This window comes from Euprymna scolopes, chromosome 46, assembly GCF_053919585.1.
Source record: "Euprymna scolopes isolate OS-2025 chromosome 46, ASM5391958v1, whole genome shotgun sequence".
NCBI lineage: Eukaryota > Metazoa > Mollusca > Cephalopoda > Sepiida > Sepiolidae > Euprymna > Euprymna scolopes.
In genome coordinates, this window is record NC_136527.1 from 7,509,837 (window position 1) to 7,581,925 (window position 72,089).

Below are 72,089 nucleotides of genomic sequence, written 5' to 3' on the forward strand. Positions count from 1 at the left end.
ATTTCTAAGTCCAAACAAGAGGGGATGTAGGTATAGGTTGATGACAATCCTATAGACCAAGGCATATAAGATTGTATTCAATTGAAAATTTCTAAGTCCAAACAAGAGGGGATGTAGGTATAGGTTGATGACAATCCTATAGACCGAGGCATCTAAGATTGTATTCAATTGAAAATTTCTAAGTCCAAACAAGAGGGGATGTAGGTATAGGTAGATTAGAATCCTATAGACCAAGGCAAGTCAACGTGTATTCAATTGAAAATTTCTAAGTCCAAACAAGAGGGGATGTAGGTATAGGTAGATTAGAATCCTATAGACAAAGGCAAGTAAACGTGTATTCAATTGAAAATTTCTAAGTCCAAACAAGAGGGGATGTAGGTAAAAGTTTGATGACAATCCTATAGACCAAGGCAAGTCAACGTGTATTCAATTGAAAATTTCTAAGTCCAAACAAGAGGGGATGTAGGTATAGGTAGATTAGAATCCTATAGACCAAGGCATCTCAGATAGACTAACACATGTCAGCTTGTATTCAAATGAAAATTTATAAGTTTAAAACAGTGTAAGTAAGTGTCTGGAAGTGCCCGATCGACGCCTACTGCCATGTTGGGTGCATGTAGGCGTAGCAAAATGCCTTCTAATCTGCTAGGCACATCGGGACTTAGTTTTTTTTCTGTTCTTTCTCTGCACCGTGTAGGTTTGCGTCTGGAAGTGCCTCGTTGAGGGCTACTGTTACCTTGACATATCAACGTGTATTCAAGTTAAAACTTTTAACTTTAAAACGGGAGTTAGGTACCGGTAAATGAGAAGCTTATTAAGCTAGACATGTTGAAATTTATAAGTTCGGACATAGGGGATGGCAAGACGGGGAATAGGGATAAAGAATAAGAAAAGAGAGATAGACAGATCTAGATAAATACAGAGGTATAAAGAGAGACGGGCAAGGGAGATAAATTTCATGATTCAACTTATATGCTAATAAGAAATAGTTGGTGTATCAGAAACACAAGCATTGTTTTTACTGGTTAATTTTACATCAGAATACACTTTTAGATTTTATGTAGATTTTTTTCTATAGGAAACATGCAAATAGCACACATAACATCTAGACATATAAATATATACATAAAACAATTATAGTTATGAGATATATCTGAACTAATACAAAAAGACAATAATGATGAATATCATCACTTACCTTGGAAAATTATCCAGGCTGTATGCCTACTCACATTCCATCAAACACCAGAAAATCATGATCCATTGCTTGGTTGATTTTTTTTAATTTTTTTAATTTTTTATTTTTTCATACACATTTGTAATTGTGTCTTGCTTTATCAAGTATTTTTGTAATTAATCTGTGGTGTTGGGAGAATCAATTTTGCTTAACATTTTTTTATATATATTTTTTCAGTTTACAGAGTCATTGCAGTACAAAGTCTGACACTGTAATTGCTTGAAAAGTATTGCATTGGGAAGGATTCTTTTTCTTTTTTTGAGGTGTGTGGGAATTTCAGTAGGAGAAGTTTCTACTGATTTCAGATTCCAAGTTGTATTTTATTGTTTGTGCATTCTTTTATAAAGTTCTTACAGATGTTTTTGTGTTATGAAAGTGAAAATGAATGACTTGCAAAGACATTTACATTTTTGCATTCTTTTTTAATTCTTCACCTTTTTTGTTTTAATGTCCCAAGAGTGAACCAAGACAGATGAGTCTTATTCAGCATAGTGGAAAAAAACAGGTTAACTTTGGTTGTCCTCAATGGATTTGTCCAGAGTATAATATGTCCAAGTTATTGCCCGAATAAAGTGAGAACCATACCCCAAAACTAATGCAGAACTCTTATGTTATTGCACAGCTAAAAGAGTTAACTTGTCTAGGATAAGTGCCATATAAATGTGCAGAAGTCACTATATAGCTCTATTTATTAACTGATATGAACTTAAATTGCTGAACATGACTCAAAAATTTTCTACAGAGCTCTACTTAGAGACGAGCACTCTCAAAGAAAATTTGTCTAACATAATTTTGAAATATATTCTTTAAAGTTACCATAGAGCTCTCAAATATATTAGGTACTCAAATAGGAAACTTGTTTCAAATACTTGTGTTATATATATATACTTAGAGACATAGAGCACTAAAGACATTTATTAAGATTTTTACTTAATAATTAGACTTTAAATAGTGCTCAAGACAGAGCTGATATTATAAAACGTTTATTTTATTACAGGCTAAATAAACATTAAGATTTAACCAAAGTTATATAAGAGTGCTCAATAAGACACAGAGCAATAAAGACATTTTATTTAGATTTTTACTTAATAATTACACTTTAAATAAGTGCTCAACACTAGACAGAGCTGATATTATAAAACGTTTATTTTATTACAGGCTGAATAAGCATTAAGATTTAACTGGAGTTATATAAGAGTGCTCAATGAGACACAGAGCAATAAAGACATTTTATTTAGATTTTTACTTAATAATTACACTTTAAATAAGTGCTCAACACTAGACAGAGCTGATATTATAAAACGTTTATTTTATTACAGGCTAAATAAACATTAAGATTTAACCAAAGTTATATAAGAGTGCTCAATAAGACACTGAGCAATAAAGACATTTTATTTAGATTTTTACTTAATAATTACACTTAAATAAGTGCTCAACACTAGACAGAGCTGATATTATAAAACGTTTATTTTATCACAGGCTGAATAAGCATTAAGATTTAACTGGAGTTATATAAGAGTGCTCAATGAGACACAGAGCAATAAAGACATTTTATTTTGATTTTTACTTAATAATTACACTTTAAATAAGTGCTCAACACTAGACAGAGCTGATATTATAAAACGTTTATTTTATTACAGGCTAAATAAACATTTAGATTTAACCAAAGTTATATAAGAGTGCTCAATAAGACACAGAGCAATAAAGACATTTTATTTAGATTTTTACTTAATAATTACACTTAAATAAGTGCTCAACACTAGACAGAGCTGATATTATAAAACGTTTATTTTATCAAAGGCTGAATAAGCATTAAGATTTAACTGGAGTTATATAAGAGTGCTCAATGAGACACAGAGCAATAAAGACATTTTATTTTGATTTTTACTTAATAATTACACTTTAAATAAGTGCTCAACACTAGACAGAGCTGATATTATAAAACGTTTATTTTATTACAGGCTAAATAAACATTTAGATTTAACCAAAGTTATATAAGAGTGCTCAATAAGACACAGAGCAATAAAGACATTTTATTTAGATTTTTACTTAATAATTACACTTTAAATAAGTGCTCAACACTAGACAGAGCTGATATTATAAAACGTTTATTTTATTACAGGCTAAATAAACATTAGGATTTAACCAAAGTTATATAAGAGTGCTCAATAAGACACAGAGCAATAAAGACATTTTATTTAGATTTTTACTTAATAATTACACTTAAATAAGTGCTCAACACTAGACAGAGCTGATATTATAAAACGTTTATTTTATTACAGGCTGAATAAACATTAAGATTTAACTAGAGTTATATAAGAGTGCTCAATGAGACACAGAGCAATAAAGACATTTTATTTAGATTTTTACTTAATAATTACACTTTAAATAAGTGCTCAACACTAGACAGAGCTGATATTATAAAACGTTTATTTTATTACAGGCTAAATAAACATTTAGATTTAACCAAAGTTATATAAGAGTGCTCAATAAGACACAGAGCAATAAAGACATTTTATTTAGATTTTTACTTAATAATTACACTTAAATAAGTGCTCAACACTAGACAGAGCTGATATTATAAAACGTTTATTTTATCAAAGGCTGAATAAGCATTAAGATTTAACTGGAGTTATATAAGAGTGCTCAATGAGACACAGAGCAATAAAGACATTTTATTTTGATTTTTACTTAATAATTACACTTTAAATAAGTGCTCAACACTAGACAGAGCTGATATTATAAAACGTTTATTTTATTACAGGCTAAATAAACATTTAGATTTAACCAAAGTTATATAAGAGTGCTCAATAAGACACAGAGCAATAAAGACATTTTATTTAGATTTTTACTTAATAATTACACTTTAAATAAGTGCTCAACACTAGACAGAGCTGATATTATAAAACGTTTATTTTATTACAGGCTAAATAAACATTAGGATTTAACCAAAGTTATATAAGAGTGCTCAATAAGATACAGAGCAATAAAGACATTTTATTTAGATTTTTACTTAATAATTACACTTTAAATAAGTGCTCAACACTAGACAGAGCTGATATTATAAAACGTTTATTTTATTACAGGCTAAATAAACATTAGGATTTAACCAAAGTTATATAAGAGTGCTCAATAAGACACAGAGCAATAAAGACATTTTATTTAGATTTTTACTTAATAATTACACTTTAAATAAGTGCTCAACACATGACAGAGCTGATATTATAAAACGTTTATTTTATTACAGGCTAAATAAACATTGATTTAACCAAAGTTATATAAGAGTGCTCAATAAGACACAGAGCAATAAAGACATTTTATTTAGATTTTTCACTTAATAATTACACTTTAAATAAGTGCTCAACACATGACAGAGCTGATATTATAAAACGTTTATTTTATTACAGGCTGAATAAACATTAAGATTTAACTAGAGTTATATAAGAGTGCTCAATGAGACACAGAGCAATAAAGACATTTTATTTAGATTTTTACTTAATAATTACACTTTAAATAAGTGCTCAACACATGACAGAGCTGATATTATAAAACGTTTATTTTATTAAAGGCTAAATAAACATTAAGATTTAACCAAAGTTATATAAGAGTGCTCAATGAGACACAGAGCAATAAAGACATTTTATTTAGATTTTTACTTAATAATTACACTTTAAATAAGTGCTCAACACTAGACAGAGCTGATATTATAAAACGTTTATTTTATTACAGGCTAAATAAACATTAAGATTTAACCAAAGTTATATAAGAGTGCTCAATAAGACACAGAGCAATAAAGACATTTTATTTAGATTTTTACTTAATAATTACACTTTAAATAAGTGCTCAACACTAGACAGAGCTGATATTATAAAACGTTTATTTTATTACCGGCTGATTAAGCATTAAGATTTAACTGGAGTTATATAAGAGTGCTCAATGAGACACAGAGCAATAAAGACATTTTATTTTGATTTTTACTTAATAATTACACTTTAAATAAGTGCTCAACACTAGACAGAGCTGATATTATAAAACGTTTATTTTATTACAGGCTAAATAAACATTTAGATTTAACCAAAGTTATATAAGAGTGCTCAATAAGACACAGAGCAATAAAGACATTTTATTTAGATTTTTACTTAATAATTACACTTTAAATAAGTGCTCAACACTAGACAGAGCTGATATTATAAAACGTTTATTTTATCACAGGCTGAATAAGCATTAAGATTTAACTGGAGTTATATAAGAGTGCTCAATGAGACACAGAGAAATAAAGACATTTTATTTAGATTTTTACTTAATAATTACACTTTAAAAAAGTGCTCAACACTAGACAGAGCTGATATTATAAAACGTTTATTTTATTACAGGCTGAATAAACATTAAGATTTAACTAGAGTTATAGAAGGGTGCTCAATGAGACACAGAGCAATAAAGACATTTTATTTAGATTTTTACTTAATAATTACACTTTAAATAAGTGCTCAACACTAGACAGAGCTGATATTATAAAACGTTTATTTTTTTACAGGCTAAATAAACATTTAGATTTAACCAAAGTTATATAAGAGTGCTCAATAAGACACAGAGCAATAAAGACATTTTATTTAGATTTTTACTTAATAATTACACTTTAAATAAGTGCTCAACACATGACAGAGCTGATATTATAAAACGTTTATTTTATTAAAGGCTAAATAAACATTAAGATTTAACCAAAGTTATATAAGAGTGCTCAATAAGACACAGAGCAATAAAGACATTTTATTTAGATTTTTACTTAATAATTACACTTTAAATAAGTGCTCAACACTAGACAGAGCTGATATTATAAAACGTTTATTTTATTACAGGCTGAATAAACATTAAGATTTAACTAGAGTTATATAAGAGTGCTCAATGAGACACAGAGCAATAAAAACATTTTATTTAGATTTTTACTTAATAATTACACTTTAAATAAGTGCTCAACACTAGACAGAGCTGATATTATAAAACGTTTATTTTATTACAGGCTAAATAAACATTAAGATTTAACCAAAGTTATATAAGAGTGCTCAATGAGACACAGAGCAATAAAGACATTTTATTTAGATTTTTACTTAATAATTACACTTTAAATAAGTGCTCAACACTAGACAGAGCTGATATTATAAAACGTTTGTTTTATTACAGGCTAAACAAACATTTAGATTTAACCAAAGTTATATAAGAGTGCTCAATAAGACACAGAGCAATAAAGACATTTTATTTAGATTTTTACTTAATAATTACACTTTAAATAAGTGCTCAACACTAGACAGAGCTGATATTATAAAACGTTTATTTTATTACAGGCTGAATAAACATTAAGATTTAACTAGAGTTATATAAGAGTGCTCAATGAGACACAGAGCAATAAAGACATTTTATTTAGATTTTTACTTAATAATTACACTTTAAATAAGTGCTCAACACTAGACAGAGCTGATATTATAAAACGTTTATTTTATTACCGGCTGATTAAGCATTAAGATTAAACTGGAGTTATATAAGAGTGCTCAATGAGACACAGAGCAATAAAGACATTTTATTTAGATTTTTACTTAATAATTACACTTTAAATAAGTGCTCAACACTAGACAGAGCTGATATTATAAAACGTTTATTTTAGTACTGGCTAAATAAACATTTAGATTTAACCAAAGTTATATAAGAGTGCTCAATAAGACACAGAGCAATAAAGACATTTTATTTAGATTTTTACTTAATAATTACACTTTAAATAAGTGCTCAACACTAGACAGAGCTGATATTATAAAACGTTTATTTTATCACAGGCTGAATAAGCATTAAGATTTAACTGGAGTTATATAAGAGTGCTCAATGAGACACAGAGAAATAAAGACATTTTATTTAGATTTTTACTTAATAATTACACTTTAAAAAAGTGCTCAACACTAGACAGAGCTGATATTATAAAACGTTTATTTTATTACAGGCTGAATAAACATTAAGATTTAACTAGAGTTATAGAAGGGTGCTCAATGAGACACAGAGCAATAAAGACATTTTATTTAGATTTTTACTTAATAATTACACTTTAAATAAGTGCTCAACACTAGACAGAGCTGATATTATAAAACGTTTATTTTTTTACAGGCTAAATAAACATTTAGATTTAACCAAAGTTATATAAGAGTGCTCAATAAGACACAGAGCAATAAAGACATTTTATTTAGATTTTTACTTAATAATTACACTTTAAATAAGTGCTCAACACATGACAGAGCTGATATTATAAAACGTTTATTTTATTAAAGGCTAAATAAACATTAAGATTTAACCAAAGTTATATAAGAGTGCTCAATAAGACACAGAGCAATAAAGACATTTTATTGAGATTTTTACTTAATAATTACACTTTAAATAAGTGCTCAACACTAGACAGAGCTGATATTATAAAACGTTTATTTTATTACAGGCTGAATAAACATTAAGATTTAACTAGAGTTATATAAGAGTGCTCAATGAGACACAGAGCAATAAAGACATTTTATTTAGATTTTTACTTAATAATTACACTTTAAATAAGTGCTCAACACTAGACAGAGCTGATATTATAAAACGTTTATTTTATTACAGGCTAAATAAACATTAAGATTTAACCAAAGTTATATAAGAGTGCTCAATGAGACACAGAGCAATAAAGACATTTTATTTAGATTTTTACTTAATAATTACACTTTAAATAAGTGCTCAACACTAGACAGAGCTGATATTATAAAACGTTTATTTTATTACAGGCTAAATAAACATTAAGATTTAACCAAAGTTATATAAGAGTGCTCAATAAGACACAGAGCAATAAAGACATTTTATTTAGATTTTTACTTAATAATTACACTTTAAATAAGTGCTCAACACATGACAGAGCTGATATTATAAAACGTTTATTTTATTACAGGCTAAATAAACATTAAGATTTAACCAAAGTTATATAAGAGTGCTCAATACGACACAGAGCAATAAAGACATTTTATTTAGATTTTTACTTAATAATTACACTTTAAATAAGTGCTCAACACTAGACAGAGCTGATATTATAAAACGTTTATTTTATTACAGGCTAAATAAACATTAAGATTTAACCAAAGTTATATAAGAGTGCTCAATAAGACACAGAGCAATAAAGACATTTTATTTAGATTTTTCACTTAATAATTACACTTTAAATAAGTGCTCAACACATGACAGAGCTGATATTATAAAACGTTTATTTTATTACAGGCTAAATAAACATTAAGATGTAACCAAAGTTATATAAGAGTGCTCAATAAGACACAGAGCAATAAAGACATTTTATTTAAATTTTTACTTAATAATTACACTTTAAATAAGTGCTCAACACTAGACAGAGCTGATATTATAAAACGTTTATTTTATTACAGGCTAAATAAACATTAAGATTTAACCAAAGTTATATAAGAGTGCTCAATGAGACACAGAGAAATAAAGACATTTTATTTAGATTTTTACTTAATAATTACACTTTAAAAAAGTGCTCAACACTAGACAGAGCTGATATTATAAAACGTTTATTTTATTACAGGCTGAATAAACATTAAGATTTAACTAGAGTTATAGAAGGGTGCTCAATGAGACACAGAGCAATAAAGACATTTTATTTAGATTTTTACTTAATAATTACACTTTAAATAAGTGCTCAACACTAGACAGAGCTGATATTATAAAACGTTTATTTTATTACAGGCTAAATAAACATTAAGATTTAACCAAAGTTATATAAGAGTGCTCAATGAGACACAGAGCAATAAAGACATTTTATTTAGATTTTTACTTAATAATTACACTTTAAATAAGTGCTCAACACTAGACAGAGCTGATATTATTAAACGTTTATTTTATTACAGGCTGAATAAACATTAAGATTTAACTAGAGTTATATAAGAGTGCTCAATGAGACACAGAGCAATAAAGACATTTTATTTTGATTTTTACTTAATAATTACACTTTAAATAAGTTCTCAACACTAGACAGAGCTGATATTATAAAACGTTTATTTTATTACAGGCTAACTAAACATTAGGATTTAACCAAAGTTATATAAGAGTGCTCAATAAGATACAGAGCAATAAAGACATTTTATTTAGATTTTTACTTAATAATTACACTTTAAATAAGTGCTCAACACTAGACAGAGGTGATATTATAAAACGTTTATTTTATTACAGGCTAAATAAACATTAGGATTTAACCAAAGTTATATAAGAGTGCTCAATGAGACACAGAGCAATAAAGACATTTTATTTAGATTTTTACTTAATAATTACACTTTAAATAAGTGCTCAACACTAGACAGAGCTGATATTATAAAACGTTTATGTTATTACAGGCTAAATAAACATTTAGATTAAACCATAGTTATATAAGAGTGCTCAATAAGACACAGAGCAATAAAGACATTTTATTTAAATTTTTACTTAATAATTACACTTTAAATAAGTGCTCAACACTAGACAGAGCTGATATTATAAAACGTTTATTTTATTACAGGCTGAATAAACATTAAGATTTAACTAGAGTTATATAAGAGTGCTCAATGAGACACAGAGCAATAAAGACATTTTATTTAGATTTTTACTTAATAATTACACTTTAAATAAGTGCTCAACACTAGACAGAGCTGATATTATAAAACGTTTATGTTATTACAGGCTAAATAAACATTTAGATTAAACCATAGTTATATAAGAGTGCTCAATAAGACATAGAGCAATAAAGACATTTTATTTAGATTTTTACTTAATAATTACACTTTAAATAAGTGCTCAACACTAGACAGAGCTGATATTATAAAACGTTTATTTTATTACAGGCTAAATAAACATTAAGATTTAACCAAAGTTATATAAGAGTGCTCAATAAGACACAGAGCAATAAAGACATTTTATTTAGATTTTTACTTAATAATTACACTTTAAATAAGTGCTCAACACTAGACAGAGCTGATATTATAAAACGTTTATTTTATTACAGGCTGAATAAACATTAAGATTTAACTAGAGTTATATAAGAGTGCTCAATGAGACACAGAGCAATAAAGACATTTTATTTAGATTTTTACTTAATAATTACACTTTAAATAAGTGCTCAACACTAGACAGAGCTGATATTATAAAACATTTATTTTATTACAGGCTAAATAAACATTAAGATTTAACTAGAGTTATATAAGAGTGCTCAATGAGACACAGAGCAATAAAGACATTTTATTTAGATTTTTACTTAATAATTACACTTTAAATAAGTGCTCAACACTAGACAGAGCTGATATTATAAAACGTTTATTTTATTACAGGCTAAATAAACATTAAGATTTAACCAAAGTTATATAAGAGTGCTCAATGAGACACAGAGCAATAAAGACATTTTATTTAGATTTTTACTTAATAATTACACTTTAAATAAGTGCTCAACACTAGACAGAGCTGATATTATAAAACATTTATTTTATTACAGGCTAAATAAACATTAAGATTTAACCAAAGTTATATAAGAGTGCTCAATAAGACACAGAGCAATAAAGACATTTTATTTAGATTTTTCACTTAATAATTACACTTTAAATAAGTTCTCAACACATGACAGAGCTGATATTATAAAACGTTTATTTTATTAAAGGCTAAATAAACATTTAGATTAAACCAAAGTTATATAAGAGTGCTCAATAAGACACAGAGCAATAAATACATTTTATTTAGATTTTTACTTAATAATTACACTTTAAATAAGTTCTCAACACATGACAGAGCTGATATTATAAAACGTTTATTTTATTACAGGCTAAATAAACATTTAGATTTAACCAAAGTTATATAAGAGTGCTCAATAAGACACAGAGCAATAAAGACATTTTATTTAGATTTTTACTTAATAATTACACTTTAAATAAGTGCTCAACACTAGACAGAGCTGATATTATAAAACGTTTATTTTATTACAGGCTGAATAAACATTAAGATTTAACTAGAGTTATATAAGAGTGCTCAATGAGACACAGAGCAATAAAGACATTTTATTTAGATATTTACTTAATAATTACACTTTAAATAAGTGCTCAACACTAGACAGAGCTGATATTATAAAACGTTTATTTTATTACAGGCTAAATAAACATTAAGATTTAACCAAAGTTATATAAGAGTGCTCAATGAGACACAGAGCAATAAAGACATTTTATTTAGATTTTTACTTAATAATTACACTTTAAATAAGTGCTCAACACTAGACAGAGCTGATATTATAAAACGTTTATTTTATTACAGGCTAAATAAACATTTAGATTTAACCAAAGTAATATAAGAGTGCTCAATAAGACACAGAGCAATAAAGACATTTTATTTAGATTTTTACTTAATAATTACACTTTAAATAAGTGCTCAACACTAGACAGAGCTGATATTATAAAACGTTTATTTTATTACAGGCTAAATAAACATTTAGATTTAACCAAAGTTATATAAGAGTGCTCAATGAGACACAGAGCAATAAAGACATTTTATTTAGATTTTTACTTAATAATTACACTTTAAATAAGTGCTCAACACTAGACAGAGCTGATATTATAAAACGTTTATGTTAATACAGGCTAAATAAACATTCAGATTAAACAATAGTTATATAAGAGTGCTCAATAAGACACAAAGCAATAAAGACATTTTATTTAGATTTTTACTTAATAATTACACTTTAAATAAGTGCTCAACACATGACAGAGCTGATATTATAAAACGTTTATTTTATTACAGGCTAAACAAACATTTAGATTAAACCATAGTTATATAAGAGTGCTCAATAAGACACAGAGCAATAAAGACATTTTATTTAGATTTTTACTTAATAATTACACTTTAAATAAGTTCTCAACACATGACAGAGCTGATATTATAAAACGTTTATTTTATTACAGGCTAAATAAACATTTAGATTTAACCAAAGTTATATAAGAGTGCTCAATAAGACACAGAGCAATAAAGACATTTTATTTAGATTTTTACTTAATAATTACACTTTAAATAAGTTCTCAACACATGACAGAGCTGATATTATAAAACGTTTATTTTATTAAAGGCTAAATAAACATTTAGATTAAACCAAAGTTATATAAGAGTGCTCAATAAGACACAGAGCAATAAATACATTTTATTTAGATTTTTACTTAATAATTACACTTTAAATAAGTTCTCAACACATGACAGAGCTGATATTATAAAACGTTTATTTTATTACAGGCTAAATAAACATTTAGATTTAACCAAAGTTATATAAGAGTGCTCAATAAGACACAGAGCAATAAATACATTTTATTTAGATTTTTACTTAATAATTACACTTTAAATAAGTGCTCAACACTAGACAGAGCTGATATTATAAAACGTTTATTTTATTACAGGCTGAATAAACATTAAGATTTAACTAGAGTTATATAAGAGTGCTCAATGAGACACAGAGCAATAAAGACATTTTATTTAGATATTTACTTAATAATTACACTTTAAATAAGTGCTCAACACTAGACAGAGCTGATATTATAAAACGTTTATTTTATTACAGGCTAAATAAACATTAAGATTTAACCAAAGTTATATAAGAGTGCTCAATGAGACACAGAGAAATAAAGACATTTTATTTAGATTTTTACTTAATAATTACACTTTAAAAAAGTGCTCAACACTAGACAGAGCTGATATTATAAAACGTTTATTTGATTACAGGCTGAATAAGCATTAAGATTTTACTAGAGTAATAGAAGAGTGCTCAATGAGACACAGAGAAATAAAGACATTTTATTTAGATTTTTACTTAATAATTACACTTTAAATAAGTGCTCAACACTAGACAGAGCTGATATTATAAAACGTTTATTTTATTAAAGGCTAAATAAACATTAAGATTTAACCAAAGTTATATAAGAGTGCTCAATGAGACACAGAGCAATAAAGACATTTTATTTAGATTTTTACTTAATAATTACACTTTAAATAAGTGCTCAACACTAGACAGAGCTGATTGATATTATAAAACGTTTATTTTATTACAGGCTAAATAAACATTAAGATTTAACTAGAGTTATATAAGAGTGCTCAATGAGACACAGAGCAATAAAGACATTTTATTTAGATTTTTACTTAATAATTACACTTTAAATAAGTGCTCAACACTAGACAGAGCTGATATTATAAAACGTTTATTTTATTACAGGCTGAATAAGCATTAAGATTTAACTAGAGTTATATAAGAGTGCTCAATGAGACACAGAGCAATAAAGACATTTTATTTAGATTTTTACTTAATAATTACACTTTAAATAAGTGCTCAACACTAGACAGAGCTGATTGATATTATAAAACGTTTATTTTATTACAGGCTAAATAAACATTAAGATTTAACCAAAGTTATATAAGAGTGCTCAATGAGACACAGAGCAATAAAGACATTTTATTTAGATTTTTACTTAATAATTACACTTTAAATAAGTGCTCAACACTAGACAGAGCTGATTGATATTATAAAACGTTTATTTTATTAAAGGCTAAATAAACATTAAGATTTAACCAAAGTTATATAAGAGTGCTCAATGAGACACAGCAATAAAGACATTTTATTTAGATTTTTACTTAATAATTACACTTTAAATAAGTGCTCAACACTAGACAGAGCTGATTGATATTATAAAACGTTTATTTTATTACAGGCTAAATAAACATTAAGATTTAACCAAAGTTATATACGAGTGCTCAATGAGACACAGAGCAATAAAGACATTTTATTTAGATTTTTACTTAATAATTACACTTTAAATAAGTGCTCAACACTAGACAGAGCTGATTGATATTATAAAACGTTTATTTTATTACAGGCTAAATAAACATTAAGATTTAACCAAAGTTATATAAGAGTGCTCAATGAGACACAGAGCAATAAAGACATTTTATTTAGATTTTTACTTAATAATTACACTTTAAATAAGTGCTCAACACTAGACAGAGCTGATTGATATTATAAAACGTTTATTTTATTAAAGGCTAAATAAACATTAAGATTTAACCAAAGTTATATAAGAGTGCTCAATGAGACACAGAGCAATAAAGACATTTTATTTAGATTTTTACTTAATAATTACACTTTAAATAAGTGCTCAACACTAGACAGAGCTGATTGATATTATAAAACGTTTATTTTATTACAGGCTAAATAAACATTAAGATTTAACCAAAGTTATATAAGAGTGCTCAATGAGACACAGAGCAATAAAGACATTTTATTTAGATTTTTACTTAATAATTACACTTTAAATAAGTGCTCAACACTAGACAGAGCTGATATTATAAAACGTTTATTTTATTACAGGCTGAATAAGCATTAAGATTTAACTAGAGTTATATAAGAGTGCTCAATGAGACACAGAGCAATAAAGACATTTTATTTAGATTTTTACTTAATAATTACACTTTGTATAAGTGCTCAACACTAGACAGAGCTGATATTATAAAACGTTTATTTTATTACAGGCTAAATAAACATTAAGATTTAACTAGAGTTATATAAGAGTGCTCAATGAGACACAGAGCAATAAAGACATTTTATTTAGATTTTTACTTAATAATTACACTTTAAATAAGTGCTCAACACTAGACAGAGCTGATATTATAAAACGTTTATTTGATTACAGGCTGAATAAACATTAAGATTTAACTAGAGTTATAGAAGAGTGCTCAATGAGACACAGAGAAATAAAGACATTTTATTTAGATTTTTACTTAATAATTACACTTTAAATAAGTGCTCAACACTAGACAGAGCTGATATTATAAAACGTTTATTTTATTACAGGCTAAATAAACATTTAGATTTAACCAAAGTTATATAAGAGTGCTCAATAAGACACAGAGCAATAAAGACATTTTATTTAGATTTTTACTTAATAATTACACTTTAAATAAGTGCTCAACACTAGACAGAGCTGATATTATAAAACGTTTATTTTATTAAAGGCTAAATAAACATTTAGATTTAACCAAAGTTATATAAGAGTGCTCAATAAGACACAGAGCAATAAAGACATTTTATTTAGATTTTTACTTAATAATTACACTTTAAATAAGTGCTCAACACTAGACAGAGCTGATATTATAAAACGTTTATGTTATTACAGGCTAAATAAACATTTAGATTAAACCATAGTTATATAAGAGTGCTCAATAAGACACAGAGCAATAAAGACATTTTATTTAGATTTTTACTTAATAATTACACTTTAAAAAAGTGCTCAACACTAGACAGAGCTGATATTATAAAACGTTTATTTGATTACAGGCTGAATAAACATTAAGATTTAACTAGAGTTATAGAAGAGTGCTCAATAAGACACAGAGCAATAAAGACATTTTATTTAGATTTTTACTTAATAATTACACTTTAAATAAGTTCTCAACACATGACAGAGCTGATATTATAAAACGTTTATTTTATTAAAGTCTAAATAAACATTAAGATTTAACCAAATTTATATAAGAGTGCTCAATGAGACACAGAGCAATAAAGACATTTTATTTAGATTTTTACTTAATAATTACACTTTAAATAAGTGCTCAACACATGACAGAGCTGATATTATAAAACGTTTATTTTATTACCGGCTAAATAAACATTGATTTAACCAAAGTTATATAAGAGTGCTCAATGAGACACAGAGCAATAAAGACATATGTTTATATATATATTCAAGGGAGACAATTTGTATATAGATCACATAATTATTAGAAGTTATTGTTTTTAATATATATATATATATTCAAGGGAGACAATTTGTATATAGATCACATAATTATTAGATTTATTTTTTTAAATGAAACATATATATATATATATATATATATATATATATTTATTTCAATTAAAAAAAATAGCTTCTACTAATTATGTGATCTCTTCTAATAATGATGTGATCTATATACAAATTTTCTTCCTTGAATATATATATATATATATATATATATATATATATATATATATATATTCAAGGGACAGAATTGGTATATAGATCACATAATTATTAGGAGTTATTTTTTTAATATACATATATATTCAAGGGAGACAATTTGTATAAAAATCACATAATTATTAGAAGTTATGTTTTTAATGCTTAATTGAACTTTAATGCTTAGTTTTTCCATCAATTGTTTGACTTGGGTTATTTTTTTTAATTGATACATGAAAAAAATCTATTTGCTATTCGAGACAAGAAATAAAAGAAATACAGAAAATTCTTACCTGTTACTTTCCAGGTGTTATCTCCACATTTTCTCTTTTCTGCTTCTTGCTGAAACTAATGGCAATTTTATGTTTGTTTGTGTTCTTTGTTACATATATATAATTTTTACTGTGATGATTTTTTTTCTTTTAATTATTTAAAAACTTTTTTTTTGATTTATATAATAAAGAAAGACAACATAACTAATGGATTTTTTTTTAATGATATAGTTAACTTTCTGGCTATGATCAAACACCCATGTACTACTTTTTTATTTTTTTTGTAGTTGCATAAGTTTGCTGATGAGAAGAAATACAAGCAGAACTGAATTCATTTAAATAAAGCTAATAGTTTAGAATTTGATTTTACCCAGATGTGCATGTACACAAAGAAATAAACACTTACTTGAGGACTTCTGTAACTACAGGAAACATGTGGCAGCTAGGATAGGTGATGATGCTGGATTCAGTTGTTTTTTCCAATCCACATAATTCTCACAATAGCTGATAGTAGAATTCCATCATGATCAAGAGGAGTACCTGAAATTACAAAAATATACACACAGAAGGAAAGAAAAAGAATACTTACTCTATTTCTATGACAATGATTGCTGCCAACACTTTGAGATGCTAATGTTGGAAGAAACAGATAGACATACACAGTTTGATTGTACCCAGATGTGCTTGAACGCAAAGAAAGAAATACTTGATTCAAAGTGCACAAGACATGTTGCAGACAGGAACGGTGATGCTGCTAGGTTTCGCTGCTTCTTCCAATCTATAAAAAAGAGATGATATTTATAGTGTTGATAATCTACTGCTGTGTGAAAGCTGGAACAATGGAAACAGTTAAATTAAATTATCAAATCACAAAGACTGAAATCGAAATAGAAAGAATAAAGGGTGATACTATACTCATCTTCCTGTCGGTGCAGACCACTTGCTGGTGACTGTTTGTTCGCCATTAAACTGGAAAGTAAAACAAAAAATAAAGAAAAAAAACAGGTTCCGCCGGGGAAAGCTCTTGTCTGGGCAGCGAGGTGATGAACTCCCGAAAGGAGGGGCACTATATAAAAACAAGCTTTGCTGCGAACATCTCCTAAAAAGCGGTTTCTACTCAGAATAACAGGCGGAGCAGAAAACAGAGGTGTTCTCTCTACCCAACAGGATTCGTAAAGATACCACTAGTTTGTGTTCATAAGACGGCGATGATCGCTCACAAAACTGGCATTCCTACTATCATATCGGAGGACCGTCATATATAATTGCACTACCATTTCGTATCGGAGGACGGTCATATATAATTGCACTACCATACCGTTTCGGAGTTCGTAGACAGTAGAAATAATAAAAGCGGCCTTAAAGCAGCTTGTGAGCACACAATCTAGTCGAACTCTAGTCGTCCTTAGTCGAGTCGAGGCAAGCATGCATTACATAGTAACACGAGCACGTGTCGCCTGCTTAGAGGGTAGCCCCCTTCGGGAGATTCGAAAGCGCACCTCACAGCGGAAGAGCTTCGGAACCAATCGGACCGTACCCAGACTTGCAGCTATTTGTTAACTTGGAAGTGGAGTCAACACCCCGACACTGAGAAAAGAGCTTTCCAAAAGCTCAAAACCAGTTGCATGCAAAATCGGGGAAACTGGGAGCAGGCTGGGGAGAACACAGGGCCTTGCAGGGAGGCCCATTTTTCTCTTTCGTTCGGTTTACATCTTTCGGGTATTGTTCTCCTTTCAGCCTGCCCCCTTCACGCCTTTTTGCTCGCCACATGCAAGCGTATAAAAAGACGACCAGATGACGGACGCAACAAACTAATGCCGACATTTTCTGGATTTTATTTTTTTTTGCCAGAGCCCATTTAGCCGTGTAGCTGTTAAACTACAACGTTACACCCCCCTACCACGGTGAGGATAGGGTTGGACTTTAGGGGGGAAAATACACATCAAGAATTTTATCCAAGAACACCAGGGTTTATAAACTGCACAATTGTCACGCTAATTCTACAGTTTATTGACCGCCGTTAAATAATATTATATGCTTGCTTTCATCTAACAAATTAAATTAAAAGACGTTAATTTAGATTTAAATTAAAAATATTTTATCCAACAACAGCACGGTTTATAAACTGCACAATTGTCACGTGAAATTCTACAGTTTATCGACCGCCCTTAAATAATATTATATATATACTTTCATCTAACAAATTAAATTAAAAGACGTTAATTTAGATTTAAATTAAAAATATTTTATCCAACAACAGCACGGTTTATAAACTGCACAATTGTCACGTGAAATTCTACAGTTTATCGACCGCCCTTAAATAATATTATATATATACTTTCACCTAACAAATTTAATTAAAAGACGTTAATTTAGATTTAAATTTAAAATATTTTATCCAACAACAGCACGGTTTATAAACTGCACAATTGTCACGTGAAATTCTACAGTTTATCGACCGCCCTTAAATAATATTATATATATACTTTCACCTAACAAATTAAATTAAAAGACGTTAATTTAGATTTAAATTAAAAATATTTTATCCAACAACAGCACGGTTTATAAACTGCACAATTGTCACGTGAAATTCTACAGTTTATCGACCGCCCTTAAATAATATTATATATATACTTTCACCTAACAAATTTAATTAAAAGACGTTAATTTAGATTTAAATTAAAAATATTTTATCCAACAACAGCACGGTTTATAAACTGCACAATTGTCACGTGAAATTCTACAGTTTATCGACCGCCCTTAAATAATATTATATATATACTTTCACCTAACAAATTTAATTAAAAGACGTTAATTTAGATTTAAATTAAAAATATTTTATCCAACAACAGCACGGTTTATAAACTGCACAATTGTCACGTGAAATTCTACAGTTTATCGACCGCCCTTAAATAATATTATATGTATACTTTCATCTAACAAATTAAATTAAAAGACGTTAATTTAGATTTAAATTAAAAATATTTTATCCAACAACAGCACGGTTTATAAACTGCACAATTGTCACGTGAAATTCTACAGTTTATCGACCGCCCTTAAATAATATTATATATATACTTTCACCTAACAAATTTAATTAAAAGACGTTAATTTAGATTTAAATTAAAAATATTTTATCCAACAACAGCACGGTTTATAAACTGCACAATTGTCACGTGAAATTCTACAGTTTATCGACCGCCCTTAAATAATATTATATATATACTTTCATCTAACAAATTAAATAAAAAAAACGTTAATTTAGATTTAAATTAAAAATATTTTATCCAACAACAGCACGGTTTATAAACTGCACAATTGTCACGGTAATATCGCTTGCTAGGTTTCTAACAGTATTTAGTATAATAAAATATAAATACCTTTAAATTTGTTTGGCATCAGAGAAATAGGCAGAAATAAAAGCAGCGGCAGGGCGGCGGCTTAGCTGGGTCGTCGGGCTGGTCATCTATTCTTCTGGAACATCTCTCGCTGCCACGGTCAAACTGAATTTGCAGCCCGTTTTCGGGCTCTTTTATATTTCACCATCGGCGTGAAAACCGTTAACTTTTTCCGGGAAAAATCAGACATTTTCCAGTCGACGTTACAAACTTTTTACCTTTTATGGAGTTTGTGTTACGTGGCTGTTTTTCATTGGTTGATTTAAACTTGTTTAGTTTGAAGAGTGAATGTGGACGTGTGTGCGTCTGTGTATGTGTGTGTGAATGCAAGTGTGTGTGTATGTGGGTGTGTGCGTCGTTGGCGTGCAAGCAGGTGGACGAGAGCGTAGGCACATTCTCTCTCTCTTTCGGTCTCTCCCCCCTTTTCCCTGTCTGTCTGTCTATATATAAGGACACGGAGAAGCGCGCGTGCGCGAGAGCGAGTGAGCGAGAGAGAGAGAGAGAGAGAGAGAGAGAGAGAGGTTAGCAGCTGAAACTTTTAAAAGTTATAAAAAATTAAAACATAATTATAATATATATATATATATAAATATATATATATATATATATATATATATATATATATATTTCCGCTAAATTTCGTCCTATGATATATATATAAATATATATATATATATATATATATATATATATATATATATATATATATATATATATATATATATTTCCGCTAAGGACGAAATTTAGCGGAAATCTATAGCCACGTGGAAAGAAATATTTCTATCCATACATTTTGGACAAAATCAAACTGTAGTATCTGTTTTTTTTTCTTCAATTAAAACTTAAAATATCACTTAACTAAACCACTCTATAGATTGATGTGATATTTGGAATATGCTGTAACATTGATACAGACAAAGTAAGGAACAGTTACGTCATAGACACAAGAAAATATGCGTATAATTATAATAGGAAAAAAACGAAAACGTTAAAAAGTATATGCATCTTATGCAGTTATGCTACCGTGCCGAAATAAAAACGGTATTATTTAGAAATCTATTCTTTGAATTATTTGCTAATAATCAAAAAAAAAATATTTTCGTTAACAGATACTATACATTGATCGTTTTTTTATTTGATTTGATGTTTTTTATTTTTATTGTTATTTATTTTTTATTTATCTTATTTTTATTTATTTAACATTTGATGTTACAAAACGCCCTCCTCTCCCCATTTTAAGAACGACTTCCGGAATACCCCCTCCAATCTCTCCATGTTAAGAACGGCTTTCTTGGGGGTGTTTTTTTTTTCAGAAAGCCGTTCTTATCATGGAGGGATTGGAGGTGTTAATGCTACGCTGGGGCAGCTTGTAAAATAAGAAATATCAAAGAAAACTTCTGCGACATTTTGGGGTAAAATTTTCAAGTTAAATTCAATTTTATCCTATCTTTTGCTTATTAAATTATTCGATGAAAGTACAGAATAGTTAACATGCCCCTCTCTACATTAAGAATGGCTTCCTTAACTTTTAAGGTAATGATTTCTTAAAAAATTACAATTTAATAACGAAAAAAAAAAAACATTATTTTTACGACCTACCCCAGCGTAGCATAAACACCCCAACCCGAAATGTCTTAGTAAAGAGAGAGGCAGGTAGAGGGAGGGGGGTGAAGGGCCGGAGAATTGGCACGTGTCAAACGAAGTTGAAATAAATCCATTTCGTTAACAAACTTTCAAATTCGATTGACACTTATGACACCCACCCCTGCCACCTCATGACAGCTTTTAACGGAAAGTTGATTTGTGTTTGTGTATTTGTGTGTACGTGTGTGTTCGTGTATGTGTGTGTTTATGCGAGTGTGTGTGTGTGTTTATGAAAGTGCGTATGTATGTGTGTGTTTGTGTGTGCTTCTGTCTCTGTTTATGCTCCTGCCCCTCTTTGATGTGGAAGCACATATTCTCTCTCTCTCTCTCTCTCTCTCTGTCTCTCTCTCTCTCTCTCTATAAGATATATATATATAAATATATATATATATATATATATATATATATATATATATATATATATTTATAACTTAGTGGCAGTGGCACGGAGAAGCCAGAGAGAGAGAGAGAAAGAGAGAGAGAGAGAGAGACAGACAGACAGACAGAGACAGAGACAGAGAGACAAAGAGAGAGAGAGAGAGAGAGAGGTTAGCAGCCGAAACTTTGAAAAGTTATAAAAAATTAAAAAATAATTATAATATATATAATTATATATATATATATATATATATATATATATATATATTTATATATATATACTTGACACTTATGATACCCACCCGTCCCCACCCCATGACAGCTTCTAACGGAAAGTTGATTTGTGTTGGTGTGTTGGTGTCTACGTGTGTGTTTGTGTATATGTGTGTGTTTATGCGAGTGTGTGTGTTTATGAAAGTGTGTGTATGAGTGTGTTTATGCATTTACATTTCAAAATACGCGCATTAATATAACTAGCTCCAAAACTATTTGTCTCTGCTAATTTTCCTACGATATTCGTTTTCAGCATACCTGAACAAACTGAGGGTTGGCCCCTTTCATATGCCGCTTGTTCTGTTCAAACATGGTCGCCAGTGATTTACATTTCAAAATACACGCATTAATAAAACTAGCTCCAAAACTGTTTGTCTCTGCTAATTTTCCTTGCGATATTCGTTTTCAGCATACCTGAACGGTTTTAAAATCAACATTTCGAATGTTAACGAAATACACACACACAGAGACACACACACACACACACACACTCACACACACACACACACACACACGTAAACCCAGTGAAAGTGTCTACTGTCGATAAGCTAGTTGTAAATTAGATTACTCTCTGATGAGTGTTAGTCTAGCCACACTGTGATACAGCGGAACAGTCCGTCTGTTTGGCATAACTCAGTAGATTAACTAGTTGTAAATTCTTAAAGGAGAAGCCCCTTTAAGAAGAGACTTGAAGACTTATCGGCCAACCTGGGCCGTGTGTTGTAAACAGAAATCCATTTCAGACTGAACTTTTTCCAAAACTTAGTTCGTCTTCAAAGGGACAAGAATGCCGACACTCGACTTATTGTCGCCACCCCGATCTTCGCACCATCACGCTAATAAAATTGTTCTTTGCCTGGGATCAAAATGGCGAATCTCAATTTGAATTGAGAAAGTCAAGCTAAATACAAGGACGATTCATATAAATTATAGCTGTTGATTTAATGTATTGAATATTAAAACTTTGTCAAACGGAGATGATATAGAAAGCTGGGGAGCGAAACACACACACACACACACACACACACACACACACAGAGTAATGATTTGTGTTTTTGTGTGTTGGTGTGTTTAAGTATTTGTGTGTGTGTTTATGCGAGTGCGTGTATGTGTGTTTATGCAAGTATGTGTGTATGTGTGCGTTTATAGAGTGTGTGCCTCTCAGCTGTCTCCGTTTCTTCTCCCTTCCTCGTTGACGTGATGGCGGAGAGCGTAGACACACATATTTCTCTCTCTCTCTCTCTCTCTCTCTCTCTCTCTCTCTCTCTCTCTCTCTCTCTCTCTCCCTTCTCCCCCCTTTGCCCCTCTTTCTCTTTCTGTCTCCCTCCCTCTCTCTCTCTCTCTCTCCCTTCTCCCCCTTTCTCTTTCTGTCTCCATCTCTCTCTCTCTCTCATATATATATATATATATATATATATATATATATATATATATATATATATATATATATATATATACATATATATATAAACTTCGTAGCACGAGCACGGAGAAGCCAGAGAGAGAGAGAGAGAGAGAGAGAAAGAGAGAGAGAGAGAGAGAGAGAGAAACAGAGAGGTTAGCAGCAAATGGTCTTTGGTCAGAATGAAGGGGAAAAAACGGTTATTTTTACGACCTACCCCAGCGTAGTATAAACACCCCAACCTCTCCTTGAAAAAAATATATGCATCCTATGCAGTTGTGCTACCGTGCCGAAATAAAAACATTATTATTTAGAAATCTATTCTTTGTACTGTCATCTAACAATGTAATCAATATGTCGTGAAACTTGAATTGAACGAGGAATAATTCCGAGTGAAAAATCGAGTATCGCTTTTAGATAAACTCGACATCAGGTCAAATTTATTTAGCTTTGATTTAGCTTGTTCACATAATGTTGATGCATTAGAAACATGTTTTGTTTTTTAAGTTTTGCATGCATAATACTTAATGGATTTTAAATAGAAATGATTCATTCGTTTATTAATAATTAATAAAAGCAAAATAAAACTATTTTACTATTTTTTCACCTGGTTGCGACCTTTTGACTATTTTTTTTCTCTGGTCGCTATCTTTAAATATTACCCCGTATCCAACTAAGTACCGACTTTTCTATACGATAGCAAGTCTGCGTAAAGTAAACACTATTAGAGTAGAAGGATTTCCGACCTTTAGGGGCCCCAAGTGAAACCGCTGTGATTTTGCCATTGTACGTCGAGGTGATATAAGTGCTATGGGTTCATCAGAGCACATCCCATTAAAGTACTTGTAAACAAGGATGCAACACCGAGGCGAGGCGATGGGACAGACTTTGGAGATTGACCTATAGCACGGGGCCTATTAGATTAGATACTCTTTTTTGTTTTTGTTTTTGTTTTTGTGCTCAACGATAAAAACCGACTTCTTCATTTGTGTTTGCTTCTCATTTTCGCTTTTGCTCTGATAAGAGTTTCGCTAATGTGAAAAAGAAAACATGTTCGAACGTTTGCTGATATTTATTGGATGTGTTGCTACCAGTATTTTGCTTAATTTTCGAGTTTGGAGCGATTATCGAGTCTCACAAGATGTCTATAAAATGTCAGACACTTATTTATTGTTCTAACTTAAAACTGTGCGCTACTTTTGTTTGTGTTAAATAAACGTTTTAAAATAAGTTAAAACAACAAAAATGTGATCTAGGTAGGTAGTAGGGTAACTTATCTTGCCTTTGGTAACATTAATTTTCTTATATATTTATTTGTTCACTACTTTTTCGTTTTGTTCTTATTGAATGCGAAATGTTCGCCGTGGAATTTCCACGGGTCACGATTATTTCGTTTTATTAATCTTAAGTTTCATAGAATAAAAAGTTCAGACACAACTTTGTCGAGCCATTTATAATCGATTTCATTTAACTTCTGTTTGACCCCGGCACGTGCAGTGCAGAGAACACGACCCTTTCTCTCCTTCCCCCACTCTCTCTCTCTCTCTCTCTCTCTCTTCTTTAGCTTGGTGACAAGCGATATGCTTATGTGTGTGTGCGTGCGTGCGTGCGTGCGTTTCACCAAAATTTAAAAAAATAACAACTTTTTTTCCCGACCGGCCGGATTAGGGTTGTGAGGTGTGGTTAGAGTTTATGAAAATAAATGTTAGCAATAAAAACTTTTTAAAACCAAGTTAGAAAAAAGAAAACAATTTACTTCCCCACCAAATTATCGTATTATTGGAGGCCCCGATTCTTCTTTTTTTTTAGGCGATGTAATAAACCATATTTTTGAGTAGGTTTCCTCCTCTCTTTATTTTGGTTTGTATATTTTTCATGTTGCAAAAATGCTTCCGGGAGATCTTTTTAGGATTCTAAAGGTTTGCTTTCTTTTACACTTTTTATTATCTTCGAAAAATGTACACAAATGTAAACAAGCAGTTTACGATTTGAAAGGCATCGTTAAAATGATATTTTTCGCTAGTTCTTTCAACTTTATATTTTTATTTCGTCGTCTTCAAGTCCAATGTAAACAAGTTCTTGATGAGCCGTTCCTCTTAAGTAATCCAATTTACCAAATTTACATTCTAACGATTACTATGATATTGTCCCATTGACTACTGTACACACTTTAACCCTTACCCTCGAGTGGCCTCTGGGGCTTGATAAGTAGTGATTCCTTTATAAAATAAAAAAAATATTTCGATACTTTGATGGTGAATCTATAGTCAGTCTGTGCTAATTTTCCTTGCGATATTCGTTTTCAGCATACCTGAACAAACTGAGGGTTGGCCCCTTTCGTATGCCGCCTGTTCAAACATGGTTGCCAGTGAGTTACATTTCAAAATAAACGCATTAATATATCGAAAACTACGTATCTGTGCTAATTATCCTGTCGATATTCGTTTTCAGCATACCCGAACGATTTTAAAATGGACGGTCCGAATGTTAACGAAGCACACACACACACACACACACACACACACACACACGTAAACTCAGTGAAAGTGTCTACTGTCGATAAGCTAGTTGTAAATTAGATTACTGGCTCTTATGAGTTTTAGTCTAACCACCCTTTACAACTGTGATACAGTAGAACAGTCCGTATCTGGACAATTAGCAGTGTATCGCATAACTCAATGACAGTGTCGAATGTCGACTAGCTAGTTGTAAGTTAGGTTACTGGCTCTGATGACTTACACTCTAACCACCCTTAATAACTGTGATACAGCGGAACAGTCCGTTTTTGGACAAGTGGCGGTGATCGCATAACTCATTGAAAGTGCCGAATAATGTCTATTAGCTAGTTGAAACTTAGATTACTGGCTTTGATGAGTTTCAGTCTAACCACACTTAATAACTTTGATACAGCGGAACAGTCCGTCTGTTTCGTATAACTCATTGACAGTGTCGAGTGTCGATTAGCTAGTTGTAACTTCGTAGCCAGCCGAAAAACCCCTTTAAGAAGAGACTTGAAGATAATAATTATTGTTATTTGTATTGTTATTCTTATCGTCCAGCCATGCACGTGCAGAAATCCATTTCCAACTCAACTGTGTTAAAAAAAAACTTACTTCTCCTTCAACGAGACAAGAACGCCGACACTCGACTTCGCACCGATACGCGAATGACGATTCATAGAAATTAAAGCTGTTGATTTTATTGAATGTTACAACTTTGCCCCCACTCCTACACACACAGACACAGCGACGAACGAACTTGGCGACGCTTTCGATTGTAAATATAAGAGCGTTGTCGGCGGCGACAACCGGAAATGGCAAACCCTGTGTCAGTCAGATTTGTTTATTTCACACCAATTTGAACTGCGAAATAATTCGTTTTAACTAATGAGACCTGTGGAAATTCTAAGGTTAATCCGTAAAGCGTAAAAGTTGAAAAAAAAAATACAAAACAAATATATAATATATAAATGTTATCAAACTCTCTACTGAACACAGTAAGATTGGGAAAATGAGTTAAAAATAAAAAATATACAAAATACTGTTAGAAACTCGCTCTATATATGTTACCGTGACATGGGCTGACATATATTCGGTAGGTTTTTTAACACTATTTTCTATAGTGTTTTATTTTTAACTCATTTTCTCAAACTAGGTAGAAAAGTAACTTATCTTGCCTTTGATAACATTTATTTGTTAGATATTTGTTTTTTGACAACTTTTTCCAATCTATGTGTACAGTAACACAAACCCGAAATGTTTATATTATTTAAAAAAAAAAAAACCCGGTTCTAGTGCACTTGATTCGTGCTGAAATAATAACGTTCTTATTTAGAAAACCATTCCTAACCTGGGGAGGGTAGGGTGTTTTGTACCTATTCTGTACTTTAACCTTACAATTTAATAAAAAAACAGATATCATAAAACTTTAATTAAACTTGAAAATAGCGCGGATCAATAAGTGCACTTCTTTTTTCCTCTTTTAAATAGGCGTCACCACTTATCAAGGCCAAGAGGCCACTCGAGGATAAGGGTTAAAGAATGTACAGTAGAAATTGGAGAATACAGTAATCATTAGTAATGGAAATTTCAGTAAATTTGTTAAGTGGAACGGCTCATCAAGAATTTGTTTACGTTAGACTTGAAGACAACCATATTGTAGTCAGCTGGAAAGCAGGAAAACGGAAGACAATTCCACATTCCTGATCTTAAATGGAACACATACATTAAATCTGTTGCCAAGACCGCTGGAAAAATGGTGGGATCCTTCTATCGATCCAGTAGATATCTCACTGCTGATGCAATTCTCTATCTATATAAGGGCCAGGTACGTCCAAGGATGGAGTACTGTTGCCATATTTGGGCAGGAGTTGCTAGAAAGGACTTGTCCTGCCTTGATAGAGTTCAAAATAGACTTTATAGCCTCGTAGGGATGTCTTTTTCTCTTCCCTGCAACCTCTTTCTCACAGAAGAGATGTTGCGAGTTTGTCTCTGCTTTATCGTTATTTTCATGGCAAGTGCTCGGTTGAGCTCCAATCTATGGTCCTCCCCTCGTCAAACTTTTACAAGAAACACTAGACTAGCTGAAAACACTATCAATAATTTCCCCCACTCTTTATCTGTGCCTAAACCTAAACGTAGATTCTATGAACAAAGCTGCGTTCTTAGAACTGCACGCCTGTGTAATTGTCTTCCGTTTTCCTGCTTTCCAGTTGACTACAATATGGTTGTGTTCAAGTCTAACGTAAACAAGTTTTTGATGAGCCGTTCCATATAAGTTAACAAATTTACCGAATTTCCATTACTAACGATTACTGTATTGTCCAATTTCTACTGTACACTCTTTAACCCTTATCCTCGAGTGGCCTCTTGGCCTTGATAAGTGGTGATGCCAATGTAAAAAAAAATGTATCAAACGTAAAAATACTTGTGTGAGGCATGATGTATCGATTTTAGTTTTATCAATAGTTAAAAAGCAATAAATATTTATAATTTTATTATTAGCGGTAGAAGATTTTGCTTTAAATAAAATCAAATAAAAACAAAATTAAAAGAATCGTTTTTGGCATCGGAAATTTGATATATCTTTTTTTCAATTCCGATACCTGTAAATTTTTTTTAAAGAAAATAAAAACAATTTTCATTTAAGTTTTTTTTTTATTTGTTATAGAAACAATTATTTTAGCAAATAAAAAATTGGTAAAAAAAAAAAAATAACAAAAAATAAATTTTCTCAGGTTTTTTTTTTCATGGTTTTATTTTTATTTTTTTTTTTATTAAAAAAATAATTTATTCGCTCGGCTTTTTACAAAAAAAAAATTTTTTTAATCATCGAAACTTTTGTCGGATGAACTTGTGGATATAACTGGCACGTTCGGAGGACATCTTGGAACGGGTGACGATCAACGTAACAGAACTAGATCAGCAAAAAGATATAAAGAAAAAGAAATAAGTGAACTTTTAAACAACCACATTTCAGGTGAAAACATTATTTACTTACATGTCATGGTGAAATTAGTATAAAAAAGATCACCAACGTAATCATAAAAATATACATAAAAATATTTGGCTGTTTTTATTCCTATACAATATCTATCATTCTCGCTTCCGTCGTTTACTTTATTGACAGTCGAAAGTAATAAAAAAAACGATTAAAGTATTCTATTAACAATAATACCAAAATATCAATACTTTCTATAACCCGATACGACTTGTACGCTGAAATGAATATAAAATGTTAATATTAATAAAATATAAAATATTAATTTCGACGACTCCCCAAAAGGCGGACCCGCCAAAATGGTGACCTACCCAACAAGAATTACATTATGGTAACCGCCATAGAACTACTACCAATCGCAATAATGTTTACAGGAGAATAGTTGTGGGGAGTTGAGCAGTAAGATTTTTTTTTTTTTACATTTTCACTCCAAACAAGGCACGGTACACCTTTGATGTAGGGGGGGACTACTATCAGGGACATACACCCGGTCAATATGCAAGCCTCCTAGACCTTTTTCTCTCAACTTCCCCTGAGCTATGTTCATGTTCCGTTCATTCTCCTCTAGGATCCTCCGACCACTCCGTCGTATCAGTTAAGATAAAAATGAAATGTAAGAAGCCCCCAGACGTACCCCTCCACCGTACTGTATACCGATACTCTATGGCTGACTGGGATAGCTTCCGTACATTCATATCTGATTTACCTCTGCACTCCATGTTTAAAAAGGAAGTGTCCTCTATAGTATCAGATCTGGCCGAATGGTTAATTGTAGGCATAGACCAATTCATACCATCTAAAAAATTCCAACAAAAACCTAACAGCCAGCCATGGTTCTCCCCAGAATGTGCTGCTGCTATCGCGCACAGAAATCACTTTTTCCATAGCTACCAACGTAATAGATGCACTGAGACTAAAGCTGCTTTCAGGACTGCCAGCAACCACTGTAAAAGAGTAATAAAAAATGCAAGAGAGCTATATGCCCAGTCTGTTAAATCCAAGGTAGCTGATCAGTGGCTTGGTTCCCACCAGTTTTGGCAAATAACAAATAGGATCCTGAACAGAAGTGTGCGTTCTATCCCAACCATTATCAATGGACCAGAGGTCATCTCGTCAGCGGCAGACAAGGCCAAACTATTTGCAAAGAACTTTGCAGCTAATTCTACCCTATTCGACGAAGGCCATCAACTCCCCATATTTCCTCCTATAACACAGAACAAGCTAGGATTTATTTTGGCGGCTTCTCGAGGCCGTCGCTCATTTTTAAAACTTTTTATATCACGTCGAAATCATATCTACAAGTTACAAATGGGGGTCACCCATCTATTTAATTTGCCCGACATTGAAATGTTAAATATTCAACATTTTGGGATCGCCGCATATTGCTTTCATTTTTTGGTATAAAAAAAGCGAAACTCGATTCGAATCACTGGCCCATGGCCAGCGGTCTCTAGAAAGCGATGTAACGTTTGGTCAATGTCGGCTTAGCGTCGTCATATCAGACGGTTGCTTTCATTTCGAGATGAGACACTCCCCTAATAAATGGTGGAGCTGGTTTTCCCCAAAGTTAGGTAAAAACAAACAAACCTGGTTACTGACCTCATTAAAAACTGTCCCGCAGAAAATATTAACTGCTGAATAGCTATTGCTGGCCAAGCGGTTAACGTGTCATGTTTTTCTTCACATTTTATTTTCCAACTTCGCCTCAGGGCTTCGGGTTCAATCTTACCAACTTACCAAAACTTTTTTTTACCCGCCCACCCGGGTTTCTTTTTGATTTAAGAGCACACACACCTCGTAACACCTGGACATCGCCGGGTACCCCCGCTAGTCTATATATACAATAAATAATTTTCCTAAAATTAATATATGCTTATTTATATTTACATATATAAATAGTGCTGAAATCTATATAATTATAAAACTCAAATGACCTTGTAACAGGTGTTGTAACCCAACGTCTGGTTTACGACTTCCGGTTGCGCATGTGTACATAAATAAATAATCAATGCGACAACAAAACGTATTGTTTTACCGTGTACGTTTTCAGCATCCCAATTGTTTTTTTTTTCGCATTTAAATTATCCAAATAAACAACTGTTAATACTTTCTGCATGTTTTTACATCGTTCATTTCCATATTATGTTTAAGTCATTTTAACACAATTTGCTTACAAATAAATCTACTGTAACCCGTTGACAACCATAAGAGCATTTTACAATGGCGATTTACCCACTGCCTTCCTTTTTGGTTTTAATTTATTCTCCATTTTTTAATAGACCTTCCTTAAAAAAACATCCATACATTTTTTTCTACATAAATAAATAACTCTAAAAATGTTTTTTTTTAATTTGTATTACAAATAAATAATCAACGTGACGATAAAACATATTGTTTTACTGTGTACGTTTTCAGCATCCCGATTTTCTTTTGTATTTAAATTAAAAGATATATCAAAATTTGAATTTAACTTAAAGTATTATGGTATCTGTTCAGTGCACATTTACCTATAAGTATGGCAAACCACTTATAATTCAATGGCTATAAGTTTTTTTTTTCTTCAAAAATAAACAATTAAAAACAGAACGACTCATAGAAATCTATCTATATTCTTTTTTCATTTTAATATACTTTCATAGAAATGTTTCTGTTATGTCACAAAAAACTATTTTCTTTACGTCACAAGTGTCACGCTCATACATTAATTCCATAGCTAATATACTGACCCAACGGGTCACGGGCAGTCTAGTATATATATATATATATATATATATATATATATATATATATATATATATATATATATATATATATGTGATATTCACTCGTGTTACACTCATACATTAATTCTATAGCTTATATAACATACTGGTCACGGGTAGTCTAGTATATTTATAAATTTCAATATAAATTTCAAACAAAAATAAAAATCTGTTTATTTTTGTAATAATGCGTTCTTTTTGGCTTCAAACGTATCTATTACGTATCTTATTTTATTCAAACTCAATTAATGCTTCCATAAACGAACACACACCCCTAACAAAAATAAATATTTTGAACTTACCTTTCAAGAAATTCTTTTATCGTCTTAAAATTCTGACACAAATTCAACGCCAACGCATAATTGACTTTTGGAAGAGCCATGTAAAACTTTAACTTCTGTTTGAAAAATAAGCAAGATATTGAAAAGGATTTAACAGTTAAATCATATAGATATCGATTGACATGTATCATTCATTGAGATCCCGCTAGCACTAGTGAAAAAGGCATGTATCCGTATGAAGGCAGTGATTGAGGCTGAAGATGGCTACATTGAATAGATATCAGTTCTATTACATTACTACATAATCAAGTTACCAGAATGTAGCCAGTTCTGGACCCGTATGTGTTACAATATTTTTGAGTATAATGGGGTATTTATTAAAATGCTGCCCACATCAGCATTATTTGGCACAAGGCCTGGAAAGTGGGATAAAGGAGGGGCACTCCTGCAATTTAAAGAATTGCCTGAGTAACCCCGTCGGCATTCCACGGTCGGGGCGCCTCAGGCAGCAAGCAATAAACTTGCCCCACCGGAAAGCCCGGTGGCAAAGCCTGGGAGGGTGGACCTCCTAGGTATTACCCAGGCGGTGTACCTCAGTCCAACAGGTGCTGGGCCGGTTCCCGGCCCTCCACCTGTTAGGCTGAGTGTCAAGTGACGAATCCTTGACTGGTACTACCCTGTCTCCATGCAGCCGAAGCCGCTAGGAGACACATCCCATCAGACAAGAAGTATAATGGGGTATTTATTTAAATGCTGCCCACATCAGCATTATTTGGCACAAGGCCTGGAAAGTGGGAACTCCGCAGGCTCCCCTAAAGGAGGGGCACTCCTGCAATGTAAAAAATTGCCTGAGTAACCCCGTCCGCATTCCCCGGTCGGGGCGCCTCAGGCAGCAAGCAATAAACTTGCCCCACCGGAAAGCCCTGTGGCAAGGCCTGGGAGGGTGGACCTCCTAGGTATTACCCAGGCGGTGTACCTCAGTCCAACAGGTGCTGGGCCGGTTCCCGGCCCTTCACCTGTTGGACTGAGTGTCAAGTGACGAATCCTTGACTGGTACTACCCTGTCTCCATGCAGCCGAAGCCGCTAGGAGACACATCCCATCAGACAAGAAGTATAATGGGGTAGATATTTATTTGCTGCCCACCTCAGCAAAATGTGGCACAAGGCCGGAAAGTGGGAACCCCACAGGCTCACCTAAAGGAGGGGCACTCCTGCAATTTTAAAAATTGCCTGAGTAACCCCGTCGGCATTCCCCGGTCGGGGCGCCTCAGGCAGCAAGCAATAAACTTGCCCCACCGGAAAGCCCGGTGGCAAGGCCTGGGAGGGTGGACCTCCTAGGTATTACCCAGGCGGTGTACCTCAGTCCAACAGGTGCTGGGCCGGTTCCCGGCCCCTCACCTGTTGGGCTGAGTGTCAAGTGACGAATCCTTGACTGGTACTACCCTGTCTCCATGCAGCCGAAGCCGCTAGGAGACACATCCCATCAGACAAGAAGTATAATGGGGTATGATCCCACACAGTAGAGCGATTCTATTTATAAACGATGTTGCTAGGAACTGACAAATCAAATTAATTCACGTTCTGCTACCAACCAATCAGAAACCAGAATTGCTCCATAAATATTAAACCTTTCTGTAGCAATTTTGCATATGTTTTCTTCTTCGTGTCAATACGGGAAGAATCTTTTGCTCTGAGGCTTCCAACTAAAGAACTGCCTACTGCAAACCAGTCACCTCCAGGACTTGTGTAGAACAACGAACCATCTGAAACTGTTCTGTCTACTGTGAACAAGTCAAAACCCCACCCCCACACAGTAGAGATCACTAGATGTAAAAGATCTTTTTACTCCAGTAGTTTCTTCCCCAGAACCGCTAGACTCTGGAATTCCATTCGAGGTTCCTGCTTCCCTAACTGTACTGACATGCAGAAGTTCAAGTGCAACGTGAACCGACATCTTGCTGCCCAAATCCCAACATAGTGCCCCAGTAGTTGCTACCCCTGATAGTAGCCCCCTACACCAAAAGGGCAATGCGCCTTGTTTGTAAATAAGGCTTTTTCAAGAATTTTTCAACATAATAAGGCCTTTTCAAGAATTTTTCAACATAATAGTATAAATAAGGCCTTTTCAAGAATTTTTCAACATAATAAGGCTTTTTCAAGGCAAAAGTCAAAATGCTTTTGATCTATTAACAAATTATACCATGTTTTCTTTTTTGGTAAACACATTTTAAAACCTTGTTAAATACACAGTAATAAACAGGAAAAAAAAAATTAAAATCCAACATATAAGGGAAATAAAACGAAAAACAAAATAATTTACCTGCTGCTGTGAATCACTCAATACTTGATTTTTGCAAATGGCTTGACCTTTAACATTTTCTTGACAGCACAAGCTCGCTAGCAACGTACATGTCTCATCTAAAAAAACAAAAAGAAAAAAGCATCTATAAATCTCACCTGTCTGTTTAAATGTATGAAAATCTGTCACCTCTATCGAACGTTTTAGGCATACATGCATGTATGTGTCGGGTCATGTCATATGCTACTGGTACCATGTAACTCAGTACTACCTGCCTCATGGTCGGGTCACCGACGACTAAACTGGTTCCCCCACCAGACTTGTTTGATGAGGAGGGCGGCTAGACTCCCAGACGGATTAAAAACAAGACCTTCCAAAGGGCAAATGAACCCTTTTTCGGGGTCAACGGCCAACTAGCACGTGTGTGTGTTAGGGTGGAGAGGGCTCCCGTAAGCTGTGGTGAAGGCAACCTTTCTAGGAGAAGCAAATCTCTGATTTAAAAAAACCATAAAGCGGGAGACCAGTACCCGCATTAAGCTAGTCTGCAGTTTAGCTTGTTGCTGGCTATCTTGCTCTTGCTTGTTGCTGGATATAAACATTTTGAACCGAGAGAGAGACTTATTCTTTTTACATATCAAGGCTCAGAGGCCACTCAAGGATAAGGGTTAATGAGTGTACGGTAGTCAATGGGACAATATCGTAATAATTGTTAGCAGTGGAAATAAGGAGGACGACTCATCAAAAACTTGTTTACGTTTGAAGAAAAGAGCATCCCCTAATAGGCTTCAAAGTCTATTTTTTTTTACATGGAAGTCACCACTTATCAAGGCCCGAAAGCCATTCAGGGATAAAGGTTATTGCATGTACAGTAATCAATAGGATAGTATCTTAGTAATCGTTAGTATTGGAGATTTGATAAAGTGTCTTACTTAAGGGGGCGGTGCATCAGGAATTTGTTTATGTTGGACTTGAAGACATCCAAGTTGTAGTCAGGTGGGAAACAAGCAAAAAACGAAAGGGAGTTCCACAGGCGTGCAGTTCTAAGAAAGAAGCTTTGTTCGTGGAATCTACATTTTTGTTTTGGCACAGTTAAAGAGTGGGGAAAATTTTTGACAGTGGTTTCACTTAAAGGGTGTTTATCATGAAAGATTGGCAAGGGGGGACCAGGGATTAGAGTTCAGATGAGTACTTGCCATGGAAATAACGATAAAACAAGGACAGGCTCGCAACATCTCTTCTGTGGGAGAGAGGTTGCAGGGAAAAGAAAAGGGCATCTCCCACTAAGCCACGAAGTCTATTTTGTACTCTGTCAAGGCAGGATAGGCTGTTTTTAGCAGCTCCTACCCAGATGTGGCAGCAATACTCCATCCTTGGATGTACTTGGCTTTTATATAGATATAAAGAATTGCATCAGCAGTGAGATATCTTCTGAATCGATAGAAGGATCTCACCATTTTTTCAGTGACCTTGGCAACAGACTTGATGTACGTGTTCCATTTCAGGTCAGGAGTAAAGGTCAATCCCAGAAGCTTGTCAAAACATGGAGTCTCCCCTAGACAAGAGGCATCCATTTCAATTGATGCCAGATGGGGATCAGAGCATTGATGGTGTAAAGATAGGAGCTTGGTTTTAGATGCTTTAAAAGTAACCAGCCACCTCTTCCTCCACTGTACCACGCGCTCAAGATCAGAGGAGAGAGAATCAAAGAGAACTTTGTTATTTACAGCCTTTGATGTGTTACCATAGATGGTCGTGTCATCAGCATACATGATTTAAGCATGTGTTTTGGGAGATCATTGATGTAGATCAGGAAGAGAGTTGGGCCCAGGGTAGACCCCTGAGGAACTCCAGCATTAATACTGAGGGCCTCTGATTTTTGTCCATCAACCACTACTCTTATGAGCCTATTAGAGAGAAATGATTTAATAATTGAGAAAACATTTCCAGTTATACCGTAGCTGGAAATCTTGTGAAGTAGGCCTTTATGCCATACCTTATCGAAGGCCTTTGATATGTCAAGAGCAATTGTCCTAGAAAGGAGGCCTTTGTCGAGAGATTCACTAATCCTATGAGATATAACCGTTAGCACATCTGCTGTAGATCTAGCAGAACGGAATCCATATTGCATGTCACTAAGAAGGTTATTTCTGCTGAATTTATGTTGGACTTGAAGAAAAGAGCGTCCCTTAATATGCTTCGAAGTCTATTTTGAACTTTGTCAAGGCAGGATAAGGTCTTTCTAGCAGCTCCTGCCCAAATGTGGAAACAGTACTCCATCCAAGGACGTACTTGGCTCATATGCAGTTAGGGAATTGCATCGACAGTGAGATATCGACTGGATTTGCATATAAAGAAACGAAAACTTACTTTTATTTTCTGAAAACAACAATCTGATTGAACTCAAGCTTAGTTGGGTTAACAAAGTCTCCAAGTATTTCGTCTGTGGCCTGCAAGAAAAAAATAAAAATTCACAACAAATGGATAAACTAAATCTAAAACAGAAGTCAGACATAAAAAGAAAGGGAAAAAAGGAAAATCGAATGGCCAACCTTATCGTCATACGCCCATCTAACTTTCAAACTGCTAAACTCAGTGATTCTCTTTCAGTTTTGTGGTTGGTTGATTGGTTTTACGGCATATCAACCTATGATTGTCTCCTGGCATGGGATGCACTCTGGCGCCGATTCTCCATTTAGTATATAAGAATGAGTAAAGTTGGTGTGTCCTATGCGCAGCAGAGTTAGTATCACATCTTCTCGGCGTGATCTCTTGATTCAGTTTTGTGCTCCTTGACAAAAGGAGGGTAGACCTGTAAATTCTTTTTTTCTGTCCGCACTTTTTTCACAAATTACACCTGAGAATTTTTTTAAATTTTGCACAAACATTAAACATGATATGAGTAAAAAAGTAACAACAGATTTTCCAGGAGGGTGCCTTTCAAATTTTTAAAACTCCGGTTGCCCCCCCCCACCTCTTTCGGGTTAAAATAACTAAAATTGACACTTTTATGCGCATTAAAAAAAAATTGATGCCTTCGATTTATAAAACTTTTTGAAAAGTTATAACTAACTGATTTCTGTATAATTTTGTTTGTCTATACTTTGCGATAACTCTTGGGTGTGCCCCAGGGGCTCTTTTAGGGCTAATAAAAACACTCCATTTTTGGGACTATTTTACCATATTTGTCCAAAATTTTCTGTGTGTGTCTATTTAGCAGCTTTGCATGGTGCTGAACTCAAATTTAAATATGGTGCTATTGTTCGTCAGCCATGACTGGATAGAGAGCCTAAGTAATTCGCCCACACTGAGGATTGAACCTTCAGGAGAATATCACTTTTAAAATTGATTTTTCCCAGTACTACCTGTGGCGCAGTGGTTAGAGTACTGGGAAAATTCAATCGTAAAAGTGATATTCACCTGAAGGTTGATGGTTCAATTCTCAGCGTAGGAGACCGAAAAATACAATTGCAAATTACTTAGGGCCTTTATCCAGTCATGGCTGACGGAACAAGAGCATGCTACCCCTGTGAAGTAAATAAAGGGTTCCGCTCAAAATTCTGTCAAAATTCCTGAGTTTGACAAGATACAACTGAAAAAGGCTGGAGGTTACATCAACCAAACCAAGATGAGAACAGTCGTCCGATAAATAATAATACAGTTAGCATGAACTTCTTTTGGTGTAAGTCTGGCTTCAGGAAGTGTCATGGAGTTTCGTCGGCGTCTAACCATTGAGCTGAACATTGCAGATTCTCATAAAAGCCCGCTTTTCATTGCAAGTCACAACCCGGTCAAGAAACGAGTTGTTCTTATTGCGTAAAAGAATGAAAGATGACACTTCATAATGGCATTTCTTTTGGTTGTCATTCAATTTTATCCCCGTTTTGTTTCCTTTTGAAAACTTATAGGCTGGCGATCTCATAACGAGACTTCAGGGCATCCAATATGCATATGAAAGGCAGACGGTTTCAATAAAAAGCCTATTAATCAGAGAGGGGCATTCGTTTTGGTAGAAGCGAGTTTTTGTATAGAATTTTGAGACCTGGAACTGTGAGAGAGAGAAGAATAGTTAACATTGTTGGGAGATTGCAGAATATTTTACAGCATTAGTCAAAAACTTTTGAACTTTTATTACCACTGTTTCCTCATCATGGTCCTAGCACCAGAGAAAGCATCAAGCGACTTGAAATGTCTTATGGAAATCTCTTCAGACAAGGCATGAAGACACTAGAAATATGCACCCTATCTTGCCTTGATAAAGTTCAAAACCGACTTCGTAATCTAGTAGGTGATGTCTTCCCTTCAACATCTTTCCTACAGAAGTGATGTTGTGAGCCTGTCCTTGCTCTATTGTTATTTTCAGAACTAGTGCTCGTCTGAGTTCCTGCCTATAGTTCCCACCCCCTGCAAACTTTCACAAAAAACTCGACTAGCTACAATCACAATCAACAATTTTCCCCACTATCTACCTGTGCCGTAATCTAAACGCAGATTCCATGAACAAAGCTTTTTTCTAGAACTGGCTGCCTGTGGAACATTGTTCCATTGGCTTGCTTCCCAGTTGAATACAACACGGTAGCCTTCAAATCCAATGTAAACAAGTTCTTGTTGAGCCGTCCCCATAAATAATTAAATTTTACCCAATTTACACCATTAATGATCACTACAAAACCACCTGACATCTGTTAACTTATTCTCAAGTGGCCTTTGGGCCTTGATAAAAAAAGCACAAAATTTTATCTGAGGAATGTTAAAATAATCTGAATAAAGCAAAATCTTTCTTACAATTAAATGATTTGCATTAAAACATTATTTGCGTTGAAACATGATTTGCGTTAAATCATGATTTGTGTTAAAACATGATTTGTGTTAAAACATGATTTGCATTAAAACATGATTTATATTAAAACATGATTTGCGTTAAAACATGATTTGTGTTAAAACATTATTTGCGTTAAAACATTATGTTAAAACATGATTTGCATTAAAACATTATTTATGTTAAAACATGATTTGTATTAAAACATTATTTATGGTAAAACATTATCTGCGTTGAAACATGATTTGCGTTAAATCATGATTTGTGTTAAAACATGATTTGTGTTAAAACATGATTTGTGTTAAAACATGATTTGTATTAAAACATGATTTGTGTTAAAACATTATTTGCGTTAAAACATTATGTTAAAACATGATTTGCATTAAAACATTATTTATGTTAAAACATGATTTGCATTAAAACATGATTTGCGTTAAAACATTATTTATGTTAAAACATGATTTGTATTAAAACATTTGTGTTAAAACATGATTTGCATTAAAACATGATTTGTGGTAAAACATGATTTGCGTTTAAACATGCTTTGCGTTAAAACATGATTTGTGTTAAAACATGATTTGTGTTAAACATGATTTGCGTTAAAACATTATTTGCGTTAAAACATTATTTGCGTTAAAACATTATTTATGTTAAAACATGATTTGTGTTAAAACATTTGTGCCAAAAAATGATTTGTGTTAAAATATGGTTTGCATTAAAACATTATTTGTGTTAAAACATGATTTGCATTAAAACATTATTTGTGTCAAAAGATGGTTTGTGTTAAATCATTTGTGTTAAAACATGGTTTGTATTAAAACATTTGGTTTAAAACATGATTTGCATTAAAACATTATTTGTGTTAAAACATTATTTGCATTAAAACATTATTTGAATCAAAATTAGTAGAATCTCATCTGCAGTTAAGGTTTAAAAAATCAAGAAGTTGACGCGTTCAACTTCCGCACAAGTCGTATTCTACTCCTATCTTGCTGTCCGCAACAAAATACACAAAACAATCTTCTCATAAACATGTTTAAGCATGAATTAATGATTACTACACTACCTCCTTACATTCATTAACCCTTATCCTCGAGTGGCCCTTGAGCCTTAATAAGTGGTGACTCCCTTGTAAAAAGAAATAAAACGACTTACACTGGCCTGGAGACATTTTTACCCTCCGATCCTTTCTGTGAGTTTTTCTCGACAATCAGACAAGGACGTTCAAAATTTTCACACATGTCTTGGAGACGTTTAACCAATTTTTTGTTATTGGCACCATTCGCAAAATCTGAAAACAAAAGATCAAATAGGTCAGAGGTCAATCTAGGAGAGACAGAGGTCATGAATTTTTTAAAATGGAAATCTGTTATCTCAATATCAATTTACTTGTCCGTATGTCCGGTATCACAAAAAAAAAACATCATCGCAAACATTAATGAGAAACGAATTACCTCCCTTTACAGTCGTTGGTGTTACCAGATCAGACTGTCTGAAGATATTGGCTTCCCGTGACGAGAATGCACCTTAACATTGATTGCTTTTTGTTTTTCTACTTCCTTTTGAAAAACTTGAAACAACAACCCGCCTTTCCCTATCTTTTTCTTCTTCCCATTTCTCCAAACATCATTTTTTTTTACAAAGGCATCACCACCTATTAAGGCCAAGAGGCCACTCGAGGATAAGGGTTAAACAGTGTACAGCAGGAAAACGGAAGACAATTCCACAGGCGTGCAGTTCTAAGAAAGAAGCTTTGTTTTTTTCTTTTACTTTCCAACACTGATGGGTAGGGGAGGGTCGACGTCGACAGCATAACACCATCATTTCAGAGAATATATTCTTGGAATAGAAAAAAAAAAAATTCATGCTCTATAAAGCTTAAGGGTCCTTTTTCACTACTGGACATAACTTACTTCCATTTTTAGTGCCTTTTAACTGACATGAAGGCATTTAAATATTGGGTACATTAATAATTCAGAGTGATAAACCTCAGTAGGAATCTAATTTTAATAAGTACACAACTAATTCCTTTCCAAACATCAATACTGTAACCCTTTTTTTTTTACATAGGCATAACTACTTATCAAGGCCCAGAGTCCACTCGAGTATAAGGGTTAAGAGTGTACAGTAGTCAATTGAACAATAAAGTAATCGTTACTAATGGAAATTCGGTAAATTTGTTAACTTAAGTGGAACGGCTCATCAAGAACTTGTGTACATTAGACTTGAAGGCAACAATATTGTAATCAGCTGGAAAGCAGGAAAATGGAAGACAATTCCACAGGTGTGCAGTTCTAAGAAAGAAGCTTTGTTCATGGAATCTACGTTTAGGTTTAGGCACAGATAAAGAGTGGGGGAAATTATTGACAGTGGTTTCAGCTAGATGAGTGTTTCTTGTGAAAGTTTGACGAGGGGGGGGGGGCATCATAGATTGGAGCTCAGTCGAGCACTTGCCATGAAAATAACAATAAAGCAGAGACAAATTCGCAACATCTCTTCTGTGAGATAGAGGTTGCAGGGAAGAGAAAAAGACATCCCTACGAGGACAAGTTTATTTCTAGCAGCTCCTGCTCAAATGTGGCAACAGTACTTCATTCTTGGACGTACCTAGCTCTTGTATAGATTTCCCTCTCCCATTGTAAAACTCATTCATGTTCTGCAGGTAGGGAACAAAACCAATAAAATCCACTATAAAACAACCAAACCAAACATTACAAACTATCGATTGAAGATACAAAAAGTTTGAAGAATACAAACCTTCTACAAAATAACTGGATGCAACATGAATACTATTTCCAAAATAACTGGATTCGGCATTGAATGACCTGAAAAGGATTGATATGCCGTAAAACCAAGCAACATATCCAACCTTTGTCTCATTGACGAAGTTTTGCATCACTGTACTTATTTTACAAGTAGTTTTCATGGAAACTCAATCGATATACAAAAAAATCGATATACAAAAAAGAAATAAAAAAACATGGCTGTCTGTTTACGGTTTCAAATTGGATATTTTATTTTATGATTAAAAAAAAATATTTTATTTTATAATTAAAAAAAAATATTTTATTTTATAATTAAAAAGAAATTTTATTTTATAATTAAAAAAATATTTTATTTTATGATTAAAAAAAATATTTTATTTTATAATTAAAAAAAAAAATTTTATTTTATAATTAAAAAAAATATTTTATTTTATAATTAAAAAAAAATATTTTATTTTATAATTAAAAAAAATATTTTATTTTATAATTAAAAAACATATTTTATTTTATAATTAAAAAACATATTTTATTTTATAATTAAAAAAAAATATTTTATTTTATAATTAAAAAAAAATATTTTATTTTATAATTAAAAAAAATATTTTATTTTATAATTAAAAAACATATTTTATTTTATAATTAAAAAACATATTTTATTTTATGATTAAAAAAAGTCAGGTTGAGAGAAGACTAAGTTTTTTTGTTAAATTCTTTTTATTAAATTTTTTTATTAAAATTTTTTTTATTAAAATTCTTTTTATTAAAATTCTTTTTATTAAAATTCTTTTTATTAAAATCTTTTTATTAAAATTCTTTTTATTAAAATTTTTTTTATTAAAATATTTTTATTAAAATTTTTTTATTAAATTCTTTTATTAAATTTTTTTTATTAAATTCTTTTTATTAAAATTTTTTTTATTAAATTCTTTTTATTAAAGTTTTTTTTCATTAAAATTTTTTTTCTTTTTATTAAAGTTTTTTAGTAAATTTTTTTTAGTAAATTTTTTAATTAAAGTTTTTTATAAAATCTTTTTATTAAAGTATTTTTTAAAGTTTTTTTTAATTAAATTTTAAAAAATGTGCATTGACAGTGAATTGACATCTGTTCATTTAACCACCTGAAGAAGACCAGTGAGACATAGTGAGACAACAACAACTATGGAAGGCAGTAATTACTGATGAATCAGCATTCCTATCCCATAACCAGATGAAGATGAGGACAACAAAATAAATATATATAACTCATCGCAAACGATTTCAATAAAAAAAATAATAATCTATAACATAAATCTCACCTCTTCCCTTCTCTCTCTCTCTATCCATTCTCTAACATTCGTCAACGGATAGGAATGATGAATCTTCAACTGTATCTTCAGTAATTAATCTTCAGTATATAAGTGAAATTGTCTGTGTGTGTACATTTCCCTACCAAACTACTCTGTCAAATTTCAGTCTACAGACTCAAGATTTGACATAAGCGGTATTAAGATTTGGGAAAATCTTTTTAATCGGTTTTTGGCCGGAAATCTTCAGTAATTAATCTTCAGTATATAAGTGAAATTGTGTGTCTGTTTGTGTGTGTATATTTTCCCTACCAAACTACTCTGCCAATTTTCAGTCTACAGACTCAAAATTTGAGATAAGGGGTATTAAGATTTGGGAAAATCTTTTTAATCGGTTTTTGGGGACAAGATCAAAGTAGGACGACTTTGCCGGCCTTCGTGACAAGATCAAAGTGTAGTATCTGTTCTGATACCTACATCGTGCGAGGCAGTGCTGTTCTGGCGACACATTCTCGTGCCCGGAACACCTGACAAGCTTTTTGGGTCGCGTTCTGTCCGCACCCCCACTTTGTCTGTCTTTCTCTGCTCTCCCCCCTCCCCCACGGGGGGGTGGGTGATCCGAGCTGATAATTTACGACCTTCCCGCGAGGGAGGGTCGGAAACACCTTCTCTCTTCCCTCCACTAACTTCCCACTCCCTCTCTCAGTTCTATCTCCCCTCTTGCCGCCTTTTGGCGCCACCTCTTTTTGGCGCCAAAGTCGGCTCCCCACTTTGGACGCTGATTCCACGTCACTTTTTTCAGTGAATTTTTTTAAAAGAGGGACCCAAAACGGACACCCCCAGCCCGGGGGCCACCAATATGGATACCCTCAGCCAGGGGCCCACCAATATGGATACCTCCAGCCAGGGGGCTACTGCTCCCCAAGAGGACGAATCCCCAGCAGGAGAAAAAACAACTGCTGATGGGGCGTACCGCCCGGGTATGACACCATTGGACGCTCCCCAGAAAGGGGAAACTTTAACAACAGCTCCCCCGAGGGCGACTCCCCCCAAAGGGGAGCAAAACCAAAATCGGTCGTAGCATCTCACTCCAACCACAAAAAGGAGGAGGTGCCAGACCAAAAGGACAATAAAGGGGACAGCGCTCCCCAGGAGGGCTGCTCTCCCAAAAGGGGAGCAGATCAAGAAAATGAAGGGGCATACCACCTGGACCTCACAAACGAGGAAGGGGCAGATGGCCTCAAAGTAAACAAAAAAGATCATGCTCCCCAAGAGGCCGACTCCCCAAAACGGGAAGCTGCTCCCGAAAAAGACACTAAAAAGGGAGCCGCCGCCCAAAAATGTGACACTCCCACAAAAGGACTGACCAAGACATCTGGGGAGGCAGGAAGCGTCGCCAATAAACAGGCAGGGGCGACCTCCATAAAAGACCAAAAACGGTCTAACCCCACTAAAGACCCCATACCAACACCAACAAGAGGGTCTGCGTGGGGGAAGACCGTAGAAAAACAACTGTCCCCTCAAGAGTATAGAGACCTGTACCTGACAAAGTACAGACAATACATAGAGGGGGCAGATATAAAACCCATACCGGGTGCCTGGGAGGCGATTGAGGGCAGAGTCCTGTCCTTTGCCATTTCCGATATACCGGAAAACCGCCTCCTAGGGATGAAGAAGGAAGACATGACGGGGCTCCTCCACAAACTTAACATCCCAGTACTATACCTGTACCAGAGGAGCTTCGCTGTGTGGGACATCCTCCTACCCACCAAGGATGATGCGGAGAGACTCTCCCTTCAAGAAATAAAGCATGGGAGAGTCAAACTAATACCTGAATACCAGGGCAAGAGAAGGACTCGGGTGCAGGTATTTAATGTGCCAACCCAAACACCTGCGGAAGTATTAGGATGCCTCTTCAGCCAGTACGGTGAGGTAGAACAGGTGACCCCAGTACGGTCAAAAACTGGGACTCACCTGGGCTGCTACACAATAGCAATGAGGCTGAAGAGGGAGGGTGTTCGAGCAATACCACCGCTGCTGACATACAAAGACGCAAGCATAACGGTAGTGGTGGAGGGCCGTCGTCCACACTGTTGGTTCTGCCAAAAGCAGGGCCACATGGCTAGGAGTTGCCCCCAAAGGGTAACCCCTAATCAAACAACCCAAAAGGTGGTCACAACCCCTGAGACAACGCCCGCACCAAAACAGGTGGCGACAACCCCTGCAACTGCAGCACCAACCCCAGCTCCAAGGAAAACCCAAACCACCCAGGAGGCCAAGGGGGAAGAATGGAGCACGGTAGTGAGACAAAAGCGGAAACACATAATCCCTTCTGCCACCGTCCCACCACCAGCCCAAAAATCGAGGCAGGAGCCTCTGCAAATGCAGCAACAACAACAGCCACTGCAGCCAATGCCGCGGAAACAACTGCAGCAACAACTACGGCAGCAGCAAAATCAGCAAGTGCCGCAGAAGCAGCAGCAGCAACGACACCAGCGAGAGCAGCAACAACAAAAACAGCTGCAGCAGCAAATAGAGGAGCAGACACAACCAACGGTCCCCACACCAATCGAGACGGGGATCAAGCGGAGAAAAGACTGCTCCTCTGAGGATGAATCCGCAAGTGAGAGGGAGAGGAACTCAACCTCACCTCTCCCCGGTTCATTCGAAAGAATGAAAAAGAAAAACAAAAGAAGAAAAGAGGAAGAAAAGGTGGCCCCCACTCCCTGTGAACATACACCACCCCTAACAACAAAATCCACTTCCACCCCCAAACCACACACTGCACCAACACCAGACACCGCACCAACACCAGACACCGCACCAACACCAACACCAGACACCGCACCAACACCAAACACCGCACCAACACCAGACACCGCACCAACACCAGACACCACACCAACACCAACACCAGGCACCACACAAACACCCGTCCCCACACCAAGGCAAACTGAGCCACTACCCCAAAAAGAAAATGAAAAGAATGAACCGAGGGAGAGGAGAGACTCCTCTGCCTCTTGCAGACCAAAGGTCCTTGCCCCTGAGGAACTATGTAATGTAGACCCTCTATCTGTGGCCACAGACATTTCCCATCGGCAGAGGAAAAACTTAAAACCTCTGCTCGATTACAAACAGATAGAGGGGAAAGATGTAAATATCCCCTCAAATTTCCCGGACGCCCCACTCCTAATAACTTTTGTCAGAACTCCAGAGGCCTGCAAGACCAACTTGTGGACAAGGCTGCAGGCTGCTGAAGGGGCGTTTCCGGGAATTGAACTGGTGAAAAAAAATGACCCTTCTCTTGATGAACTGTCAAAACAATGCAAGGGAAGGGTCCCCGTGTTGGTCCATCCGTTACTCTACAGGGCCATAAAATTAATTTATCCTTTGGACGTCGGCGGCATTGCGAGAGAAGGTCAGGATATGAAAAACCTGACCACCTTGAGCATGGCACATAACGTCGGCGTCCTCTCCCCAGCTGACTTCGGAGCTGAGTGTGACACACCCTAAGGTAAGTACCATGGCTTTGAATTTGGCTAGTTTGAATGCGAGGGGCTTGAGATCACCGGGCCGGGCCCCTGGGAGTGGATGTGGCTGCGATTCAGGAGACGCATTTCGTTTCCTCTGTGGACTGTCAGGTGCTGGCCAGAGATTTTGAGGTTTTCTCAGCATATAGCAGCCTGCGGGGGAAGGGAGTTTCCGTGCTGGTTAAACGTACTCTGTCGGCGACGGTCGACGTTGTCCATAGAGATGCGGTGGGCAGGCTGGTTGTGGCCGATGTTGCCGTAAAAGATTCTGTGTTTCGGGTGATCGCGGTTCATGCGCCCAGCACCGCTCGTGAGAGGGTCTCATTCTTCAGTCGGCTTGACGCATTTGTAGATTGTCGGAAGCGGGTAGTGCTAATAGGAGATTGGAACGCCATCTTAGATCCCGAGATAGATAAGGTAGGAGGCGATGCTAGAGGATCGGAGAGGTGCGAGTCCAGCCTGGCTGATCTGATGGCTAGATGCGGTCTGGTCGACAGGTTTCGGTTCGAGCATCCGGGGCGGGAGATGTGGACGGGGACCAATAGCGTTTCCTCCTATCCAAATACCTATTTGGACAGGATGTTAGTTAGGAGAGGCGAAGTAGACTTCTTATCTTGTCCCACGTTCACTTGGCTAGGCCAGACGGACCATAAATTAGTTATGGCCTGGCTGAAGCTAGGAAATAGGCCTAAGTTAGCGGGGTACTGGAAGTTAAACACCTCCCTTCTGGAGATACAAGACTTCCAAGATCAGTTAAGAGAATTGATTAAAAAGGCACTAGTGGGGGCGGTTACCGGGAGTAAGTGGTGGTTAGGTCTCAAAGCCAAGATCAGAAGCTTCTCCGTCAAGTATGCCCAGCGCCTCGCACTAGATAAGGCCAAGACGAAGAAGCAGCTAGAGCAGAAACTAGCCCAGGCTACGGGGGAGGGTGATAGGGTTAGTCAGGAACTAGCTAAGCAGGACCTTCTACGCGAGACTAGCGAGCGTTACGAAGGCCAAGTAGTTAGAGCTAGGCTTAGAAAGATAGGCAACGAAGCAGTCAATTCTGATGCAGACGTGCACCGTGAGGTTTCTAGGCGTGGCTCGGACAAATATATTGCGAAAGTCAAACATCCGGATGGACGCACCCTGGAATCGACTCGGGAGATCTGCGAGGGGTTTCGAGAACATTTTGAGAAGCGTTTTACGCAGCAGCCCGATCTTCCGGTCCTTGAGTTTAGCGACTATTTGGCTGACTCTCCCCGCCTTGAGGCGGCTAGAGCGGCTGGTTGCGAGGGCCGGGTGACGGAGCGGGAGGTCTTTACTGCGCTGAAGCAGGTCAGCTGTGACAGATCGCCAGGACTTGATGGTCTGCCATACGAACTGTACTTGAGGCTGTCGCCCATGTTTCTGCCTCTTCTGACGGATATGTTCAACCATTGGTTTGCTCAGGGATCCATCCCAGGGCAGGTGACCAAGGTAGTGATCACATTGCTGAAGAAAGGTGACGGGCATGGAGGGGAAGAGTTAGACGACTACAAGCCCATAACTCTGCTAAACACAGAGTTGAAGATTTTGGCCAAGGTCCTGTCGAATCGGCTGCAGGTTGTTATCGACGAGTTGGTTGAACCGGAACAGAACTACGCTGTGAAGGGGAGATCGATTCAGAACAACTTGCACCTGATCCGCACGATCCTAGAGGGGGGAATAGATGACGACACGGAAGCCGTGCTGATAAACTTAGATCAGTCCAAAGCTTTCGATAGGGTCGACCATCGTTTCCTGGCATCTGTCTTAGAGGCCGCCAGTTTTAAACCGGACTTTTGCAAGTGGATCTCCATAATGTATCGACAGCCCATGGCTGTCGTGCAAGTGAACGGAAAGCGCTCGAAACCCTTTGTTATCTCTCGGTCGGTTCGTCAGGGTTGTCCACTGTCGCCCCTGCTTTATGTCCTGGCTTTGGAGCCTCTTCTCCGCAAGCTGAGACATGGGGAGGCAAATTCGGCCCTGCGGGGAATGGCTCTGCCTGGCGGCTCAGCTGCCATGGTATCCGCATTAGCCGATGATGTCACGATCTTTGTGTCGGGCTTCAGAGACATTGAGGTCGTGTCGGAGGCACTCACACAGTACGAAAGAATCACGGGGGCCAAGATAAACCGCAACAAGTCGGTAGGACTGCGGTTGGGCGCATGGAGTGGCAACGCAAACCTCCCTGCGCCCTTCAGCTGGACAGATGGCCCGGTCCGGATCCTCGGCGTGTGGTTCGGACCGGGTCTCCAGCTTGACAAGAATTGGTTGGAGGTACGGTCAAAGGTGGAGGCTGCAGTCAATTCATGGCTTCCTAGGAAACTTTCCTTAAAGGGTAGAGCTGAGGCGTGCGCCACTTATGTCTTTCCTCTCATCCTTTACCGACTGGCCGTACTTCCCCTGCCTGCACAACACCTAAAAGCTCTTGTCGAACTCTTGTCCTCGCTCCTTTGGGACAGAGGAAGACACTGGGTGAGCAGACAGGTCTGTATTCAACGTCCGTGTGAGGGAGGCTTGGGAATGCTGGACTTGAAGTGTCATCGAGATGCTGAGAGGCTGGCCTTCCTGAGCCACTATATGCAGGATGACCAACCGTGGCACCCCGTGGTTACTGCCGCCTTCCCCGACCTCGTTCTCGACCCTTCCATCGAGAGCCGTCGCAGGGTGCGGGGAGAATCTGCCTACATGAAAGAGTGCCGAGCCGCGCTAAAACGACTACCAAGGTCCAGTGACCTTGTGACTGCTACCCGTAGGGAACTCCACAGGGATCTAGTGAAGGGGGCCGCTGACGACCCGCTATGCGCGCGTTTGGGGTGGCAGCAGAGTGAGATCCGCTCCGTGTGGAGCTGGGCGCCAGGTTCGAGTCATCTGAACAATTCGGAGTTCTCTCTGACCTGGCGATTGGCCCGAAATGCACTTCCACTCAACAACATACAATGCAGTTCCGGGTTTTTGGAGTCGCCTGATTGTCCCCGTTGTGAGACAATGGCCGTAGAAACTACGGATCACGCTTTCTTCGATTGCCGCAAACTCTGCCAGTACTGGTCATATGTCAGCAGAGTGACGGCTCGCATCGATCCTGAGCATCCTCGCCCAATTACTGTATCCAATATTGTGGACAACGTGAGGCCGCCGTGGGACCAGGAAAGACAAATGGTCTACGTTACAATCCTGGCCGTGGCGAGAATGGTGATTTGGACGTCCCGTCTGCAAGGTTGCCGAGGGGTGTTGTCTTTTTCTGATCAAGATTTGATCGCGTTCTTTAAACACCAACTACGAGTGAAGATCAGATGTGATAGAAGAAGGCTGCATCGCGCGGCATTTGACAGAAGATGGATACATGTGGCAAGTCTGTGTGTACGAAGAGGAGCCAAATTTGAATACGTGTTCCCCGCCTAGGTGTCGAACGCGCAGTTCTGTAAAGTAAAATTAAACAAGTAGTCTCTCAGCTAGCTGAGTGTGTGTTCCATCCCTCCCCGATTAGGAAGCCTCCAAGATCCCCATCCCCTCTTACCTGCAATTTTTGTTTTCACCCCTTCCTCTAAACTTTACCCATCTTGGAGAAAAAGAAATACAAACTAACCTCCATCCCTTACCCACAAAAATTTTCTTTTTTCCATTCACCCCCATCTAGAGGGCATCCCCACCTAGAGACTGACCCGCAGAAGCGAGGTTCCTTTTACAAACCTAGTGGAACGGGCAGTCTATCAACTAGACGGGGTTTGGAGGGTCCTACTAATCACCTTTTGTTTTTTCTTCCCCCGCCCTCGACACAAATGAATTATTGTACCATTTTATTGTTATCTTTTTTGTTTTTACACGTCAATAAAAAATGTTTTAAAAATTGGGAGTTACTAGGACGTCCCCCAATATGAAAGGGTGAATGCGGTATTATGGTGAAAGAAGATACTAGCTGGGAGAAACTTTTGACTTTGTTTAGTTCTGGAGTGACAAGGATGACTAACGACCCCCAAAATCCCCCCTTTTGAGTTGGTCATGTGCCTAAGTTTTTTGTTCATCGTTAATTTTGACTGTATTTTTTTTAACATGAATAAAAGATTTAATATCTCAAAGTGTAGTATCTGTTCTTCAGATGCTGCACTTCAATTTCTTGTTCTCTGTCAGTGGAGGAGCAATCCTTCACGACTGAGACAATTTTTATTTTTTGTTCCTTTTCTCCACGTTAAAAAACGACCCTGGTGTCTAACTCTGTCCCGTGGGGAGACATAGTGAATAGGAACAACCTGATGAAGGCCAGAAGAATAGTTGGACGAAACGTCATGAAACAACAACTTTAAAAATGATAAGGCGCCTTCAGTTTTTGACAGACTATGGATACCCATGAAGGGTTGCTTGCGCATGAAATTTTTGTGGCAGGAGGTGCACAGTCTCCAACCACACCTTGTTAAATAACAGTGGCAAGTGAAGTGTATGTACAAGACAACTGGAAACAAATGCCGAGATAAGCGGAGAGCACATACAGCGTTTAGAATTCCCAAATGGTCACCCATCTGGTACTAACCAGGCTCAGCATTTCTTAACTTTAGTGAACTGACGAGAACCGGTGTGTCAATGCGATTATGCCGTATGCACAAGTAAATAAATAAAAAAAACACGGTTCTTATTCTGTATAAGTACCTGTCGACTGATGATATGAAGAAAACGGGTTTCCTTACCAGTCATGACTTTTCTCTCAACAGCTGTTCGCAAGCTGACGATATAATCACAGGCTTCTAATTTCGTCACAACCACGTTCAATCTGTGTTTTAGTCGGAGGTCCGATATGATATCCTGTGAAACAGAAGGAAGAAAATTGTACCATAATAATTATTTTGAAAGCCATTCTTAACATGGGAAGGTTGGGAGTGTTTATTCTGAAAGCTGATCTTAACATGAAAAATTGTAACATCGTGCATATTCTTATATAATGGTGTACGTATGTGACGAAGGGTTCATCTGAATGTGTGTACATGTTACGAAATGTCTATGGTGGTTCTTCACTAACTGAACCCTAACTTCTGTTGCTGCAGTCTATGATAAATGGTTAATACCATGTAAAAAAATTCACAACAATGGCTTTTTTTTTACATGGTAGTCAACACTTATCAAGGCCCGGAAACCACTCGGGGATAAGGGTTATTGCGTGTACAGTAATCAATGAGATAGTATTGTCGTAATCATTAGTATTGGGGGTTTTTATAGAGTGTCTTACTTAAGGGGGCGGTTTGTCAGGATTTTGTTTATGTTGGACTTGAAGACATCCAAGTTGTAGTCAGGTGGGAAACAGGCAAACGGAAGAGAATTCCACAGACGTGCAGTTCTAAGAAAGAAGCTTTGTTCATGGAATCTACGTTTTGATTTAAGCACAGATAAAGAGTGGGGAAAATTATTGACAGTGGTTTCAGCTAGACAGGTGTTTTTCGTGAAAGATTGGCGAGGTGGCATCAGAGATTGGAGCTCAGACGAGCACTTGCCATGGAAGTAACGATAAAACGAAGACAGACTCGCAGCGTCTCTTCTGTGGGAGAGAGGTTGCAGGGAAGAGAAAAGGGCATCTCCCACTACGAAGTCTATTTTGTACTCTGTCAAGGCAGGATAGGCTGTTTTTAGCAGCTCCTGCCCAGATATGGCAGCAGTATTCCATCCTTGGACGTACTTGGCTTTTATATAGATAGAGAATTGCATCAGTAGTGAGATATGAGTAAAATATATTGCAGCATAATCAAGATAAATCGAAATACTTGATTTTTGGAATATGATATTTTCATTTCGTCATGGGTACATTTCTATATAGAGCATACAGATTTTTCTATATTTTGGGGAATTCTAGACTATAACCACATTTTCATACCTGAGCTCCTCTAATTTCTTTGGATGCAGCAAAAATGACCAAGGGTTCGAGATTCTCACACTCATCTTCCGATTCTGAATCCCGTATGTGAATTGGCTCATTTCTCTAAAAGAAATAAAAAAAAAACAAAAAAAAAAAAACAAAAAAAAACAGAAGAAACTTTAAAATATATGAAGAGTGGTATAAATAAAATAATTGGAAAAATAATTACTGTATATATATATATATATGTCTGGTCACGAATAGGCTCCTATATGGTTGACTATTATAGAAGATGTATCGAGACACAGGAATGGGTATGTTTGATCTGGCAGAACGGTGGTTCATTAAAATTGTGGGGTCTGCGTACGCGCCTGGTCCACAAAGTATGGAAATAAGAAATTAAAAAAAAAGTTTACAAGTGTTTTTGATATAGATGTACATAAGAATACTTTGATAAGTACGCTTTAACTTAAATAGGGATGGTATAATAAAATTGTGGGGTCTGCGTTCACGTCCGGCCTCCATAGAATGGAAAAAACTGATTACATATAATGATAGAAGATGTATCGAGACACAGGAATGGGTATGTTTGATCTGGCAGAACAGTGGTTCATTAAAATTGTGGGGTCTGCGTTCGCGTCTGGCCTCCATAGAATGGAAATAGGCACAAACTTTAATAAAGACTTTTCATATCTATCTGCGTAAATATACTTTGATAATTATGTTTCAGTTTGAAGAAATATGGTATAATAAAATTATGGGGTGTTCGTTCGCACCTGACCTCTAGAGAATGGAAATATGTCATAAAGTTTAACAAGAATTTTTTAATATAGATCCACAGAATATTGTGATAAGTGTTTCAGTGTGAACAGGTATGGTATAATAAATGATGGGGTTTATCTATTTTATTTTTACTTTCATCATATTTTGCTTTGGTTTTGATACCCCCAAATTCGAAGCTATCTCTTTACAACCCTTTCTTTTCATAACCTATCATCTATATATCTATAAAAGTGAACGTGTCTGTCTGTCTGTCTGTGTGTCTGTCTGTCTGTGTAAATTCCCTTCGCAATAACTCTGTCAATTTTTAGTCTATAGACTCGAAATTTGAAATACCGGGTACTGAGATTTGGGAAAATCGATGTGACGGGTGTCAGCCAGAAATTTGGCTGTTAAGGGGTCAAATTTCAAGGATTTGACCTTTAAGAACTCTACCAAACTCCTCCGACAATTTTGGGTCTAGACACTTGAAATTCTAGATTTAGGTTCCTTGAACATGGATCTAACTTAATAAAGTGATTTGAGCCCGAAACGATAGGTACAAAATTATCATATATCGGTTGAATAAGACGACCGCTAAACCACAAAACCATTTTTGTTTAGCCGGTATCTTATGAAATATTGATTTTTAAAGATGATTTTTTAACTTTAAGCGTTGTCTTATATGCCAAAATATACAGCAATTTTTTTTATACGGTACATGAATGATTCTGCGCTATGAAACAGGTGCTGTCAAGAATTGTGCAGGTCAACATACTTCAAGAAATAAACAGTAAGATGGTCAACATCTTGAAATTTGGAATATAGAATTTTATTATTTATATATATACTAGTGGAAGGGTTGTAGGGCGCCCAGCATTGCCCAATCATAAAAAAAAATTGTGACAGCAGGAAGGGGGTAAAAAAACAAACAAAAAACAAAAACAAAAAAACGGGACTCCGGTGTCATCAGTCAGACATAAAACTGAAAGCAAATTTTGTAAGCAAAAAAAATAAAAGAAAAAGAAAAATAAGAAAATCAAAATTAAAAATAATTCGCCCGTACCCATCCTGCACCAACCCCATTATAACCAATGAATAAAAAAAAATAACTATAAACACACCAAGCCTCAATAAAGAAAATGATGTCAATTGAAAACATTGCCAGGGCCGCTGCGAAAAGGTGGGCTCTCTCTACCGTTCTAGAAAACTACTGACACCTGAAAGTATCCTGTATCTCTATAAAACCACCATTCGCCCATGTATGGAGTATTGTTGTCACATCTGGGCTGTGGCATCTGCTACTAGTCTCTCGCTCCTAGACAAGGTTAAAAAAAAGAGTCGCCAATCTGATAGGTCCTGAACTGGCATCTAAGCTTCATCCTCTGTCCCATCGACGAAACGTTGCATCCCTCTGCCTGTTCTACAAGTATTTTAATGGTGAATGCTCTGACGAACTACAGACACTTGTGCCCCCACGACGCAGACACCCTCAACAAACCAGACAGGCAGCTAAATCCCCCCCACACACACACAGTAGAGATCCCTAGATGTAAAAGATCTTTCTACTCCAGTAGTTTCTTCCCCAGAACAGCTAGATTCTGGAATTCCATTCCAGGATCCTGCTTCCCTAACTGTACTGACATGCAGAAGTTCAAGTGCAACGTGAACCGACATCTTGCTGCCCAAATCCCTACATAGTGCCCCAGTAGTTGCTAACCCTGATAGTAGCCCGCTACACCAAAGTGGCAATGTGCCTTGTTTGGGGTGAAAATGTAATTAAAAAAAAAATCGCTCCTGACGACGATCGGATTTACCGGTAGAAAGTGGTTGAGAAAATTATCGCCGAACAACAACTACTGGACGCCATAATATACAACATGCCAGCAAAAAAAAGAAAAAGACAGCTCGGCGAATTGAAAAGATATCTAACAAAATCGGGGGGAAACAAAGAACTCTGTTGTGTTCAATCAGACATGCTTGAATAATGACTTGCTGTCAAATTATACAAACAAAATATATATATATATATATATATATATATATATATATAACTACTTCATTTACTCACACAAATTTAATATACGAAAGTATAGATTTATGCGTAAACTTTAAGTATTTACTTCAAAAGTGCTCAATACGTAGTTCTAAAACAAAAGTGCTCAATACCTAGTTCTAAAAAAGATCCTTTGTTCGATAAAATGCATGCCCATTGGCTGATAGGAGGTGGCGTGGTGGATACTAGAAAGCTGATTGGCTAACTAGAAATCCTCAACATATATAAAAACAAGAAGCAACCACAAAATTCGCGCATAAGCCTGACGAATCCTACAGTGGATAAAACGCAGAATATTCAGTGTAGCTTAATCGCCATATATATTTTATAAATAACTATATATATATATATATATTACTGATGGATACAATTCCCAATTCCGATTGAAGAGATTGCAATGAAAATTTCTAAGTCCAAACAAGAGGGGACGTAGGTATAGGTAGATGAGAATCCTATAGACCAAGGCAAGTCAACGTGTATTCAATTGAAAATTTCTAAGTCCAAACAAGAGGGGATGTAGGTATAGGTTGATGACAATCCTATAGACTAAGGCAAGTCAACGTGTATTCAATTGAAAATTTCTAAGTCCAAACAAGAGGGGATGTAGGTATAGGTTGATGACAATCCTATAGACCAAGGCAAGTCAACGTGTATTCAATTGAAAATTTCTAAGTCCAAACAAGAGGGGATGTAGGTATAGGTTGATGACAATTCTATAGACCAAGGCAAGTCAACGTGTATTCAATTGAAAATTTCTAAGTCCAAACAAGAGGGGATGTAGGTATAGGTTGATGACAATTCTATAGACCAAGGCAAGTCAACGTGTATTCAATTGAAAATTTCTAAGTCAAAACAAGAGGGGATGTAGGTATAGGTTGATGACAATCCTATAGACCAAGGCAAGTCAACGTGTGTTCAATTGAAAATTTCTAAGTCCAAACAAGAGGGGATGTAGGTATAGGTTGATGACAATTCTATAGACCGAGGCATATAAGATTGTATTCAATTGAAAATTTCTAAGTCCAAACAAGAGGGGATGTAGGTATAGGTTGATGACAATCCTATAAACCAAGGCAAGTCAACGTGTATTCAATTGAAAATTTCTAAGTCCAAACAAGAGGGGATGTAGGTATAGGTTGATGACAATCCTATAGACTAAGGCAAGTCAACGTGTATTCAATTGAAAATTTCTAAGTCCAAACAAGAGGGGATGTAGGTATAGGTTGATGACAATCCTATAAACCAAGGCAAGTCAACGTGTATTCAATTGAAAATTTCTAAGTCCAAACAAGAGGGGATGTAGGTATAGGTTGATGACAATCCTATAGACTAAGGCAAGTCAACGTGTATTCAATTGAAAATTTCTAAGTCCAAACAAGAGGGGATGTAGGTATAGGTTGATGACAATCCTATAGACCAAGGCAAGTCAACGTGTATTCAATTGAAAATTTCTAAGTCCAAACAAGAGGGGATGTAGGTATAGGTTGATGACAATTCTATAGACCAAGGCAAGTCAACGTGTATTCAATTGAAAATTTCTAAGTCCAAACAAGAGGGGATGTAGGTATAGGTTGATGACAATTCTATAGACCAAGGCAAGTCAACGTGTATTCAATTGAAAATTTCTAAGTCAAAACAAGAGGGGATGTAGGTATAGGTTGATGACAATCCTATAGACCAAGGCAAGTCAACGTGTGTTCAATTGAAAATTTCTAAGTCCAAACAAGAGGGGATGTAGGTATAGGTTGATGACAATTCTATAGACCGAGGCATATAAGATTGTATTCAATTGAAAATTTCTAAGTCCAAACAAGAGGGGATGTAGGTATAGGTTGATGACAATCCTATAGACCAAGGCAAGTCAACGTGTGTTCAATTGAAAATTTCTAAGTCCAAACAAGAGGGGATGTAGGTATAGGTTGATGACAATTCTATAGACCGAGGCATATAAGATTGTATTCAATTGAAAATTTCTAAGTCCAAACCAGAAGGGATGTAGGTATAGGTTGATGACAATCCTATAGACCAAGGCAAGTCAACGTGTATTCAATTGAAAATTTCTAAGTCCAAACAAGAGGGGATGTAGATATAGGTTGATGAGAATCCTATAGACCAAGGCAAGTCAACGTGTATTCAATTGAAAATTTCTAAGTCCAAACAAGAGGGGATGTAGGTATAGGTTGATGACAATCCTATAGACCAATGCAAGTCAACGTGTATTCAATTGAAAATTTCTAAGTCCAAACAAGAGGGGATGTAGATATAGGTTGATGACAATCCTATAAACCAAGGCAAGTCAACGTGTATTCAATTGAAAATTTCTAAGTCCAAACAAGAGGGGATGTAGGTATAGGTTGATGACAATCCTATAAACCAAGGCAAGTCAACGTGTATTCAATTGAAAATTTCTAAGTCCAAACAAGAGGGGATGTAGGTATAGGTTGATGACAATCCTATAGACCGAGGCATCTAAGATTGTATTCAATTGAAAATTTCTTAGTCCAAACAAGAGGGGATGTAGGTATAGGTTGATGACAATCCTATAAACCAAGGCAAGTCAACGTGTATTCAATTGAAAATTTCTAAGTCAAAACAAGAGGGGATGTAGGTATAGGTTGATGACAATTCTATAGACCGAGGCATATAAGATTGTATTCAATTGAAAATTTCTAAGTCAAAACAAGAGGGGATGTAGGTATAGGTTGATGACAATTCTATAGACCGAGGCATATAAGATTGTATTCAATTTAAAATTTCTAAGTCAAAACAAGACGGGATGTAGGTATAGGTTGATGACAATTCTATAGACCGAGGCATCTAAGATTGTATTCAATTGAAAATTTCTAAGTCAAAACAAGAGGGGATGTAGGTATAGGTTGATGACAATCCTATAAACCAAGGCAAGTCAACGTGTATTCAATTGAAAATTTCTAAGTCAAAACAAGAGGGGATGTAGGTATAGGTTGATGACAATCCTATAGACCAAGGCATCTAAGATTTTATTCAATTGAAAATTTCTAAGTCCAAACAAGAGGGGATATAGGTATAGGTTGATGACAATCCTATAGACCGAGGCATCTAAGATTGTATTCAATTGAAAATTTCTAAGTCCAAGCAAGAGGGGATGTAGGTATAGGTTGATGACAATCCTATAGACCGAGGCATCTAAGATTGTATTCAATTGAAAATTTCTAAGTCCAAACAAGAGGGGATGTAGGTATAGGTTGATGACAATCCTATAGACCGAGGCATCTAAGATTGTATTCAATTGAAAATTTCTAAGTCCAAACAAGAGGGGATGTAGGTATAGGTTGATGACAATCCTATAAACCAAGGCAAGTCAACGTGTATTCAATTGAAAATTTCTAAGTCAAAACAAGAGGGGATGTAGGTATAGGTTGATGACAATTCTATAGACCGAGGCATATAAGATTGTATTCAATTGAAAATTTCTAAGTACAAACAAGAGGGGATGTAGGTATAGGTTGATGACAATTCTATAGACCGAGGCATATAAGATTGTATTCAATTGAAAATTTCTAAGTCCAAACAAGAGGGGATGTAGGTATAGGTTGATGACAATTCTATAAACCAAGGCAAGTCAACGTGTATTCAATTGAAAATTTCTAAGTCCAAACAAGAGGGGATGTAGGTATAGGTTGATGACAATCCTATAGACCGAGTCATATAAGATTGTATTCAATTGAAAATTTCTAAGTCCAAACAAGAAGGGATGTAGGTATAGGTTGATGACAATCCTATAGAGCAATGCAAGTCAACGTGTATTCAATTGAAAATTTCTAAGTCCAAACAAGAGGGGATGTAGGTATAGGTTGATGACAATCCTATAGACCGAGTCATATAAGATTGTATTCAATTGAAAATTTCTAAGTCCAAACAAGAAGGGATGTAGGTATAGGTTGATGACAATCCTATAAACCAAGGCAAGTCAACGTGTATTCAATTGAAAATTTCTAAGTCCAAACAAGAGGGGATGTAGGTATAGGTTGATGACAATCCTATAGACCGAGGCAAGTCAACGTGTATTCAATTGAAAATTTCTAAGTCAAAACAAGAGGGGATGTAGGTATAGGTTGATGACAATTCTATAGACTAAGGCAAGTCAACGTGTATTCAATTGAAAATTTCTAAGTCCAAACAAGAGGGGATGTAGGTATAGGTTGATGACAATCCTATAGACCAAGGCAAGTCAACGTGTATTCAATTGAAAATTTCTAAGTCCAAACAAGAGGGGATGTAGGTATAGGTTGATGACAATCCTATAGACTAAGGCAAGTCAACGTGTATTCAATTGAAAATTTCTAAGTCCAAACAAGAGGGGATGTAGGTATAGGTTGATGACAATCCTATAGACCAAGGCAAGTCAACGTGTATTCAATTGAAAATTTCTAAGTCCAAACAAGAGGGGATGTAGGTATAGGTTGATGACAATCCTATAGACCAAGGCAAGTCAACGTGTATTCAATTGAAAATTTCTAAGTCCAAACAAGAGGGGATGTAGGTATAGGTTGATGACAATCCTATAGTCTAAGGCAAGTCAACGTGTATTCAATTGAAAATTTCTAAGTCCAAACAAGAGGGGATGTAGGTATAGGTTGATGACAATCCTATAGACCAAGGCAAGTCAACGTGTATTCAATTGAAAATTTCTAAGTCCAAACAAGAGGGGATGTAGGTATAGGTTGATGACAATCCTATAGACCAAGGCAAGTCAACGTGTATTCAATTGAAAATTTCTAAGTCCAAACAAGAGGGGATGTAGGTATAGGTTGATGACAATCCTATAGACTAAGGCAAGTCAACGTGTATTCAATTGAAAATTTCTAAGTCCAAACAAGAGGGGATGTAGGTATAGGTTGATGACAATCCTATAGACCAAGGCAAGTCAACGTGTATTCAATTGAAAATTTCTAAGTCAAAACAAGAGGGGATGTAGGTATAGGTTGATGACAATCCTATAGACTAAGGCAAGTCAACGTGTATTCAATTGAAAATTTCCAAGTCCAAACAAGAGGGGATGTAGGTATAGGTTGATGACAATCCTATAGACCAAGGCAAGTCAACGTGTATTCAATTGAAAATTTCTAAGTCAAAACAAGAGGGGATGTAGGTATAGGTTGATGACAATCCTATAAACCAAGGCAAGTCAACGTGTATTCAATTGAAAATTTCTAAGTCCAAACAAGAGGGGATGTAGGTATAGGTTGATGACAATCCTATAGACCAAGGCAAGTCAACGTGTATTCAATTGAAAATTTCTAAGTCAAAACAAGAGGGGATGTAGGTATAGGGAGATGAGAATCCTATAGACCAAGGCAAGTCAACGTGTATTCAATTGAAAATTTCTAAGTCAAAACAAGAGGGGATGTGGATATAGGTTGATGACAATCCTATAGACCGAGGCAAGTCAACGTGTATTCAATTGAAAATTTCTAAGTCAAAACAAGAGGGGATGTAGGTATAGGTTGATGACAATCCTATAGACCAAGGCAAGTCAACGTGTATTCAATTGAAAATTTCTAAGTCAAAACAAGAGGGGATGTAGGTATAGGTTGATGACAATCCTATAAACCAAGGCAAGTCAACGTGTATTCAATTGAAAATTTCTAAGTCCAAACAAGAGGGGATGTAGGTATAGGTTGATGACAATCCTATAGACCAAGGCAAGTCAACGTGTATTCAATTGAAAATTTCTAAGTCAAAACAAGAGGGGATGTAGGTATAGGTTGATGACAATCCTATAGACCAAGGCAAGTCAACGTGTATTCAATTGAAAATTTCTAAGTCAAAACAAGAGGGGATGTGGATATAGGTTGATGACAATCCTATAGACCGAGGCAAGTCAACGTGTATTCAATTGAAAATTTCTAAGTCAAAACAAGAGGGGATGTAGGTATAGGTTGATGACAATCCTATAGATAAAGGCAAGTCAACGTGTATTCAATTGAAAATTTCTAAGTCAAAACAAGAGGGGATGTAGGTATAGGTTGATGACAATCCTATAAACCAAGGCAAGTCAACGTGTATTCAATTGAAAATTTCTAAGTCCAAACAAGAGGGGATGTAGGTATAGGTTGATGACAATCCTATACACCAAGGCAAGTCAACGTGTATTCAATTGAAAATTTCTAAGTCCAAACAAGAGGGGATGTAGATATAGGTTGATGACAATCCTATAGACCGAGGCAAGTCAACGTGTATTCAATTGAAAATTTCTAAGTCAAAACAAGAGGGGATGTAGGTATAGGTTGATGACAATCCTATAGACCAAGGCAAGTCAACGTGTATTCAATTGAAAATTTCTAAGTCAAAACAAGAGGGGATGTAGGTATAGGTTGATGACAATCCTATAGACCAAGGCAAGTCAACGTGTGTTCAATTGAAAATTTCTAAGTCCAAACAAGAGGGGATGTAGGTATAGGTTGATGACAATTCTATAGACCGAGGCATATAAGATTGTATTCAATTGAAAATTTCTAAGTCCAAACAAGAGGGGATGTAGATATAGGTTGATGACAATCCTATAGACAAAGGCAAGTCAACGTGTGTTCAATTGAAAATTTCTAAGTCAAAACAAGAGGGGATGTAGGTATAGGTTGATGACAATCCTATAGACCAAGGCAAGTCAACGTGTATTCAATTGAAAATTTCTAAGTCAAAACAAGAGGGGATGTAGGTATAGGTTGATGACAATCCTATAGACCAAGGCAAGTCAACGTGTGTTCAATTGAAAATTTCTAAGTCCAAACAAGAGGGGATGTAGGTATAGGTTGATGACAATCCTATAGACCGAGGCATCTAAGATTGTATTCAATTGAAAATTTCTAAGTCCAAACAAGAGGGGATGTAGGTATAGGTTGATGACAATCCTATAGACCGAGGCATCTAAGATTGTATTCAATTGAAAATTTCTAAGTCCAAACAAGAGGGGATGTAGGTATAGGTTGATGACAATCCTATAAACCAAGGCAAGTCAACGTGTATTCAATTGAAAATTTCTAAGTCCAAACAAGAGGGGATGTAGGTATAGGTTGATGACAATTCTATAGACCGAGGCATATAAGATTGTATTCAATTGAAAATTTCTAAGTCCAAACAAGAGGGGATGTAGGTATAGGTTGATGACAATCCTATAAACCAAGGCAAGTCAACTTGTATTCAATTTAAAATTTCTAAGTCAAAACAAGAGGGGATGTAGGTATAGGTTGATGACAATTCTATAGACCGAGGCATATAAGATTGTATTCAATTGAAAATTTCTAAGTCCAAACAAGAGGGGATGTAGGTATAGGTTGATGACAATCCTATAGACTGAGGCATCTAAGATTGTATTCAATATAAAATTTCTAAGTCCAAACAAGAGGGGATGTAGGTATAGGTTGATGACAATTCTATAGACCGAGGCATATAAGATTGTATTCAATTGAAAATTTCTAAGTCCAAACAAGAGGGGATGTAGGTATAGGTTGATGACAATTCTATAGACCCAGGCATATAAGATTGTATTCAATTGAAAATTTCTAAGTCCAAACAAGAGGGGATGTAGGTATAGGTTGATGACAATCCTATAAACCAAGGCAAGTCAACGTGTATTCAATTGAAAATTTCTAAGTCCAAACAAGAGGGGATGTAGGTATAGGTTGATGACAATTCTATAGACCGAGGCATATAAGATTGTATTCAATTGAAAATTTCTAAGTCCAAACAAGAGGGGATGTAGGTATAGGTTGATGACAATCCTATAAACCAAGGCAAGTCAACGTGTATTCAATTTAAAATTTCTAAGTCAAAACAAGAGGGGATGTAGGTATAGGTTGATGACAATTCTATAGACCGAGGCATATAAGATTGTATTCAATTGAAAATTTCTAAGTCCAAACAAGAGGGGATGTAGGTATAGGTTGATGACAATCCTATAGACTGAGGCATCTAAGATTGTATTCAATATAAAATTTCTAAGTCCAAACAAGAGGGGATGTAGGTATAGGTTGATGACAATCCTATAAACCAAGGCAAGTCAACGTGTATTCAATTGAAAATTTCTAAGTCAAAACAAGAGGGGATGTAGGTATAGGTTGATGACAATTCTATAGACCGAGGCATATAAGATTGTATTCAATTGAAAATTTCTAAGTCCAAACAAGAGGGGATGTAGGTATAGGTTGATGACAATTCTATAAACCAAGGCAAGTCAACGTGTATTCAATTGAAAATTTCTAAGTCCAAACAAGAGGGGATGTAGGTATAGGTTGATGACAATCCTATAGACCGAGTCATATAAGATTGTATTCAATTGAAAATTTCTAAGTCCAAACAAGAAGGGATGTAGGTATAGGTTGATGACAATCCTATAGACCAAGGCAAGTCAACGTGTGTTCAATTGAAAATTTCTAAGTCCAAACAAGAGGGGATGTAGGTATAGGTTGATGACAATCCTATAAACCAAGGCAAGTCAACGTGTATTCAATTGAAAATTTCTAAGTCCAAACAAGAGGGGATGTAGGTATAGGTTGATGACAATCCTATAAACCAAGGCAAGTCAACGTGTATTCAATTGAAAATTTCTAAGTCCAAACAAGAGGGGATGTAGGTATAGGTTGATGACAATTCTATAGACCGAGGCATATAAGATTGTATTCAATTGAAAATTTCTAAGTCCAAACAAGAGGGGATGTAGGTATAGGTTGATGACAATCCTATAGACCAAGGCAAGTCAACGTGTATTCAATTGAAAATTTCTAAGTCCAAACAAGAGGGGATGTAGGTATAGGTTGATGACAATCCTATAGACCAAGGCAAGTCAACGTGTATTCAATTGAAAATTTCTAAGTCCAAACAAGAGGGGATGTAGGTATAGGTTGATGACAATCCTATAAACCAAGGCAAGTCAACGTGTATTCAATTGAAAATTTCTAAGTCCAAACAAGAGGGGATGTAGGTATAGGTTGATGACAATCCTATAGACCAAGGCAAGTCAACGTGTATTCAATTGAAAATTTCTAAGTCAAAACAAGAGGGGATGTAGGTATAGGTTGATGACAATCCTATAGACCAAGGCAAGTCAACGTGTGTTCAAATGAAAATTTCTAAGTCCAAACAAGAAGGGATGTAGGTATAGGTTGATGACAATTCTATAGACCGAGGCATATAAGATTGTATTCAATTGAAAATTTCTAATCCAAACAAGAGGGGATGTAGATATAGGTTGATGACAATCCTATAGACAAAGGCAAGTCAACGTGTGTTCAATTGAAAATTTCTAAGTCCAAACAAGAGGGGATGTAGATATAGGTTGATGACAATCCTATAGACCAAGGCAAGTCAACGTGTATTCAATTGAAAATTTCTAAGTCAAAACAAGAGGGGATGTAGGTATAGGTTGATGACAATCCTATAGACCAAGGCAAGTCAACGTGTGTTCAATTGAAAATTTCTAAGTCCAAACAAGAGGGGATGTAGGTATAGGTTGATGACAATCCCATAGACCGAGGCATCTAAGATTGTATTCAATTGAAAATTTCTAAGTCCAAACAAGAGGGGATGTAGGTATAGGTTGATGACAATCCTATAGACCGAGGCATCTAAGATTGTATTCAATTGAAAATTTCTAAGTCCAAACAAGAGGGGATGTAGGTATAGGTTGATGACAATCCTATAAACCAAGGCAAGTCAACGTGTATTCAATTGAAAATTTCTAAGTCCAAACAAGAGGGGATGTAGGTATAGGTTGATGACAATTCTATAGACCGAGGCATATAAGATTGTATTCAATTGAAAATTTCTAAGTCCAAACAAGAGGGGATGTAGGTATAGGTTGATGACAATCCTATAAACCAAGGCAAGTCAACGTGTATTCAATTTAAAATTTCTAAGTCCAAACAAGAGGGGATGTAGGTATAGGTTGATGACAATCCTATAGACCAAGGCAAGTCAACGTGTATTCAATTTAAAATTTCTAAGTCCAAACAAGAGGGGATGTAGGTATAGGTTGATGACAATTCTATAGACCGAGGCATATAAGATTGTATTCAATTGAAAATTTCTAAGTCCAAACAAGAGGGGATGTAGGTATAGGTTGATGACAATCCTATAAACCAAGGCAAGTCAACGTGTATTCAATTTAAAATTTCTAAGTCCAAACAAGAGGGGATGTAGGTATAGGTTGATGACAATTCTATAGACCGAGGCATATAAGATTGTATTCAATTTAAAATTTCTAAGTCCAAACAAGAGGGGATGTAGGTATAGGTTGATGACAATCCTATAAACCAAGGCAAGTCAACGTGTATTCAATTTAAAATTTCTAAGTCCAAACAAGAGGGGATGTAGGTATAGGTTGATGACAATCCTATAGACCAAGGCAAGTCAACGTGTATTCAATTTAAAATTTCTAAGTCCAAACAAGAGGGGATGTAGGTATAGGTTGATGACAATTCTATAGACCGAGGCATATAAGATTGTATTCAATTGAAAATTTCTAAGTCCAAACAAGAGGGGATGTAGGTATAGGTTGATGACAATCCTATAAACCAAGGCAAGTCAACGTGTATTCAATTTAAAATTTCTAAGTCCAAACAAGAGGGGATGTAGGTATAGGTTGATGACAATCCTATAGACCAAGGCAAGTCAACGTGTATTCAATTTAAAATTTCTAAGTCCAAACAAGAGGGGATGTAGGTATAGGTTGATGACAATTCTATAGACCGAGGCATCTAAGATTGTATTCAATTGAAAATTTCTAAGTCCAAACAAGAGGGGATGTAGGTATAGGTTGATGACAATCCTATAAACCAAGGCAAGTCAACGTGTATTCAATTTAAAATTTCTAAGTCCAAACAAGAGGGGATGTAGGTATAGGTTGATGACAATTCTATAGACCGAGGCATATAAGATTGTATTCAATTTAAAATTTCTAAGTCCAAACAAGAGGGGATGTAGGTATAGGTTGATGACAATTCTATAGACCGAGGCATATAAGATTGTATTCAATTGAAAATTTCTAAGTCCAAACAAGAGGGGATGTAGGTATAGGTTGATGACAATCCTATAGACTGAGGCATCTAAGATTGTATTCAATTGAAAATTTCTAAGTCCAAACAAGAGGGGATGTAGGTATAGGTTGATGACAATCCTATAAACCAAGGCAAGTCAACGTGTATTCAATTGAAAATTTCTAAGTCCAAACAAGAGGGGATGTAGGTATAGGTTGATGACAATTCTATAGACCGAGGCATATAAGATTGTATTCAATTGAAAATTTCTAAGTCCAAACAAGAGGGGATGTAGGTATAGGTTGATGACAATCCTATAAACCAAGGCAAGTCAACGTGTATTCAATTGAAAATTTCTAAGTCAAAACAAGAGGGGATGTAGGTATAGGTTGATGACAATTCTATAGACCAAGGCATATAAGATTGTATTCAATTGAAAATTTCTAAGTCAAAACAAGAGGGGATGTAGGTATAGGTAGATGACAATTCTATAGACCGAGGCATATAAGATTGTATTCAATTGAAAATTTCTAAGTCAAAACAAGAGGGGATGTAGGTATAGGTTGATGACAATTCTATAGACCGAGGCATATAAGATTGTATTCAATTGAAAATTTCTAAGTCCAAACAAGAGGGGATGTAGGTATAGGTTGATGACAATCCTATAAACCAAGGCAAGTCAACGTGTATTCAATTGAAAATTTCTAAGTCCAAACAAGAGGGGATGTAGGTATAGGTTGATGACAATCCTATAGACCGAGGCATCTAAGATTGTATTCAATTGAAAATTTCTAAGTCCAAACAAGAGGGGATGTAGGTATAGGTTGATGACAATCCTATAGACCGAGTCATATAAGATTGTATTCAATTTAAAATTTCTAAGTCCAAACAAGAGGGGATGTAGGTATAGGTTGATGACAATTCTATAGACCAAGGCAAGTCAACGTGTATTCAATTGAAAATTTCTGAGTCCAAACAAGAGGGGATATAGGTATTGGTAGATGAGAATCCTATAGACCAAGGCATCTATGATTGTATTCAATTGAAAATTTCTAAGTCAAAACAAGAGGGGATGTAGGTATAGGTTGATGACAATTCTATAGACCAAGGCATATAAGATTGTATTCAATTGAAAATTTCTAAGTCAAAACAAGAGGGGATGTAGGTATAGGTAGATGACAATTCTATAGACCGAGGCATATAAGATTGTATTCAATTGAAAATTTCTAAGTCAAAACAAGAGGGGATGTAGGTATAGGTTGATGACAATCCTATAGACCAAGGCAAGTCAACGTGTATTCAATTGAAAATTTCTAAGTCAAAACAAGAGGGGATGTAGGTATAGGTTGATGACAATTCTATAGACCAAGGCATATAAGATTGTATTCAATTGAAAATTTCCAAGTCAAAACAAGAGGGGATGTAGGTATAGGTAGATGACAATTCTATAGACCGAGGCATATAAGATTGTATTCAATTGAAAATTTCTAAGTCAAAACAAGAGGGGATGTAGGTATAGGTTGATGACAATTCTATAGACCGAGGCATATAAGATTGTATTCAATTGAAAATTTCTAAGTCAAAACAAGAGGGGATGTAGGTATAGGTTGATGACAATCCTATAAACCAAGGCAAGTCAACGTGTATTCAATTGAAAATTTCTAAGTCCAAACAAGAGGGGATGTAGGTATAGGTTGATGACAATCCTATAGACCGAGGCATCTAAGATTGTATTCAATTGAAAATTTCTAAGTCCAAACAAGAGGGGATGTAGGTATAGGTTGATGACAATCCTATAGACCGAGTCATATAAGATTGTATTCAATTTAAAATTTCTAAGTCCAAACAAGAGGGGATGTAGGTATAGGTTGATGACAATTCTATAGACCAAGGCAAGTCAACGTGTATTCAATTGAAAATTTCTGAGTCCAAACAAGAGGGGATATAGGTATTGGTAGATGAGAATCCTATAGACCAAGGCATCTATGATTGTATTCAATTGAAAATTTCTAAGTCAAAACAAGAGGGGATGTAGGTATAGGTTGATGACAATTCTATAGACCAAGGCATATAAGATTGTATTCAATTGAAAATTTCTAAGTCAAAACAAGAGGGGATGTAGGTATAGGTAGATGACAATTCTATAGACCGAGGCATATAAGATTGTATTCAATTGAAAATTTCTAAGTCAAAACAAGAGGGGATGTAGGTATAGGTAGATGACAATCCTATAGACCGAGGCATCTAAGATTGTATTCAATTGAAAATTTCTAAGTCCAAACAAGAGGGGATGTAGGTATAGGTTGATGACAATCCTATAGACCGAGTCATATAAGATTGTATTCAATTTAAAATTTCTAAGTCCAAACAAGAGGGGATGTAGGTATAGGTTGATGACAATTCTATAGACCAAGGCAAGTCAACGTGTATTCAATTGAAAATTTCTGAGTCCAAACAAGAGGGGATATAGGTATTGGTAGATGAGAATCCTATAGACCAAGGCATCTATGATTGTATTCAATTGAAAATTTCTAAGTCAAAACAAGAGGGGATGTAGGTATAGGTTGATGACAATTCTATAGACCAAGGCATATAAGATTGTATTCAATTGAAAATTTCTAAGTCAAAACAAGAGGGGATGTAGGTATAGGTAGATGACAATTCTATAGACCGAGGCATATAAGATTGTATTCAATTGAAAATTTCTAAGTCAAAACAAGAGGGGATGTAGGTATAGGTTGATGACAATTCTATAGACCGAGGCATATAAGATTGTATTCAATTGAAAATTTCTAAGTCCAAACAAGAGGGGATGTAGGTATAGGTTGATGACAATCCTATAAACCAAGGCAAGTCAACGTGTATTCAATTGAAAATTTCTAAGTCCAAACAAGAGGGGATGTAGGTATAGGTTGATGACAATCCTATAGACCGAGTCATATAAGATTGTATTCAATTTAAAATTTCTAAGTCCAAACAAGAGGGGATGTAGGTATAGGTTGATGACAATTCTATAGACCGAGTCATATAAGATTGTATTCAATTGAAAATTTCTAAGTCAAAACAAGAGGGGATGTAGGTATAGGTTGATGACAATTCTATAGACCGAGGCATATAAGATTGTATTCAATTTAAAATTTCTAAGTCAAAACAAGAGGGGATGTAGGTATAGGTTGATGACAATCCTATAAACCAAGGCAAGTCAACGTGTATTCAATTGAAAATTTCTAAGTCCAAACAAGAGGGGATGTAGGTATAGGTTGATGACAATTCTATAGACCGAGGCATATAAGATTGTATTCAATTGAAAATTTCTAAGTCAAAACAAGAGGGGATGTAGGTATAGGTTGATGACAATCCTATAAACCAAGGCAAGTCAACGTGTATTCAATTGAAAATTTCTAAGTCCAAACAAGAGGGGATGTAGGTATAGGTTGATGACAATTCTATAGACCGAGGAATCTAAGATTGTATTCAATTGAAAATTTCTAAGTCAAAACAAGAGGGGATGTAGGTATAGGTTGATGACAATCCTATAGACCGAGGCATATAAGATTGTATTCAATTGAAAATTTCTAAGTCCAAACAAGAGGGGATGTAGGTATAGGTTGATGACAATCCTATAAACCAAGGCAAGTCAACGTGTATTCAATTGAAAATTTCTAAGTCCAAACAAGAGGGGATGTAGGTATAGGTTGATGACAATTCTATAGACCGAGGCATATAAGATTGTATTCAATTGAAAATTTCTAAGTCCAAACAAGAGGGGATGTAGGTATAGGTTGATGACAATTCTATAGACCGAGTCATATAAGATTGTATTCAATTTAAAATTTCTAAGTCCAAACAAGAGGGGATGTAGGTATAGGTTGATGACAATTCTATAGACCGAGGCATATAAGATTGTATTCAATTTAAAATTTCTAAGTCCAAACAAGAGGGGATGTAGGTATAGGTTGATGACAATTCTATAGACCGAGTCATATAAGATTGTATTCAATTGAAAATTTCTAAGTCAAAACAAGAGGGGATGTAGGTATAGGTTGATGACAATTCTATAGACCAAGGCATATAAGATTGTATTCAATTGAAAATTTCTAAGTCCAAACAAGAAGGGATGTAGGTATAGGTTGATGACAATCCTATAGACCGAGGCATCTAAGATTGTATTCAATTGAAAATTTCTAAGTCCAAACAAGAGGGGATGTAGGTATAGGTTGATGACAATCCTATAGACCGAGGCATATAAGATTGTATTCAATTGAAAATTTCTAAGTCCAAACAAGAAGGGATGTAGGTATAGGTTGATGACAATCCTATAGACCGAGGCATCTAAGATTGTATTCAATTGAAAATTTCTAAGTCCAAACAAGAGGGGATGTAGGTATAGGTTGGTGACAATCCTATAAACCAAGGCAAGTCAACGTGTATTCAATTGAAAATTTCTAAGTCCAAACAAGAGGGGATGTAGGTATAGGTTGATGACAATTCTATAGACCGAGTCATATAAGATTGTATTCAATTTAAAATTTCTAAGTCCAAACAAGAGGGGATGTAGGTATAGGTTGATGACAATTCTATAGACCGAGGCATATAAGATTGTATTCAATTTAAAATTTCTAAGTCCAAACAAGAGGGGATGTAGGTATAGGTTGATGACAATTCTATAGACCGAGTCATATAAGATTGTATTCAATTGAAAATTTCTAAGTCAAAACAAGAGGGGATGTAGGTATAGGTTGATGACAATTCTATAGACCAAGGCATATAAGATTGTATTCAATTGAAAATTTCTAAGTCCAAACAAGAAGGGATGTAGGTATAGGTTGATGACAATCCTATAGACCGAGGCATCTAAGATTGTATTCAATTGAAAATTTCTAAGTCCAAACAAGAGGGGATGTAGGTATAGGTTGATGACAATCCTATAGACCGAGGCATATAAGATTGTATTCAATTGAAAATTTCTAAGTCCAAACAAGAAGGGATGTAGGTATAGGTTGATGACAATCCTATAGACCGAGGCATCTAAGATTGTATTCAATTGAAAATTTCTAAGTCCAAACAAGAGGGGATGTAGGTATAGGTTGATGACAATCCTATAAACCAAGGCAAGTCAACGTGTATTCAATTGAAAATTTCTAAGTCCAAACAAGAGGGGATGTAGGTATAGGTTGATGACAATTCTATAGACCGAGGCATATAAGATTGTATTCAATTGAAAATTTCTAAGTCCAAACAAGAGGGGATGTAGGTATAGGTTGATGACAATCCTATAGACCGAGGCATATAAGATTGTATTCAATTGAAAATTTCTAAGTCCAAACAAGAGGGGATGTAGGTATAGGTTGATGACAATCCTATAGACCGAGGCATATAAGATTGTATTCAATTGAAAATTTCTAAGTCCAAACAAGAGGGGATGTAGGTATAGGTTGATGACAATCCTATAGACCAAGGCAAGTCAACGTGTATTCAATTGAAAATTTCTAAGTCCAAACAAGAGGGGATGTAGGTATAGGTTGATGACAATCCT